The sequence below is a fragment of the Phyllobates terribilis genome, unplaced genomic scaffold, assembly GCF_046119375.1.
Source record: "Phyllobates terribilis strain yellow unplaced genomic scaffold, ASM4611937v1 Scaffold_3__8_contigs__length_932513732, whole genome shotgun sequence".
Classification (NCBI taxonomy): domain Eukaryota; kingdom Metazoa; phylum Chordata; class Amphibia; order Anura; family Dendrobatidae; genus Phyllobates; species Phyllobates terribilis.
Window position 1 is genome coordinate 710,060,255 of NW_027362763.1, and position 72,089 is coordinate 710,132,343.

General features: G+C 44.8%; 2 protein-coding genes across 2 annotated transcripts; one reads left to right on the forward strand and one right to left on the reverse strand.

Annotated features, from left to right (window-relative positions):
- Positions 1-24,609: 24,609 nt before the first annotated feature.
- UTP25 (UTP25 small subunit processome component) lies at positions 24,610-42,781 on the reverse strand. The gene is made up of 12 exons (XM_073672007.1): positions 42,557-42,781; positions 40,777-40,816; positions 38,669-38,927; positions 38,248-38,445; positions 37,202-37,290; positions 34,234-34,641; positions 32,134-32,350; positions 29,756-29,958; positions 27,994-28,176; positions 27,740-27,852; positions 26,296-26,541; positions 24,610-24,965 (listed from the first exon to the last, which is right to left on the reverse strand). The coding sequence occupies exons 1-12, from the start codon at positions 42,661-42,663 to the stop codon at positions 24,719-24,721; spliced, it is 2,310 nt and encodes a 769-aa protein (XP_073528108.1). The 5' UTR covers positions 42,664-42,781; the 3' UTR covers positions 24,610-24,718.
- Positions 42,727-46,408, forward strand: TBCC (tubulin folding cofactor C). The gene has a single exon (XM_073672008.1). The coding sequence runs from the start codon at positions 42,841-42,843 to the stop codon at positions 43,810-43,812; it is 972 nt and encodes a 323-aa protein (XP_073528109.1). The 5' UTR covers positions 42,727-42,840; the 3' UTR covers positions 43,813-46,408.
- The last annotated feature ends 25,681 nt before the right edge of the window (positions 46,409-72,089 follow it).

The window sequence follows — 72,089 nt, forward strand, 5'->3', positions numbered from 1 at the left end:
GTTCTGTTATTTTATTCAGTACACTTGTCCAGTAGTAGACAACCCCTTTAAAGGGCTTAATGCAGCGTGATCTTCAAAGACCACATTTACATACAGCACCACCCCCTCCTGCAACTTTGCTTAAAGGGGTTGTCCACTACTATTGAAAACTAGATGGTGGCCCGATTCTAACGCATCGGGTATTCTAGAATATGTATGCGGCCGACCGGGCGCAATCAGCAGAGCGGTGTTTAAATTTGGCGCCAAAATCGTTGATTGGTCGCGGCCGGCAACCGCAACCAATCAGCAAAGCGGTGTTTAAATTTGGCGGCAATATCGGTGATTGGTCTGGAGAGCGTGTTTAAATTTGGCGCCAAAATCGCTGATTAGTCGCGACCGCGACCAATCAGCAAAGCGGTGTTTAAATTTGGCGGCAATAATGCTGATTGGTCGCGGCCTGCAAACGCGACCAATCAGCAGAGCGTTGTTTAAATTTGGCGCCAATCTCGCTGATTGGTCGCGGTCAGCCGGCGGCCGCGACCAATCAGCAGAGCGTTGTTTAAATTTGGCGCCAATCTCGCTGATTGGTCACGGCCGGCGGCCGCAACCAATCAGCAGAGCGTTGTTTAAATCTGGCGCTAATCTCGCTGACTGGTCGCCGCGACCAATCAGCAGAGCGGTGTTTAAATTTTGCGCCAAAATCACTGATTGGTCGTGGCCGGCGGCCTCGACCAATCAGCAGAGCGTTGTTGAAATTTGGCGCCAATCTCGCTGATTGGTCGCGGCTGGTGGCCGCGACCAATCAGCAGAGCGGTGTTTAAATTTGGCGCCATTCTTGCTGATTGGTCGCGGTCGGCCGGCGGCCGCGACCAATCAGCAGAGCGGTGTTTAAATTTTGAGCCAAAATCGCTGATTGGTCGAGGCCGGCGGTCGCGACCAATCAGCACAGCAGGGTTTAAATTTGGCGCCAATCTCGCTGATTGGTTGCGGCTGGCGGCAGCGACCAATCAGCAGAGCGGTGTTTAAATTTTGAGCCAAAATCGCTGATTGGTCGAGGCCGGCGGTCGCGACCAATCTGCTGAGCAGGGGTTAAATTTGGCGCCAATCTCGCTGATTGGTTGCGGCTGGCGGCCGCGACCAATCAGCAGAGGGGTGTTTAAAATTGGCGCCAAAATTGCTGATTGGTCGCGGTCGGCCGGCGGCCGCAACCAATCAGCAGAGTGGAGTTTAAATTTGGCGCCAATCTCGCTGATTGGTCGCCGCGGTCGGCCGGCGGCCGCGACCAATCAGCAGAGCATTGTTTAAATTTGGCGCCAATCTCGCTGATTGGTCACGGCCGGCCGGCGGCCGCAACCAATCAGCAGAGCGTTGTTTAAATCTGGCGCTAATCTCGCTGATTGGTCGCCGCGACTAATCAGCAGAGCGGTGTTTAAATTTTGCGCCAAAATCGCTGAATGGTCGCGGCCGGCGGCCTCGACCAATCAGCAGAGCGTTGTTGAAATTTGGCGCCAATCTCGCTGATTGGTCGCGGCTGGCGGCCGCGACCAATCAGCAGAGCGGTGTTTAAATTTGGCGCCAATCTTGCTGATTGGTCGCGGTCGGCCGGCGGCCGCGACCAATCAGCAGAGCGTTGTTTAAATTTGCCGCCAATCTCGCAGAGCGGTGTTTAAATTTGGCGGCCGCGACCAATCAGCAGAGCGGTGTTTAAATTTTGAGCCAAAATCGCTGATTGGTCGAGGCCGGCGGTCGCGACCAATCAGCACAGCAGGGTTTAAATTTGGCGCCAATCTCGCTGATTGGTTGCGGCTGGCGGCCGCGACCAATCAGCAGAGCGGTGTTTAAATTTTGAGCCAAAATCACTGATTGGTCGAGGCCGGCGGTCGCGACCAATCAGCTGAGCAGGGGTTAAATTTGGCGCCAATCTCGCTGATTGGTTGCGGCTGGCGGCCGCGACCAATCAGCAGAGGGGTGTTTAAATTTGGCGCAAAATCGCTGATTGGTCGCGGTCGGCAATCAGCAGAGTGGAGTTTAAATTTGGCGCCAATCTCGCTGATTGGTCGCGGTTGGCCGGCGGCCGTGACCAATCAGCAGAGTGTTGTTTAAATTTGGCGCCAATCTCGCTGATTGGTCACGGCCGGACGGCGGACGCAACGAATCAGCAAAGCGTTGTTTAAATTTGGCGCCAATCTCGCAGATTGGTCGCGTCTGGTGGCCGCGACCAATCAGCAGAGCGGGGTTTAAATTTGGTGCCAATACTGCTGATTGGTTGCGGCTGGCAACCGCGACCAATCAGCAGAGCGGTGTTTGAATTTAGCACCAAAATCGCTGATTGGTCGCGGCCGGCCACCGCGACCAATCAGCAGAGCGGTGTTTAAATTTGGCGCCAAAATCGCTGATTGGTCGCGGCTGGCGGCCACTACCAATCAGCAGAGCGGTGTTTAAATTTGGTGCCAATCTTGCTGATTGGTCACGGTCGTCCGGCTGCCACGACCAATCAGCAGAGCGGGGTTTCAATTTGGCGCCAATCTCGATGATTGGTTGCGGCTGGCGGCTGCGACCAATCAGCAGAGTGGTGTTAAAATTTGGCGGCAAAATTGCTGATTGGTCGCGGCTGGCGGCCGCGACCAATCAGCAGAGCGGTGTTTAAATTTAGCGCCAATCTCGCTGATTGGTCACGGTTGGCCGGCGGCCGCGACCAATCAGCAGAGTGTTGTTTAAATTTGGCGCCAATCTCGCTGATTGGTTGCGGCCGGCCGGCGGCCGCAACCAATCAGCAAAGCGTTGTTTAAATTTGGCGCCAATCTCGCTGATTGGTTGCGGCCGGCCGGTGGGCGCGACCAATCAGCAGAGCGGCGTTTAAATTTGCCGCCCATATCGCTGATTGGTCGCGGCCGGCCACCGCGACCAATCAGCAGAGCGGCGTTTAAATTTTCCACCCATATCGCTGATTGGTCGCGGGCGTCGACCACAACCAATCAGCGTCGTATTAGTGAGGACCAGGGAGCGGCGCTGCCTGTGCGGCTACTTCCGCTGCGAGAAGCCGGGAGATGAGCGGCTGCTCGCAGCAGAAGCATCCTTACTGTCGGCGCCGCTCCCCGGTCCTCCGTTCACACTTGCCCTCCGGAGATCAGCGGGCCAAGCCGCTGATCTCCCGACGTTAGCTGCATGGAGGTCAGCGGCGCCGCCCGTCGGGGTACTTGTGCTGCCAGCAGCAGGGAGATGAGCGGCTAGCGCCGGTCATCTCCCTGCTGCATCGCCGCTGACCTCCGTTCGGCAGATGAGCCGCTAACGGCCGCCATCTTTTTCTGAAATCCCGCGTCGCTGATTGGCCGCGGCCGGACCAATCAGCGACGCGGGATTTCCTGGACAGACAGACAGAAAGACAGACAGACAGACAGACAGGATAAGATGATTATATATATAGATAGATAGGCCAATGTATTTTTATGATGAAAATAAGTGTCTTTGTAAACACCTTGCGATTGTGTTACTGCCTGTGAGCGCCGCTATCGGTGGCCACTCACAGGCATCACGTGACCCCCCGCTGTCGTCATGTCAAGTGAGGCGTGACATCAGTGACGCGGTCCACACGGTGGATGCTTGGCTGTTGGCGGGGTTACCCCGCGCGTCACACCCTGCATCCACTGCGCTCTTTCCCAATGAATGGGGAGAAGCAGAGCGCGCGGTGGATGTCGGGTGTGATGTGCGGGGTAACCCCGCCCACAGCCCAGCATCCACTGGTGGAACACAGAAGACAAAGACCCCCGGCTGCATCCGGAACCATGACGTGAGATCAGCGTATGTCAGAGCCGGCTGCAGCAGGGGGTCACGTGATGCCTGTGAGCGGCCAGTGATAGCGCCGCTCACAGGCAGTAACAGCAGCGCAAGGTATATACAAAGATACTTATTTTCATCATAAAAATACATTGGCCTATTTTCAATAGTAGTGGACAACCCCTTTAATATCTTGGTAGGAGGTAGAGGAGAGGAGGAGGGTTAGAGCAGTTCACGCTGGTAACATAGATGAATCTGTTGCTGTGATTAGAAACCAGTGGGTGCCGTACCTTCTTGTGATTGCAGCTGACAGAGAAAAAAAACCTCGGACTTTTAACTTGATTCAATAAACATACCTTTTTTATACAGTTGATTGTGCCGGAAACTACCCTCATTTTTTTTTTCTAATATCTTGGTACCAGTGTGTTGGCCACAGAATTTCAGCAAGTGTTACAAAGGAGTGGTGGGCACAGACAGCAGAATGTCCCTATGCAAGACCAGTATATGGTACCTTTGTAGTGCATTAATTAATGATAAAGCATCACTTTATGTGTTTGCGCCAAAGGTTTTACTGCTTTGGAGGTGGATGTGGCCCCCTTACCTCTTTGGCTCTGGTGAGGCTGAATCTGGTTGCACCAATGGTATATATCTCCCTCGTAGATGCTGTTCTGGATGAACAGGAACAAATTCTCACAGACACTTCTAACATCTTATAGAAATCCTTTGAAGAAGAGTGGAAACTGTTATAGCTGCAAAGGGACCAACTACATATTAATTCCTAAGAATTTAGAATGGGACGTCATAAAAGCTCCTGCAGTCATGTGTGAATTGAGACCTGAGAGCCAGTGGGCACTGTGTAATGCTTTCTTTCTCCTGTTGGGGTGCAGCAGTGAAATTGAACGCTTACTGATAAGTTTCCCCACAGATTACAGCTGATTATTGGAATTTCAGCATGGGGAGCAAATTGTGATCGACGTGTTGTTAAGGTATGCTTCAAACAAGTAACAATTGTGACAAAGTCACTGGCAGAGTACTGGAGGGGAGATATGTTTCACTACGGCTATTAGCTTCAGTGAATTGAAACCTAGAAGTTTTTTCCAGCATGTTATGTGCTGGGGGGTTAAACTGCCATTTAAAAGGGCTTGGTTTTTGTGAATGGCCATACTGCGGGTGGGAGGTCATTCACCATATCTCCACCCCAGGGTGTGGTCTGGGCTATAAATAGTCAGCCTTTTGACTCAGGTGTTGTTCAGTGTATGGAGAAGCTAGCTCCTGAGAGAGGAGCTTGTGTTTTTGTGCTAACCTGGACCGTGTGTTATTGTTAACCCTGAGTGGCCGGACCCCGGCCGACATAAGGACTATTCTCTACCTTTCTCTTTTTCTTTACGGCCAGAAGGGCCTTGTTTATTTTATGATCTTTGCTGTGGTTTATGCCGTTTTAAATAAACCACCAAGAAATTTAAATAGACAGTGTTCCGTGCCTACCTCCGAGTGCAGCAGAGAGAGCCAATCTACCACACTATGTATTATATCTGTTTTTATTTACACAAGACAAAAGATACAGTGGCTTGCGAAAGAATTCACCGTCCCTTGGCTTTTTACCTATTTTGTTACATTACAACCTGTGTTTTAAATATTTTTTTAATCCGATTTGTGTGTGATGCATCAGCACTAAATAGTTAGTGAAGTGAGAAATACCGTATATAGACATAAAATAAATTCATGGGATCAAATAACTAAAAATTGGCATGTGCATATGTTTTCATGCCTTTTGCGATGAAGCCCCTAAAAATTTCTGGTGCAAGCAATTACCTTCATAAGTCACATGTTTAGTGACAGGACGTCCACCTGTCTGTCAGTATAAACATGTTATCTTTTCTGAAAGGCCAAAGAGGCTGTAACACCGTTAAGCAAGAGGCATCACTAACCATCAACATCATGAAGACCAAGCAGATCTTCCAACAAGTCAGGGACAAAGTTGTTGAGAAATACAAGTCATGGTTGGTTTATAAAAAAATATCCCAATCTCTGATGATCCCCGGAGTACCATCAAATCCATTATCATCAAATGGAAAGAACATGGTACCACAACAAACCTGCCAAGAGAGAGCTGCCCACAAAAACTCTCAGCTGTGCAAGGAGGGCATTAATCAGAGAGGCATCACAGAGACCAGAGGTAACCCTGAAGGAGCTGCAGAGCTCCCAAACAGAGACTGGAGTATCTGTCCATACAACCACAATAGGTGTTAGATGTCAGGTGTTTGCTGGATCTGAAATGGGTTCAGAATCATCAGTGGATTCTGTGGTCTCCCATTCTGGTCCAGCCAGGGTAGATGCTGCTCAGCATCACCATTGGTCCCAACACCTAGCTGGTGCACAAGATGTACAAGATGTCTCTTGGGTCTTTGTTCCTAGCAATGTGAAGCATAGGTTGCGGAGGGAAACAGGGCTGCTACAGCCTAAGTCCAGGATGCACTGCACTGAGCATGCCCATGACATGGCGAACCGTGATTGGTGGTTTGGGAGTCAGCTGATCTGGTGACCTGGCACCGCCTGATTGGCCGCGGGTGACGTCACCAATAATGCGACGGTGGGCATGGCTTAATCTTTAAATAGCCCGCCCACAAACATGTCGGCGCGCTCTGATCATTGAGCTGAGGTTGTGTAACTGTGTGGACACTTGTTCGTTTGGACTCCACGTGTGCTCTTGCTGTTATAGCTTTGGACAGGCAGGTTTAGTGGGGGATAGGCAGCCTTAGATGGAGGGAGGCAGGTAGCTTAGTCTGACAGTCTGGCTCCGACAAGGGGGTCGCTATACACCCCGAGCAGACTGCGGACTCCCTATTCCTGATACCGCCTGTTGACCACGTGGAGAGATGCTCCGCAGTCCCGTAGCACGCCGGCTGGGAGCACGTATACGCCGGCGTGAATCACACACACGTCCTAGCACCTACTGCGTAGCCTCTGTGCAGTTAACAGGGCTATGGCTACATTATCTGTCGCACATCTCTCGTGCTGTTAATGGAGATAGTGCGAATCCCTATTCCTGACCCGGTGTGCAGTGACACGGGAGGGATTGATATATTAGTTGGTTGTTTTTCCTTCTACCCGGAAGGTGTTCGGCCGCAGTCTTCCAGGCTGCATCGTGGACCCCGGGTTCGGTTGCTTTCCATTATTAATAAAGTTGTTTGCAACCATCCCCTTAACACTAGGCCATACACTCCATAACAAAAAACAAAAATTATAAGGCTCGTTTTCAGTTTGCCAAAAGACATGTGGGAGACTCCCCAAATGTATGGAGGAAGGTGCTTTGGTCAGATGAGACCAAAATAGATTTTTTTGGCCACCAAGGTAAACACTTTGTCTGGCGCTAAACCAACACAGTTCATCACTCCAAGAACACCATCCTGCTGTGGGCATGTTTTTCAGTAGCAGGGACAAGGAAAATGGTCCGAGTCGAGGGGAAGATGGTGCAAAATACAGGGATATTCTTGAGCAAAACCTGTTTCAGTCCGTCAGAGATTTGAGACTGGGATGGAGGTTCACCTTCTAACAAGATAATGACCCAAAGCATACTGCTAAAGCAACACTCGAGTGGTCTAAGAGGAAACGTGTACATGTTTTGGAGTGGCTTAGTCAAAGCTCAGACCTTAATCCAAATGAGAATCTGTGGTCAGACTTGAAGATTGCTGTTCACCAGAGGAAACCATCTAACTTGAAGGAACTGGAGAACTTTTGCCTTGAGGAATAGGCAAAAATCCCAGTGGCAAGATGTGGAAAGCTCATAACTTATCCAAAGTAACTTGCAGCGGTAATTGCTGCAAAAGGAGGCTCTACAAAGTACTGACTTTAGTGGGGTGAATAGTTATGCACAGGAAAAAAATTTTTAGCTTGCTTCACAATAAAAAGAAAACAAAATGTTCACAATTGTAGGCATGTTCTTTACATGAACTGATGCAAACCTTAAAAAAAAACTGTGAAATTCAAGGTTGTGAAAAATGCCAAGTGGGGTGAATACTTTCGCAAGCCACTGTATATCCTTAGCAAGTCGTATGCACATCTACCAAACCACACCACTTACTTCTAATCAAATGGCTTAGCCTGCAGGCTATTCTATCTGACACAGACAATTAGGTCATTTTTCATGAGCCGCAGGTAATCTTGCTTAGTCCATGGTCTTAGGTAAGGTGACCTGTTACATACAGTACTTTAAGCTTAACGGAGGTCGATGCCTCAAAGCTGAAATGTGATCATAGGTAAGCCACTGAGCCGGCCTGGGTGGGAACACAGAGGCCGTTTGATGAAATTACTCTTCAACAAAAGATACAGAGCGATTGTTCACCTGCCCTCGGAATAACCCAGGGACATTATGAAATGCAATATACCTGTCTGTTCAGGCTATCTCTGGGGAATATGCTGCAGGCACACACCAAGGGAAAAAAGAAGAGCAACAATTATATAAGAACAGTTCTCTAAAACTCAACACTTCACATCTAAATAAAGTTATTAAAAACTGAACTTGGAATTTACAATTTGCAATTTAGTAATAATCACTAGAACTCATAGTTCTAGTGATAGGGCACAAAGGTGAGCTTTGTGGGGGAGGGTTATAAAATGTAGCATGGTGCAGACATTTCTTTTGGGGATTGTCCAACTTAGGGGATAATTTTTTGGGGGCTAAAAATTATCTTTGTAATTAGTTTTCATTAAATTTTTTGCACCATTTTCCTTCTACATTCTCTGTGTTGCACTGTCTAATGCTGGATGCAGAATAAGTTAACTGAGATTGCGCCAGTGAGCTAATTCGAATATCTCTAACTCTCATTTTTTTTTTTTTTTAGCTGCACTCAGCTGATTTATGACCATACACCACATCAGAGTTAAATGTGCCAGGAAGCAAAATGCCTATAAAAACCAATTGGTGCAAAATGTTTTTTTAACCAAAGTGCAAAAATGCATTTAAGTAAAAAAAAAAAAAATTGTCATAATCCCCCCCCTCCCACTTGGTACATATGTTAAAGGGGTAGTCTAGACACAAAAATTCATCACCTAACCACTGAATAGATGATAAATGGTAAAGGGTTATTTACATCCTATTAAGTTATCTTTTAGCTGCAGCATAGGTGAAAAATTGCTGATTGCTGGGGTCCCACCATTGGGAACAGGGCTCTGACATGCTCCATCAGCATGGAGTGGTAGCCGCGCATGCTTGTGCACGGCTCTGTTCAAGTTGTGCACTTCAGAGCCCCGTTCTGGGCATCATTGGGTTTCCCAATGGAGGATCCCCAGTAATCAGAAGGTTATCCCCTATCCTGAGGACAGCTGCTAGCTATCTAGGATGTGAATAATCCTTTAAATATATGGGAGTCCACCTTAGAGTCATGAACTAGGCATGGAAAGGTGTGAGTGGAGTGGCAGTGGAGCTATGCTGCTACTCCATTGAAGCCATGTTCCCATGTATGGAAACGCTGCAATTAATCCACATATGTCCACACCACATATTGCAATAGCAATCTGCTCTGTCTATTGAGTTTTATTACTTTTTTATGCATTTTCCCTTTTATTAATACTTTTTTCTTACGGATTTGACACAGCTTTTCTTTTAATGCCATTTTTTTGTGCAGAAAGGTTGCAATTCCACTCTTAATACCAGAATTGTGAGTTTATATGCATTTTTTTCCAGGCTCATAAAAGTCTATAGAGAAAAAAAAGCACCAACAAATGCACAGTTTTGCAGCTTCTTTAAGCGCACAGTAGGCATGAGTTTTCCTGAAATCACATCCTGATCCCATGGTCGGACCCCCAATGATCAGAAAATCTTCACCTATCCTCACACTGTTTTTGATCAAAAAAGCATAAAAGCCATCCCACCATTGACAAGGTGACCCTGTTCGGGATGGTCCTACACTGTCTAATATTAAAAACCTTACCATGTGTCAGAGTTGACCTCAATGTGTATAATGGCAGACAAAGGACTGAGTCCCAAACTGTGGACACCAGCAGCATGTACAGTGGGTACGGAAGTATTCAAATCCCTTTAAATTTTTCACTCTTTGTTTCATTGCAGACATTTGGCAAATTCTAAAAAGTTCATTTTTTTCTCATTAAAGTACACTCTGCACCCCATCTTGACTGAAAAAAAAACAGAAATGTTGAAATTTTTGCAAATTAAAAAAGAAAAACTGAAATATCATATGGTCATAAGTATTCAGACCCTTTGCTCAGACACTCATATTTTAGTCACATGCCGTCCATTTCCTTGTGATCCTCCTTGAGTTGGTTCTGCTCCTTCATTGGAGTCCAGCTGTCTTTAATTAAACTGATAGGACTTGATTTAGAAAGGCACACACCTGTCTATATAAGACCTCACAGCTCACAGTGCATGTCAGACCAAATGAGAATCATGAGCTCAAAGGAACTGCCCAAGGAGCTCAGAGACAGAATTGTGGCAAGGCACAGATCTGACCAAGGTTACAAAAGAATTTCTGCATTACTCAGGGTTCCTAAGAGCACAGTGGCCTCCATAATCCTTAAATGGAAGAAGTTTGGGACCACCAGAAGTCTTCCTAGACCTGGCCGTCCAGCCAAACTGAGCAATCGTGGGAGAAGAGCCTTGGTGAGAGAGGTAAAGAAGAACCCCAAGATCACTGTGGCTGAGCTCCAGAGATGCAGTAGGGAGATGGGAGAAAGTTCCACAAAGTCAACTATCACTGCAACCCTCCACCAGTCTGGCCTTTATGGCAGAGTGGCATATGAAAGCCCGCATAGAGTTTACTCAAAAACAAATGAAGGCCTCCTAGACTATGAGAAATAAGATTCTCTGTTCTGATGAGACGAAGAGAACTTTTTGGTGATAATTCTAAGTGGTATGTGTGGAGAAAACCAGGCACTGCTCACCACCTGCCCAATACAATCCCAACAGGGAAACATGGTGGTGGCAGCATCATGCTATGGGGGTGTTTTTCAGCTGCAGGGACAGGGCGACTGGTTGCAATTGAAGGAAACATGAATGCGGCCAAGTACAGAGATATCCTGGATGAAAACCTCTTCCAGAGTGCTCTGGACCTCAGACTTGGCCGAATGTTCACCTTCCAACAAGACAATGACCCTAAGCACACAGCTAAAATAACAAAGGAGTGGCTTCAGAACAACTCTGTGACCATTCTTGTCTGGCCCAGCCAGAGCCCTGACCTAAACCTAATTGAGCATCTCTGAAGAGACCCGAAAATGGCTGTCCACAAACGTTCACCATCCAACCTGACGGAACTGGAGAGGATCTGCAAGGAAGAATGGCAGAGGATCCCCAAATCTAGGTGTGAAAAACTTGTTGCATCATTCCCAAGAAGACTCATGGCTGTACTAGCTCAAAAGGGGGCTTCTACTTAATACTGAGCAAAGGGTCTGAATACTTATGACCATGTGATATTTCAGTTTTTCTTTTTTAATAAATTTGCAACAATTTCTACATTTCTGTTTTTTTTTCAGTCAAGATGGGGTGCAGAGTGTACTTTAATGAGAAAAAAAAATGAACTTTTTAGAATTTACCAAATGGCTGCAATGAAACAAAGAGTGAAAAATGTAAATGGGTCTCAATACTTTCTGTACCCACTGTATACCAACTTAAACCCAAGCTCTATTCTTTTGTGTTTTTTTCCTTTGTATTTTTGCATTTTATGCAAGTCAAGGCATGGCCTCCCTTCCCTGAGCTGAATATTACATTTTAATAGCTTCCTGTAGCTGGTGTCCACAGTTTGGGACCCGGTCCTTTATCTGCCCTTATACACATTGAGGTCAACTCTGACACATGGTAAGGTTTTTAATATTAGACAGTGTAGGACCATCCCGAAGAGGGTCACCTTGCCGGTGGTTGGATGGCTTTTATTTTTATTTTTCTTATCAAAAACACAGTGTTTACTAAGAATCCTATGTTATTTAAATGCACTTTTGCTTTTTTACTTATTTAGTTACAGCAGCATTTATGATCATTTTGTTTCTTTTAGGTTTTGTCTATGTAGAAACAGGAAGTCTCTTTTCCCTGCATGAGTCATTATTAGAACTACAATTCTACATCACTGCAAAGTCCCTGGCAGGGGGAAAGAGCAAATCAGCTGGGTCAGGAGTTGAAGAGGGGGGATGACTCATGCAGGGATAAGAGACTTCCTGTTTTTACATAGTGCAGAGAAAAGAGTGGAATTAACTGGGTAGAAAGGCAAAATGAGCAATTGTAAGTGACAGTGCTATATAATATGGGGATTGAAATATAGTAAGAGGATAAAAACTTTAATGGGAGGAGGAGGAGGAGTGCTTATTGAAGTACTAGCTCTAGTGCTGTGCTTTTCAATGCAGGACAGGAAGAGGTAAAAAATGCATTATAAAAACATACTGAAACAATAAGTAATTTTCCAAAAACAGATTATTGTGCTCAGTGTATCCATGAAGTAGCCACCCCTATTATTTCTAGCATGCCTTCTAGCCTTTCTATGATACCTGCTGCCCTGCACATCCCGAGCACTGAGCCATAGTCGCTATAATCCGGTCTTACACAGTCTTTGCAGTATTTGTGTGGACAGCATCAATCAGAAACTGTCAGACGGGACACTGGGAAATCAATTTCCTGGCAGTGACTTCCGTGGTCTTAGAAAGGAGTCATGGCTGTTTAAACTCACATCTAAAATTCTACCCAGAAGGCATATCCTGGCATCTATTGCATTGGTGCCAGACGTGTTTGTATGGAATACAGACTGGTGGCATACCCATAAAAAGCATGGCATCTATCACCAGAATTTGTAAAGTACTGTATATATCACTGGAATTTGTAAACTTACTGCATATACAGTATCATCACAATTCTTAAGAGATGATCAGCACTTGGACAATTCAGAAAAGAACCAAAACTGCAATATGTAAGAGATAAAGGTATGATATTAAGGTGTATGTACAATATAAAAATATACAACTATCCATTAAAGTCTCTGGGAGTAATGGAAAGTGCTGTTTCCTCTTTCTGTAACTTCCATAGACTTCATTGGAAAAGTCCATGCACAATCATTGTCATATTTCTGATTGATCTCAAATAGGGGGTCAGGAATCACAGAATAAGGGTAACCGGACCTCCATTTGCCCTATAGGTGTGGGTCCAAGATGCACGACTTGCAACTATCAGGAATTTCTAGTATATCCTGTGAATACGCCATCAGTGCTTGAGATAGAAATTCCCCTTTAATCAGTGAAGCATCGGGCAGGTGCAGATGACCTTTTTCACCACTTTCCAATTATGCTAATCACACTTTGATCAGAGTGGAATTCGATTATTACGGGGGAAAAAAAAGTTTCTCCACCTTCTCTATTATGTCTGTTCTTGAAAATCTGAGTGCGGTACGATATTTCCCACGGACTCATAGAGTTGAATGGGCGAGTGCTATCAGATTCTCGGGAGGCAAATCGTGCAAGCTGCGATTTTTTTCCTCGGATCGATCCAGTCCAAGCAAAAAAACGGACATGTGCACAGCCCCATACATTGGGACAAGTGCGATCTGTTAAAATGATGGATAGCACTTGTCCAAATCTTACGGTCGTCTGCACGAGCCAATAAAGGCACATTTTTTTTTGCAAATGGTTCATCATCGTCAGTCACCCTCATCCTCATCCTCCTTATCCTCATGATGAAAATCCTTTGTTCTCATCATCAATAAGCCAATCCACGTCCCATATGCTAATAAACTCTCTACAGTCAAATAGGTGGAGACTTTTCTGAGAGAAGTCCTGATGATGTTTGCACCCCATTCCCACACAATCTGGCTTGATTTCTTCTGTTTTTTACTACTACTACGTAATCTAAGAAATGTACGTTATCACAAATGGAGTATGGAATAAGAATGCATGATTTCACTAGACAGAATGTTGTGCTGTCTGTTGCTATGGAGACATATAGTTTACATAGCAGCCGTAATAAGAAAATGATAGATTTTTAATGGAAACGTTTAGTAATGTTGCTTGATTTTTTTATTTTTTGGAACAAGAAAGAAATGATGGTTGCAAAGGTGGCCATGGCCTTTAAACCAGGGGTCTTTAATATACAGTGTTACATGTAATTAAGGCAATCAAGCTAAGGCTCGTTGGGGGAAGTGGTTGAATTCTAATGAATTGGGGGGGGAAAGAGGACATGGAATTGAAATGAATTGAGGGGGAAGAGAGTACATGCAAAGAATTAGTTGTGCAATAGAGTAATGAATTGGGGTGCGGGAAAGTGAAATTAATGTAACGAATTGGAAGGGGATGAAGAACATGTAATTGTAACAAATTGGAGGTGGAGGTGGGAGAATGGACATTTAATTGCAATGCATTGGGGATGAGAGTGAGGACATGGAATTGCAATGAATTGGGGGTAGGAGAGAGGACATTGAATTGCAATGAATTCGTGGTGAGGTGGGAAAGAGGACATGGAATTGCAATGAATTGGGAGTGAGAGAGAGGACATGGAATGAATTGGGGATGGGGTGGGAAAGAGGACATGGAATTGCAATGAATTGGGGGTGGGAATGAGAACATGAAATTGCAATGAATTGGGGTGAGGTGGGAAAGAGGACATGGAATTGCAATGAATTGGAGGTGGGAGAGAGGACATGGAATTGCAATGAATTGGAGGTGGGAGAGAGGACATTGAATTGCAATTAATTGGGAGTGGGCGTGAGGACAGGGAATTGTAATGAATAGGAGTGAATTGGGGGAGAGAGCATGGAATTGCAATGAATTGGGGGTGGGAATGAAGACATGGAATTGCAATGAATTGGGGGGTGAGGTGGGAGAGAGGACATGGAATTGCAATGAATTGGGGGTGGGCGTGAGGACAGGGAATTGCAATGAATAGGGGTTGAATTGGGAGAGAGGGCATGGAATTGCAATGAATTGGGGGTAGAAGAGAGGACATTGAATTGCAATGAATTGGGGGTAGGAGAGATGACATTGAATTGCAATGAATTGGGGGTGGGAGAGAGGACATTGAATTGCAATAAATTGGGGGTGGGAATGAGGACATGAAATTGCAATGAATTGGGGATGGGAGAGAGGACATTGAATTGCAATGCATTGGGGGTGGGGTGGGAGAGAGGACATGATTGTAATGAATTAGGGAGGTCGAGAGATAGGACATAGAATTGCAATGAATTGGGGGTATGAGAGAGGATATGAAATTGGAATGAATTGAGGGGGGGTGGTGGGAGAAAGGACATGAAATTACAATGAATTGGAGGTGGTGTGAAAGAGAGGACATGAAATTGCAATGAATTAGGGGAGGGGGCATAGGATGCAGGACTGGTAATGAATTGGTGGTACAGTGGCTAATTTATATTTTTATTGGCCAGTAAAAGTGGCTATTTATACTTAATCAGGGGCACAGTGCTGGATTATCAATGTATATTTTGAATGTTGGGTTGCACAGTGACTAATTATATATTCATGGTGTGGTGCACATCTGTATTCAGGGGAGACTTTGTGTCTGTCGTTAGACAAAATTACTGTGTAGTCCCAGTCTAAATTTAACAATGCAGCCTGCACCTAGTGAGATTTTTGCCCTATTTTAGCATAAGACCACTGCTTTCAACCCTTACTGCTCCATGACAAAATAGTACGTCATAAGGAGATTGGAAGACCATGGAGTGGGCAACTTACCTCTTACTAAAAATCCTCCTCTCTCTAGAAAAGAGAGATTTTTAATTCAACATTTTACTGTTTATTAACTACGCTACTGGCCACCTCGGCAGTCTAATAGCGGTGACCAGTTTCCTAGGTAATGAGCACGGGCTTATAAACCCCGATGGTACAGAAGCAAAGTTGTCTCTGCTTGCAGCATAAGGGTGCTTTCAAATTGTGCTTTTCTCCATGTTCGTGGGTCCCTTTGTGGCTTGCGTCCAACCCCACCCCCGTGCAAAACGGGATTCATAGAATCATAGATAGAATCCTAGAATGGTAGAGTTGGAAGGGACCTCCTGGGTCATCTGGTCCAACCCCCTGCTCAAAGCAGGATTCACTAAATCATCTCAGACAGATATCCGTCCAGCCTCTGTTTGAAGACGTCCATTGAAGGGGAACTCACCACCTCTCGTGGCCGCCTGTTCCACTCATTGATCACCCTAACTATCAAAAAGTTTTTTCTAATATCTAATCTGTGTCTCCTCCCATTCAGTTTCATCCCATTGCTTCTAGTCTTTTCATGTGCAAATGAGAATAAAGATGATCCTTCTACAATGTGACAGCCCTTGAGATATTTGTAGACAGCTATTAAGTCTCCTCTCAGTCTCCTTTTTTGCAAGCTAAACATTCCCAAATCCTGTAACCGTTCCTCATAGGACATGGTTTGCAGACCGGTCACGATTCTGGTCGCTCTTCTCTGAACTTGCTCCAGTTTGTCGATGTCTTTTTTAAAATGTGGAGCCCAGAACTGGACGCAGTATTCCAGATGAGGTCTGACCAAAGAGGAGTAAAGTGCGATAATGAGTTCACGTGATCTAGACTGTATGCTTCTGTTAATACATCCCAGAATTGTATTTGCCTTTTTTGCTGCTGCATCACACTGTTGACTCATGTTCAGTCTATGATCTATTAGTATACCGAAGTCTTTTTCACATGTACTGTTGCTTAGCTTTATTCCTCCCATTCTGTATATGCTTTTTTCATTTTTATTGCCCAGATGTAGTACTTTGCATTTTTCCCTGTTATAAACCATTCTGTTAGTAATTGCCCACTGCTCCAGTTTATTTAGGTCTTTTTGAATCCTCTCTCTCTTCTCTAGTGTTAGCTATCCCTCCTAGCTTTGTGTCATCCACAAATTTAATCAGTTTACCCTCAATTCCTTCATCTAAATCATTGATAAAGATGTTGAACAATACGGGTCCCAGGACAGAGCCCTGTGGTACCCCACTTGAGACATTCATCCAACTGGATGTGAAGCCATTAACAACTACTCTTTGCGTCCGATCACTAAGCCAGTTATGAATCCACCTAACAGTTGCCTTGTCCATTCCATACTTTGTAATATTTTCAATAAGGATGGTGTGAGATACTTTGTCAAATGCTTTGCTGAAGTCAATATATACTATATCCACAGCATTTCCCTGATCCACCCAGTCAGTGATTCTGTCATAGAAGGAAATTAAGTTAGTCTGACATGACTTGTTAATTACAAACCCATGCTGACTCTGGTTAATCACTTCATTCTTATCCAGGTACTTACATACATGTTATTTAATAATTTGTTCAAAGATTTTTCGTGGTATAGAAGTCAGACTCACCGGCCTATAGTTCCCTGGGTCCACCTTCTTCCCCTTTTTGAAGATAGGAACAACATTTGCTCTTCTCCAGTCTTCTGGGACTTCTCCTGTTCTCCAAAGAATTTTCAAAGATTATGGAGAGTGGTTCTAAAATTTCTTCTACGATCTCCTTCAGTACTCTGGGGTGTAATTCATCTGGACCTGGAGACTTGAACTCATTTATGTTAGCTAAATATTCCCTCACAATCTTTCTGTTTACAGATAACTTGGATTCTTCTATTCCTTTAATAGGACAGTGAAGATCAGTTGATGTTACATTTTCTTTCTGAGAGAAAACAGATGCAAAATAGGAATTAAAAAGTTCTGCCTTCTCAACATCCTTTCTTACCATTTCACCATTTTCATCCTATAAAAATCCTATAGCATCTTTGACTTTTCTTTTACTTTCGACATACCCCCCAAATCCTTTTTTATTGCTTTTGACATCTCTTGCAAGCGTTAATTCATTGTCAGCTTTAGCTTAGCTGATACGTGCCCTACAGGTTCTGCAGACTGCATTATAATCTTCTTTAGATGTGCCTCCCTTTTTCCATTTGATAAACATTTCTTTCTTTTTAGCGTGTGTTTAAGTTCTGTGTTCATCCATCCTGGTTTCCTTAAATGCTTCCCATTCTTCTTACTTTTCGGGATTGTTAACGATTGTGCTTTGAGAATCTAATTTTTAAAAAATTCCCATCCTTACTGGACATTTTTGTCCTTAAGGACATCCAGCCATTGGATCCCTCCTATCCTCTTTCTGAGTCGTTTAAAATCTGCCTTTCTGAAATCTAGCCTTGAAGTTTGAGTCTTCACATGTCTTCCTCCTCTAGTTATCCAAAATTCTATAATAGCATGATCGCTGCCTCCTAGGGTCCCAGCCACTTTTACCTCCTCAACCATTTCCTCCCTGTTTATAAGGATTAGATCCAAAGTAGCAGATCCCCTTGTTTCCTCCCCTACCTTTTGGAAGATAAAGTTGTCAGCAAGAGCGGATAAGAATTTGCTTGACCTATTAGTTTTACTTGAGAGAGATTCCCAACAAATGTCTGGATAGTTGAAATCTCCCATGACCACTGATTCAGACGTATGTGACGACCGGGCCATAGACTATAATGGTGCCGGCAGAGCAAACGTGTGCACTACATGCATCATTTTCGGGCGTATTCGCCTACTGGAGCCGGACACCCAGACTTAGTAGATGTAGCAGACATAGCATACGGGCAGGAATGGCGCCGCTTCCGGGCACAAAAGAAAATAAAAACTAACTACAATAGATTATCAGGAAACCACACATACAACTGTCTGTATAACTACACAGTCACAAACACAAAGCCATTGAATACTACAAATCTGCCAATCATTGCTCGCCGGCTCACGGATGATTGACAGCCTCACATCTCATGATTGTATGAAGTGTGAATCTGAACCCTATTTCAAAGCAGTCTTTCTTCCCAGCCTCGACCCGCTCCCGACATCCCTTCGTCTTGGTTGGCAGTGAATGGATGTGATAGGAGAAGGTTATGATTTTGTATTCAGAATAAAATACAATGCAGCCATGATTCATAATTCAGAATATGGGGGAGGGGTGGGACAAGTGTATAGAAGAAAGCCGCGCTTGTAAGGAATGTTTACCTCGCATTTGAACATTTCCTTTTAGGACGGGATAGTATAAACCTGGCCTCCAGCTGTTTCTTTCTTTCCCTTTAGTTTCCCCTGCAATCAAATTCAATTAAACAATCCGTACACCCTTCTCAATGGATGACAATAAAGCCAATTACGCCGCAATCACACAGTCTTTTCTGCACTTCCGCTGTTCCTGCCTATTGTGTTGGGTATTTTTATTCCATGCTGGAGATTTTAACCTACACCTTCTCCGAGCAGCTCTCCGCGGGCGATTTCACCATAGCTTAGCAACCAATCACTAACCCACGGCGGACCGTGCAAAGGGCGATTCAAAACACTAGTTAGCGCCATCCGGCCCCGGAATTAAATGTTCCTCGCTGCCGCCCATTGTACTTCTCTGTGGGCTGCTGGATTATAATGGCAGGGAAGCTGAACAAAATGAGATCCTAGCATCCGAAGGCTGAATGTGATATCCGCGAGGAGGGCGATATGTCTTATTGTGAGTGATTCTTATCCTTAAGAATAGGCGCTGATCCTTAAAGTGCACCAGGGTATTATTAGAGGAATATTAATATGCCATTGCTTGTTCCTAAAGGGAACTGATCAGCCACATTTGCGCTAGGATCGGGCCGTGTGCAACAATTGCAATACTTTTCTCATTCCGAATCGTGAAGAGCGCAAGTGCCTGTTACTCGAGTTTGCCGTGGGCGCTCGGGGATGCACAGGGCATCGCGGGCGCTCGGGGTTGCACAGGGCATCGCGGGCGCTCGGGGATGCAGAGTATAACGGTCGCTCGGGGTTGCACAGAGTATCGCGGGCGCTCGGGGATGCACAGAGTATCGCAGGCGCTTGGGGATGCACTGGGTATTGCGGGCGCTCGAATGACATGTTTGCATTCCCACAGCCACATATTTCACGCCTGTTCGACAGCCACAAAACATACAGGGATTGTCTGACATATACTGGCTGTTAAACAGCAGTGAAACATGTGACTGCGGGGACTCTAAGATGTCACTCGAGCACCCGTGGTACTCGGTGCAAATGCCAGCATCCTAGGCAAACTCGAGTAATGGGCACTTGAGCTCGACACCAATCCTGATCCTTTGCAGTAAAATTGGTCTTTTTATCCATATGTACTGGCGGAAGTATCGGTACACGTTCAGACCATGGCTCCTCTTCTCTTTTTCCGCCCTCCACTGCTCGATTGACAGTGGAGAAAGTCTCTGCTGCATGACGTCGGCTCTGCTCACTGACAAAATCTTGCATGCGAGCCAACCTATTTTTAACCAGTGCAACTATAATAGCTGTAGGGGTTGCAATCCCACCTGGACCCTGGAGCCCAGGAGGAAGGTGGGGGACCAAAAGCTCCCTTTGGTCCATATGAACCTATGATAGTTTGGGGCAGTGGTGGAAATCTTGCATCAGATCCCGTGAGCTTACAGTTACCCCACTGAGTACAAGACTAAGGATTTAGGCAGCACATAGAAGCGCATGCATAGGCTAAAATAAGGATGGTGCATGCAAGAATTTGGCAAGAAGCAGAGGTACGGTAATACAGCAGAGACTTTGCCTTAATTGTCAATCAGGCAGAGAAAAGTGGAGAAAAAGGAAGAGGAGCCATGACCTGTAATTCTACCTGGGGTAAAAAAAAAAAAAAAAAAAAAAAATTATACCGCAACAGATCGCAATGAAATTGCTTCTCGCTGCCTTATCCTGCCCTGCCTCTGCTTGTGTAGTGGAAATGTTGCTGACAGGTCTTGTTTATAGGAATATTTACTGCGCGATGGTTCCCAGTTATCAGCTAGTTCGCTCTGGTCCCTATAGCCTGTAGTATTCTTCCAATCGCTGACCATTACTTACTTAATGTTATATCATGAAATACATAGAGAGTTGAATAATTTTAGATGCTGCACTTAAACATTAAAAATAAAAAATACACAAAAATATTGTCCACCTTTGGAGACTTTTTTTTAAATGTATTTATTTTTTAACTTAAATGCATGTACTTGGTTCCAAAAATCATTTTTGCTACCTGGGTTTCATTAAAAATGTTGCACTGTTTACTTCCTACAGCCTCTATGTTGCTCTTTCTATCGCAGGCTGCAGAATGAGTTATCTAGGAATCTATCAGTGAGCTCGTTCTGATGATTTCCTGGGTGAGTTTGCAACTTTCTTGTCATTTTCTGACCTGCCGAAGACTGATTTGTGACCATAGACCCTATGAAAACAAAAAACAAAAAGAGCCTGTAAAAGCCAAACGGTGCAACATTTTTAATGGGATCCAAGTACAAAAATGATTTTTTTAAGCCCTAAATACATTCATTTAAGAAAAAAAAAAAAAAACCTCCAAAAAGTGGATCACCCGTTTGTTCTCCGCAGAATTTCACATGTAGAGCGCCATGGAATAAATGGCGCTATAATAATAATAAACTTTCATTATAAGGTTTCTTGAGTAGGAATTGCCGAGTTTTTACATTTGGTTTCCCTTTTAGGCTACATTCAAATGTGGTAGGAAATGTTCACTACTACATGTGAACACGGGCCTAAACTAGGATTCAACATTTTTTTGGGTGACACAAATCTCTACTTTTACCAATAGGATAAAAATTAAATGGGCAAGGTTGGAAAAAACAAACAAACATGTAAATAAATTACTAAAATATTAAATAAAATAAATTATGAATAATATATGTATAGACACACATACAGTAGATTTATACATTTACAATTTTTATTAGTGGATTATTTCCAAATTGATTGGTGAGAGAAGCCACAAGTAGAGATCTCAGTCTGCCACCTGGTGGCAGGACTAACAGCTGCTACACAATAGACCTGGACTGGACATTTTCAGCTATTTTAACAGTCAATGCTATCCAAATGTTAGAATATGCTATTATTAGTGGACTAAATACCGAATACCCCCCTTTTTGGGATAGATGACACAGGTATATGGTATCAACTATGTAATATATGTTTCATATGCTATATAGAAATCAATGCCTTAGGATACATACATACTTTGGGGGTTAAAAGGAGAACCTGTCAGCACAAATTTAAGTACTAGTTTTTTTTGTAGGCGCTTGTCCCCCAATAAAAATGATACCTTTTTTTGTAGAGATCCGATGTAGTCATGAGAAAGCTAGAGCAGAAGAAATATGCAAATCAGACTGAAAGTGCACTGACACGCCCCCAGTGCACCTCCGGTCTGATCTGCATATGGCTTCTATACTAGATTTCTCGTGATTGGCACATCGGATCTCTATAAAATAAGATATTTTTATTGGGGGACGAGCACCTATACAGCCATACCACTACTTCCATAAGTATGCTTATAATTGGGAGAATTCTCCCGGCTCAAGAACCCCCCCCCCATCAGAGTCGCACCCCTCCATCATCAGAGCCTGGGTAGTCAGTATACTACATGGCTAACATTAACATTTCTTTCTAATTCAAAGCAGGGAGGCAAATACTTTTGTAAGGGTTTTTTTTTTTACTTGCTCATTACAATAAGCAAGCGGTAACAAAGTTTATTAATTACATGTAAACCTGCAGCTTCTCTATCTATCTATAAAGGACATTTGCCCACACAAATTTTGTGCCATTTGCTGCTTATATGATCACAAAATCACAGTAAACCCAAGATTCAACGTTTCCAAAAAAAAAAAAAAAAACAACTTGTAAAAATGGTAACAGACCACAAAACTAGCAAAACCCTGTGGCACTGTGGAAAAATAACTCACGTGCAGACATGGTGGATTTGTTGTTGAGCGGGTTTCACAATGAAAATCGGCATCAATTTGCAGCATAGTAAGGTAAAAAATAAAATAAAATCAGCGCACCAATAAAAATGGAAAAATCCCTTTATTGAACAACTCCATAGAGATCTTACTTCTTGGACGGTGAAGGATTTTTCCTGGTTTGGCAGAATAAATATACTAAAAATGAACGTCCTACCTAAACTCTTATACCTCTTCCAAACCATTCCCGTGGTAATTCCCTCAAATTTTTGGAAAAGACTGCGCAGTAGCTTTTACAGATTTATCTGGGCAAGTGGGCGTCCACGCATTCGGGGAGACGTTCTGATCAGACACAAATAAAAGGGGGGCCTTAGCCTTCCGGATTGTAGAAGGTATTTCATGGCAGCAGTACACGCTAGAATCCTGGACTTCTTCCATCATTCAGAGGGGAAGTTATGGGTCAAAATAGCTCAATCCATTTGTCCTAAAGCTCTTAGCACTCTCCCATGGTGCGCCCATTTAACTGTCCCCTCTCTTGGCCTTATGTCATATAGTACTTATGCCACTGCTCTGGCTTTGAGATCCCATAAAAAAAGCTTATCCTCAATCGACCCCCAGGGCCCCTTGCTCCCGATTTCAGATAATCCAGATTTCCCACCAGGACTATCTGCAAATAGATTTCTCAGATCAAATAAATCCCATCCGATATTATTTTCTCATGTGATCTCCAACACTTCGCTGCTCCCCCTCAATGACTTGTTACAGGGAAGAGCCTCTTCCCCGAAGGCTAATTTTGAATATAGTCAGTTACAACACTTCTATTCAACTGTGAAGAAGCGCACACATCTTCATAGAGATCTCACAAACTTTGAAAAATTGAGCCTATCATTGTCACCCCCTACACACTCCATCTCCCTACTGTATAATCTCCTCATTGCCCAGGTAACTGACAATAGGCCAGGATTCTGCGGTGCATGGGAAAGGGAACTGGGGAAGTCCTTCTCGGACTCACAATGGGATAAATGTTTCTTCCTAACACATAAAACCTCAATAGCGTCCAAAGTTCAGGAAACCTCCTTCAAAATTATCTCTAGATGGTACCGGGTACCAGCAGTCCTTCATAGATGGTATCCAGTGGTCTCAGACAGATGTTGGAGATGTGGGGAGGGGGAAGGGACAATGTCACACATATGGTGGGGGTGCCCTATAATAAATGCATTTTGGGAAAAGGTGGTTCCCATGATTGAGAAAATAACTGGTTTGACTATCCCTAATACGCCAGAAGCCCTCCTTTTATCAATGTTACCAATAAGTAAACGTAGTTATAAAAGGTCATCAATAGGCTACCTAATACAGGCGGCTAAGAATGTCATTCCACGACACTGGAAAAGCAGAGACCCACCCACTGTGGAGGAATGGTTTGCGGAGATCTCCCTCCTTAATAGGATGGAGCATCTGATTGCCATCGCACAGGCTGATGTTGATAGATACTGTGTGATTTGGAGGAATTGGATTGATTTGCAAAACTCTGACGCCTACCATCTAGCCCCCAACTAAAGTTATCCGTGATGTCGGCACAACAATGATCATAATCGCACTCTATTGATTGGTGGTCTGCCATGGTCCGCTCCCTCTCTCTCTATCTTTCATATGGAAAAATACATGCTTGATCTGGATATTGATGGAAAACCCTCCCTGTACCCCCCAATGTACTGTAGTTATGCATAGATTTATAGTTACGTTACCCCTTTTACTATGTATATTGTATTTTCTTGTACTTTTTCAACACAAAAAATAAAAAAAACTTGAATTTGAAAAAAATGGAAAAATCCACGTTACTACCATAGACTTCACCCTTTGCATAGTATGGCAGAAAACGTGTGGTGAATTCGCAGAACAATTCAAATCCAAAAAAATCCAGATCTGGACTTAAAAGGGGAGTGTTAGACTGTTCAAACCAAGCAGAGCAGTCCGGTGCATCCCCTGTGCGTGGCCGAGCAGTCCGGCGCATCCCCTCTGCGTGGCCGAGCAGTCCGGCGCACCCCCTCGGCGCGGCTGAGCAGTCCGGCGCACCCCCTCGGCGTGGGGTAAATAGCCTCCAAATTTGTATGGCATAACTGCTTTTTGCGCTCACTGTAATTATGGATCAACCTAATTATTACGGTTATAACTGCAATTAGAAAACACAACGCTGAAAGGATTATTAATATTATTAACAGGATACAAAATAATACAATTTTGTACATAGGCTTTTATATCAGTACGTTCCTCTATTTTTGGTGGCTGGGGATGGTTGTGGGGTCAGACGTTTTCCCCAGTGACAAACAGGTGCACGTTCTTCTTGGACTGTAACATCTGGGCGGTCCGCTCTGCGCCCACCACTGCAGCCAGTCTCTGGGCATCGTACTTAGAGTACAGCACTGTGCACGTCCATGTGGCTTCCTCGCCCTTGTTCCATCCGGTCATCATGTTACACACCTCGCTGTAGAAATGAGGATAAGTGGGCAGCTCGTAGAAGATCAGGTTCCGGATGCCCTTCAGCATGTACCTGGGAGCATAAGAATGAGGATTTTCAATCAGCGTCCGGCCAGGCTGACACTTTAGATTTTGCGCTAATGGATTCTATAAAAATCATCCTTCTTAAAATGAATATTTCCATCTTCAAGATCCTATTCTGATATGTAGTAGGTGTAATAATAGTAAAATTAGCAAATACCTCCAATTAGAAATGTAGTGTAGTTCTTCTGATTAGCTAAGTCACTTACCCCATGTGCAGGGCATTGCGTAGGCTTAGGTATCCATGGTTACGACCACTGATATAGTGACAGTTAGCTGTTAGTGGTCGTAACCATGGATACCTAAGCTACCGATATGCCCTGCACATGGGGTAAGTGACATAGCTTATCGGTAGCTTAGGTATCCATGGTTACGACCACTAACAGCTGTCACTATATCAGTGGTCGTAACCATGGATACCTAAGCTACCGCAATGCCCTGCACATGGGGTAAGTGACATAGCTAATCAGAAGAACTACATTACATTTCTAATTGGAGGTAATAATAATATTATAGCTACGACATATTGGGATAGGATCTTGGAGATAGGAATACCCCTTTAAAGCAGCTCTATATAAAATGCCTTTGCAAGCATGCATTATTGGCCTGAAAGACCAGCCACCTCTGATAAACTGCAGCAGTGGCTGGTAACCTAGACAAAGTGCAATAAACAATTGAATTAGCAATCCCTCTGTTCTTGAGAGCAAACAGGATTTTTAACAAACCGTAAAGGTCGCCAGATTTCACAATACAAACTGTATGCATGCACTATATTAAATAGATCTCATTACCCCGATGAGACTGGTGTACTTACTTTGAAAACCAGTGTCAAAATTAAAATAAATTGTTTTGCAAGGTTTTTTTTCCTGCCTCATATTAAAATCAGATTTTTTTTTGATAAAATTCAGCTAGAGCTTGATGCATAATGCTCATTTTAGGGAAAACTTACGCAGCCATTTTAGAGCAAGTTCACCAGCCTCATCAAGTCTATAGAAATCCATTGTATAGTGTATGCAAAGTATAATTTGGAACCTAGTGACAGATCCACTTCAAGCGTCAGACGTGTTATAGATTTTCAAAAGTGGAATAGACTCGTGTCATCGACGTGAGTTGCGCGCCACGAAAGGCATAGTCATCACTGGAAGATCTGGACTAAAAGAGCCAGCGGATGAATGGGCAGTGAGCTGCGATGGCAGGACAGGTGAGTATAATCATCTTCACATTAAACACCTGGGCTGTGGCATTAACGAGGAGCACTAATGAGCCCCCCACTCTACCCAGGAGACCCCCGAGGCATCACAAACAAGCTCCAATATCCTCACCTCTTATAGAAGTGGAACCTCTCTGTGACCAGAAGGAACTGTCTCTCTCCTTTCAGGAAGTGCTGCCGCGCTCTGGAGATCCCCGACTTGTCCGTGTACTCGCAGATATGGGTGAAATTCAGCTCCTCCTTTTTGAAGTAATTTCGGAGCCGTACGTAATCGAAGTAGGAGGGGATGTAGATCAGGGTGTGCGACATGATGGCGTCTCGATACTGAGGCAGGATCTTGTCAGTGAAAAACTTAAATCTAAGGAAAGAAAACACAATAAAGGACGCCTGTGAGAAGAAAAATCCACTAAGGGCTGCATAAGACGTCTGTTAAAGGCGGTCCAAGCAGGGAGCGCAACACAGGGACGGGCCGCGGGAATCCTGATCCAAACTGAAGTTTTTATTGATACCACTTCGGTGTATATGAAAACATTTTTGATCACTTTTGGACGAAAAGTGGGAAATAAGATCAAGTAATAACAACAACGGCAATTTAGGCATTTTTATTTTTTATTTAAAGGGGTGGTCTACTACTTGGACGACACCTTCTTAATTGCTATATTCCCCCGATAAAATAATAACAGCCTACACTCAACTCCAGTGCTATTCAAGAGATATCGGTGCCTGGTCTCCTGGGGCTTGCGTGACATTATTATGCCACATAAGCCCAGCAGCCAATCAGCGGCCACTTCACTCTCGCCTCCTTCGAAGGTGCAAAGTGTGAGATCTGTTTTGGCTAGGTGAGAGGATCTGGACTGGGGTCTAAGGTGTAACATTTTTCCTTGTGGAGAGTGACAAGCCAGGATTGGCATGTCAGAGTGAGGAGACTTATAATCCATGCATGCTCCTCTGGGAAATTAAATGTGCATATTTTCTCTTCAGAGAAGAAGATTATTTGAACTCTAGCGCCACCTATTGGAAGCAGCGATCCCAAAAGTCAATATTGACTCTTTAACAAGCCTTGCCATATGACTTAGGACTTTTTAAATTTTGTTAAGTGTAAATCATCCTCTTCCTTTTCAAAAATGATGTTTTCTGTATATTTTTGTTGCATTTAAAAAAGGGGTATTCCCATTTCCAAGATCCTATCCCAATATGCAGTAGGTGTTATAATAGCAATATTAGCAAATACCTCCAATTAAAAATGTAGTATAGTTCTTCTGATTCGCTATGTCGCTTACCCCATGTGCAGGGCATTGCAATAACTTAGGTATCCATGGCTACAACCACTCGTATAGTGACAGTTAGTTGCTAGTGGTCGCAGCCATGAATACCTAAGCTACTGCAATGCCCTGCACAGGAGGTAAGCGAAATAGGTTATCACAAGAACTATACTACAATTCTAATTGAAGGTATTTGCTAATATTGTTATTATTACACCTACCACATGTTGGGATAGGATGATCTTGGAGATGAGAATACCCCTATAAAAGATAGTGACTGCATATCAATCTTACCGGGCATCAATGACAGAAAGCACGTCGTCTGCCCCCAGGCGCTGGAAGACGTGGGGAAGCTGCACCATGACGTGACATATGGAGCCCGTCGCAGGCAGGTTTCTCACAGCCACCTGAATAGGAACGAGTGAAAAGCAAAAAAAAGCGTAAGGTTTCCCCTCCATCCTGACGAAATCAGCGAGTTCGCTTGACTGTAATCATTTTTACCCACCACAGTGCGGATATCTGGCGGTGGTCGTGCTCACTGCACCTACCTGTCCGCTGTAATTACTGCAGTGCTTGTTAAAGATGGAGTTTATCTGGGGGTCCTGCAAGGCGCTAAACAGCAGCGTCTGCCGGTAGTACTTGGCCCAGTTACTGAGGTTCCACATGCGAACACGAGAGAAGTCCACGCCGTGGGAGTCCGACGGCTGGAGGTTCAGGTGAGACATCAGGTGCTGAAAGAACAGGAGCAACATATGTTATATATGGATCACGGAATGTGAAGATTCCGGGGAGACTCGCTTCATTGGACTGAAGATAATCACAGACCTGACACCAAGAAGCCTTAAAGGATATGTACGCATTTGAGGGACATTATTTTTTTCTTCCCTACTCATATGGACCTATCTTTGGCTAAAAAAATTATTTTTGCAGTCGGGTTTCATTAAAAGTTTGCCTTCTGTAGCCTCTTGTGCCGGCTGCAGAATGAGTTAACTTATCAAGCTCACCTACAAATTCTCAGTTATCTTCTTTCCAAGTTTCTCTCAGCTGATTTATGGCCACAAAGTTCAGCTAAATCTTGGTGTCAACATAAATCAGCTGAGAGGAACTCATAAGAAGGAAGATAACAGTTGTAAAAAAGTGAAAACGAGCTCACCGACGGTTTCTCAGTTAACTCTGTTGTCCATATCCTTTAAAAATGTACCAGTCCTTCCATGTGGATTCTGTAGTAAAGCATGATTCTAAGATAAAACTCATTTTTGTTGCCCTTATTCTAATAACACCGGGACGTGTCCCAATTTTCATATTCTGTAACTTGCCACTACGAAAATGTACGACATGCGCGGCTGTCCGTTTCCTTGCCATGACGGCAATGTTCGTCCTTTCATCCCTGGTGCTGTCAGTGCATTTGCTAGATAAGTAGCAGGAGTGAGGCTGTATTACACAGCCGGCTCCCACTGCCACATCCGGGATCGGGGAAGCCTTGGATCTCGCCACTTTAACTCTCTAGACTCCATGATGCAATTGTGGCCTGGTGAGGAATTACCAGAACCATCAGCTCCGCCTGATTAGGCCCGGACAGAGAGTAACACTGTGAAACAGTAATCCTTTTTTGATCAAATGTTCACTGCTGCAGGTTACTTTGTGGGACAAATAATTTAAAAAGAAAAAAAAGTAGAAGAAGTTATGGCTCTTGGAATGTAAGAACCAGAAAAAAAAATTACTAAGGGGTTAAGTAAATAATTAAAGGGGTTATCCATTTTAGGATTTTTTTTTTTTACTTAAATGCATGTATTTGGGGCTAAAAATCATTTTTTCAAGTAGATTTCATTAAAAATGTTGCACCGTTTGAGTTTTACAGGCTTTGTTTTATCTTTAATGTGGTCACAAATCAGTAAAGAGTAGCTGAGAAAAAGAACAGATAAAAGAGTTAAAAATTATAATTATTATTTTGGTGATACATATATACACATATATATATATATATACACATTATATATATATATATATATACACACATTATATATATATATATATATATATATATATATATATATATATATATATATATATATATATATATATATATATATATATATATATATATATATAAATGTATGTTTTGCTGCTGGTTTTCATTAAAAATTTTGCATCTCTTTGTCGCCTGGTCTATTTGCTGGCTGCAGAATGATTTAACTGAGAATCCGTCAGTGAGCTCATTCAGATTGAATGATGGGAGAGTTTAGAGTTTATAATTGTATTATAAACATCAGGTGTAATCACCTAGGAATTAGGACAATGTTGCGCACCTACCAGCACGTGCTCCCAGTTTTGCATCAGGTAGATGTCAGTCTGATCGAGGATGAGGATTTCTATAGAAGAGAGAAAATCAAAATCCCTCTTATTTTCGCCTTCGCTACCGATGATCGTCCGCAGCCCCAGCGGTGAAGCGATGATGATGTCAGAGGAGTAGAAAGGAGAATACAGCCTCATGCTCTTCTGCAGGACGGACAATCCTGTTGAACGGAAACGGTGAGATTTAGTCTTGTGCCGATATTGAGGCACCGGTCCCGGTCCCGGTCCAAAAAACAATCACACCCCATAACCCCCTCTCAGGTATAAGTATTAGGGCTACTGTTCACAGGAAGCCAATTATCCTTCCACTTCCTAGCTGGCTCGCCAGGAAAATGCCGCTACGCAAATCCTGAGGAAGAAAGGAAAATATATTTTTGCAAATCGGGTTTGATTAAAAGTGTTTTTTGTTTTCTTTTGTCTCCTAAACATTGGTGGCTGCAGACAGAGAGTTCATTTTGACTGAGCGTTTTTTATTTTTTTAAATGTCTTTTTCTGAGTTCACTAACAGATACTCCGTTAACTCATTCTACAGCCAGAACTGTACAAGGAAACAAAAAGCCTGTAAGACTCGGAAAAAAAATGCTAAATTTTTTAGCTGAACCTTAAATTTCAATGTCAATGGACTACTGTATTTTTCGGACTATAAGACGCACCGGAACATAAGACGCACCTAGGTTTTAGAGGAGGAAAATAAAAAAATAAAAAAATTTAAGCAAAAAATGTGGTCATGATGCAGTTTTAAGGGGGAGGGGGTCCCCCATCCTGGTATATATGCCCCCCCCTTCCTTTTATACGTGGTCCCCATCCCCATCCTGGTATGCATGGCACCCCTAATCCCTATCCTGGTATGTATGGCACCCCTCATCCTTCTCCTGGTATGCATGGCACCCCTCATCCCTATCCTGGTACGCATGGCACCCCTAATCCCTATCCTGGTACGCATGGCACCCCTCATCCCTATCCTGGTACGCATGGCACCCCTCATCCCTATCCTGGTACGCATGGCACCCCTCATCCCTATCCTGGTACGCATGGCACCCCTAATCCCTATCCTGGTATGCATGGCACCCCTCATCCCTATCCTGGTACGCATGGCACCCCTAATCCCTATCCTGGTACGCATGGCACCCCTCATCCCTATCCTGGTATGCATGGCACCCCTCATCCCTATCCTGGTATGCATGGCACCCCTCATCCCTATCCTGGTATGCATGGCACCCCTAATCCCTGTCCTAGTATGCATGGTCCCCCTAATCCCCATCATGCTGCACATTAAAAAAAAATAAACACTCCTACTCACCTTTCTTCTCTCCTCCAGCGCTGCGTCCTGTCTGCCTGCACTGATCTCTCCATGTGAGCCACGCATGACGTCACTGCCATGCACGGCTCACAAGGAGAGATCAGCTGCCGGAAGCCAATGCTCCCCATGCCGGGACTGTGTGCGCGGGGAGCAGTGACTTCACTCTACTTCATAGCCGGCACACAGCGGAGCCGCGCTGTGGCTGCTGCCGGCTATCTCCTGTGCCAGCTCATTAAAGGGCATGAATATTCACCCCCTCCCCACGCCCATGGGCGTGGAGAGAGGTTGAATATTCATGCCCTTTAACAGCGGGCACAGGAGATAGCCGGCAGCAGCAGGAGCCGCAGCGCGGCTACACTGTATACCGCTATTAAGGAGCATGAATATTCAGTGCTCCCCACGCCCCATGGGCGTGGGGAGCAGTGAATATTAATTTTCTTTAGCAGCGGGGACAGTGTAGGCTGTAGCGGGCGGCTGCTGCCTCCTGTGCCCCGCTCCTCCACCGCTACCGCTCCTCCACACCACACACAAATATACACACACACCCCCCAACATTCGGACTATAAGACGCACCCCCTATTTTCCTCCAAAATTTTTGAGGAAAAAAGTGCGTCTTATAGTCCGAAAAATACGGTAATTAAAAGATATGGACACCTTTTGGGGATTTTTTTTAAAATTTCCATGCATTTTGGGTTAAAAAAAAATGCAATTGAGGAGGGGGGGTGGGTCACACTCTCGGCTGTTTGAAGACATTGCGGCGCTCAAGTGAACACTGCGGAACATTCATGGTGCACCTTGACGATGTGCAAAAACTAGGATTAGCAAGAACTCAAAGTCCATCTGTTTAACCCCATAGACACCACTGTCAATACCAGAAGAGGGTCTATCACCCTTTACCGGACCAATGCAACCCAATCTTGGAGAGCAGATGAGTCGTGATGGCAGCTAGGGCCCTGATGAAGGCCCACCTGTGTTCACCCTCTTGCCTTTACAATGTGCACTAGCCCTTGTACCAGTCGTCGTTGCCCAATCTTACCTATCCTGAAGTGATCATCGATGTTCCCAGTGAATATGGCTTCATAGTCCTCGGGCCTTTTCAGGTTAGGAGGTCTGTCTCCTGGGTCAGAGCCAAACTCTTTCTTGAATCTCTTTTTGTTGCTCACTTCTATCTTTTCGCCGGACCCCTCCAGGAGGCCGATTAACAGCAGCACCACTCGCAGGGCAGATTCACGGAACGGCAGGACTATGAGGACCTGAGGAGATTAAAGTCGTTGGGTTGAAAAAAAATGAAAGGGGTATTCCCATCTCCAAGATCCTATCCTAATATGTATTAACCCCTTTCTGACGTGGGGCGTAATAGTACGCCCCACGTCATAACCCAGTTTGGCGCGGGCTCCGGAGCTGAGCGTGCACCTTTCCAGGCACATGTCAGCTGATCTATACAGCCAACATGAGCCTGCAACAGCCGCGGGTGGAATCTTGATCCACCCGCGGCTCTTAACTAGTTAAATGCCGCTGTCAATCTCTGGCAGCAACTTCCACTTCCGGGAACGTGTCATAGGCCCTGCCCATCTGCGACCCCGTCACATGATTGTCACTGCCAGATTGCTATGAGCACCACCCAGTGGTTGGCGCTCATAGCAAGTGAGCAAATCTAAAACACAGAGGCGATCAGATAACTGCAGCTTCAAGTCTCCCATGAAGGATATTGAAGCATGCAAAAAGAGTAAAAAAAAATTTTTTAAATAAATAAAATATAAAAGTTTAAATCACACCCCCCTTTCGCTCCATGCAAAATAAAAAGTAAAAAAAAACAAAAACACAAACACACATACACATATTTGGTATCGCCGCGTTCAGAATCACCTGATCTATCAATCTAAAAAAAATAATTAATCCGATCGGTAAACGGCGTAACGAGAAAAAAAATTGTTTTTTTTGGTTGCCGCAACATTGCAATAAAATGCAATAATGGGCGATCAAAACATCAGATCTACCCCAAAATGGTATCAAAAACATCAGCCCAGTGCGCAATAAATAAGCCCTCACCCGGCCCCAGATCACGAAAAATTGCACAATTTTTTTTTTTTTTTTAGCAAACTTTGTATTTTTTTTTTCACCACTTAAATAAAAAAGAACCTATATATGTAATGACCTGGAGAATAATAATGGCAGGTCAGTTTTAGCATTCAGTGAACTACGGAATTGCATTTTTTGGGGAATTTTTTTCCCGTTTTCAGGTACACGACATGGGAAAACCAGTGATGTCTTTCAAAAGTACAGCTTGTCCTGCAAAAACTAAGCCCTCACATGGCCATATTGATCAAAAAAGAAAAAAAAGTTATGGCTCTGGGAAAAAGGGGAGCAAAAAACAAAAATAATAATATTAGCAAATTCCTCCAATTAGATATGTAGTATAGTTCTTCTGATTCACAATGTTGCTTACCCCATGTGCAGGGCATTACAGTAGCTTAGGTATCCATGGTTATGACCACTCATATAGTGAAAGTTAGTTATTAGTGGTCGTAACCATGGATACCTAAGCTACTGCAATGCCCTGCACATGGGGTAAGCAACATAGCAAATCAGAAGAACTATACTACATTTTCAATTAGAGGCATTTGCTATTATAATAATAATAATAATAATATCTACTGCATGTTGGGATAGGATCTTGGAGATTGGAATACCTTTTAAATATAGCCGCCAATGTAGTATAGAAATCTATCGCACATTACTTCTAGTTCTTGGGTGTGATGGATCCCTCTACCCTGGCCATACCTATGCCTATGTGTAGGATTGCTTGTACATGAAGTTACAGGTCTCTGGACATAACTAAGGCGAGCAGAATGGAGACATTCATTCCTTACATGTGCTATGGCGCCCCCTGGTGTTCTTTGGATTCCCTCTGAGGACGTCCATCCAATGTGTCGGGTGCTGGTGGTCGCACGTGCTCAGTCCCACTTGGGGCCGAGTGAACCCTGCAATTGTACAGGCTGGACATTGAAAATAAGAAACAGAAGTGTCTTACGACCAATGTCTGACACATTAGATGGACGTTCTGCAAGGAAATCAAAAGAACAGCAGGGGGCGCCATAACATCAAGGATGATTGAAAAAAATGGAGAAAAGATTACCTTGGGTCGGGTGAGACCCTGGTCTCGGAGGTCATCCTCATCATCGAGTCCCATCTTCGCATCCTTCTTTCTAGAGTTGTTGTTGAGCACTTGAGAGTTGGCTTTTAGCACGTGATTGAGAGCGTGGAGACAGTAGACCTGTCTGATCTCTTCCCCCCGGGCGGTCGCCATTCTGGATGGATAATAGAAGTCTTTGTAAGAGTTCATTACGGTAAAAAGTTCTCTCTGTAGCGGGCTGAAGAAGCTCCGCTCGCTCTGGCCGGCGAGAACCGAGCGATTTGCTATGGGCCATGTGGAATCCAGCGGCTTGTGGAGGTAAAGCTTTGTCAGGTCAGTTTCTTTCTCAGACTTTAATAGATGGACCTTCTTAGAGGACGACGAAAAGACCAATTGACCCAGTGTTGGCCACTGAAAAAAGAAAAAGAAACAAAACTTTTTAAACTTAAATATTTATTTATATATTATTTACAGGATTTAACCTGCGATTGTTTGATCTTGTATACTATATACTGCAAAACAATAGCATAGTAGTATATAGTGTAATTGCGGCTCTTTCACAGGAAGACCAAGATAGCAGGCACTTGGCGGCGGCTGCTGCAACCCGGCGGCTGCTGCAACCCATTGGTGCTCCCGATTCGCGGGGGATAGATAGGAGCTGACAGTTGTTCTTTTCAAATTTTAAAGGAATATTTGAGGGTAGACTCCAAAATAGATGTGAACACTGATGAACACCCAGCGATCAGCTGTTATCACCAGTGGAAGCTGCGGATGCGGGCATCCAGAGGAACGAGTACATTAATATCAAACACAAAAGGCCCCTTTGGCTGAGTTCACACGATGCGTTTTTCATGCGTTTCCGCGGCGTTTTTGCAGTTGCGGAAACGCATGAAAAACGCATGGTAGAAGGGCAGCAATGTTCCCCAATGGAAATCCGCATGTGCTATGCCCATGATGCGGATTTTTCCGCAGCGTAAACGCTGCGGTCAAAAATCCGCAGCATGTCAATTAATTTTGCGGAAACGCTGCTCTTTTGCCGCCATTGACTTGCATTAGACCGCATGGAATCCGCATCACTGTATATGTTGATGCGCTTTTCATGCGGTCTAATGTGCGGATGGTACCCGGGTGTGGAGGAGAGGACTCTCATCCAGACCCAGGTACCATTAAAAAAAAAAGAATAAAATAAAAAATATATATATTCTCACCTTCTGACGGCCCGCGCTGCGTCCTGCCGGCTTCCCGCGCACTTCGCGGTTGAATGAAGAAGGACCTTCGCTGACGTCAGAGTCATGTGACCGGGTCACGTGACGCTGACATCGGAAGGTCCTAAAGTCTTCACTGCCGGCAGCCGGGACCGATGAAGCAGGACACCGGGGGCCATCAGAGGGTAAAGTATAGATTTATTTTTTATTTTTTGACATTCACACACTATATAAATCCATGCCGGCTGCATGGATTTATATAGTGTAAAGTTGACAAGCACTTTCCAAGTGATGCTAAAATCGCTTGGGAAGCGCTTGACAACCCGCATGCGGAAATGAAAGTGAAGACCGCTTCATTTCCGCATGTCCCTGGCAGGAAACCGCATGTACAATCCGCATGTACAATCCGCATGCGTTTTTTCCTGCCAGAGAGATGCACAAACGCTCAGGAAAAAATCCTGAGCATTTCTGCATCGTGTGCACATAACCTTTATCTCTGATCATGAAGGGTTTTGCTGAGATCCATCTGATGTGTGATTTACATGATCACAATGGCTTCAGGTTGCACTTTCAAGACTAGAATTTGCAACAATGGTCAAAAGGATTCTAATGTGCCGACCAATGCTAGGAGGGTTCACATTATTACACAGATCTAATGTTAGACCTGATGAGGCTGTTGTGTTTACAGAGAAGCACAACCCACCCCTCCTCCCACCCATATACACACAATCTTGCAAATTTTCACACCGGCCACACACTTCCAGTTCTGTGCAAACTTTTCAGTGGTTTCATCATGATAATCATATATAACCAAACATAATACGTAATCACAGTCACAATTACAATGACTGATAACACCTCTATATACAGTAGATAACACAGGATCCACCATTCACAATAGGTGATGTCACAGCTCATCTCCTCCTCCTCCTGTATAATGACTGATAACATCTCTATACACAGTAGGTAACACAGGTTCCACCACCTACAATAGGTGATATCACAGCTCACCTCCTCCTCCTGTATAATGACATATCTACTATATATAGAAGTGTTAACACAGGATCCACCATTCACAATAGGTGATGTCACAGCTCACCTCCTCCCCCTCCTGTACAATACTGTATATAGAGGCGTTATCAGTCAGATAACGTCACAGCTCACCTCAGCCTCATGTATAATGACTGATATCCCCTCTATTATACAGTAGATAACACAGGATCCACCATATACATTAGTCACAGCTCACCTCCTCCTCCCCCCTTCACAGTGACTTTTGCTCAGATTAGAGCATTTCTAGAGAACGCTCCTACACAAGACAATAAGGTCAGAGCCAATCTATTGCTGCCTGTGTCCATGTGGCTTATGTCCAGGACATGAAGTAGGAGACTAATATTAAACTAGTGGCCAGTATGGACAGGTATAGTAAAATGGGAAAAAAAATAATGAAATCACCACTACAAGAATAACCTAGTCATCAGAAATTAAAATGGTTTTAACTTCTGATGACACATTCCCTTTAATATTAGCACAGAAAAGTTTGAGAGAATCTAAAAGCCACTCGGACATGGATTTTCAAAGTAAGTAAACCAGCCTCATCAGGCCTAGCAACTCTATTTAATAGTATAAGCAGTTTGTATTGTGAAATCTGGTGACAGATCCTTCATAGACGGGCTAGCCTAAGCACATACCATTAAAGTATAATGGGATAGTTAGCAGTAATGAATCCGGGCTGTGTGAAATCCTGTAGTAACGTTGTGCTTTACCTTCACGGATGAAGTTTCTTTAGGGCTGCTTGTGATTTGCTTAATGTTGGCTTCTTCCAGTTCTCGGTCAATATGCTTTTTATATGGATCTTAAAAACAATTATATAATAATAATAATAATAATAATAATAATAATAATAATAATATAGATCAAAAGTCAGGAATATTACGTATAGTTATTCTTCAGTTATACAACAGGTAACTAAAGGAATATTCACATCTCAGACATTCCTGGCAGATCCACAGATGTGCAAATGTGGCCGCCTCTCCGATCAGCCAGGACGAGGGTCGGGAGGAGGGGGTGGGGAGAGATGAGAACCGCATTCATCAGACATTTATGGCATATCCTGTGGGTGGGTATAATCTTTTAATCCAAAAGTATAAAGCCAAGGGTGGGATTTCTCTATATTCAATGCAATGATCCCTATTGTACAGTGAAATTCTCTCGCTGGCATCATATGGCTGATAACAGCGAACATTGCATTTAAAGAGGAGTTTAGAAAATATATATAATATTGATTGGTTGTGAAGTGAATTGGAGGTGTGCACGTGCACTTAGACAGCCTCTTCCAAATGCACTGACACGCCCCCAGTGCACTTCCAGCCTGATTCGCATACAGCTTTTAGGCCATATTTCTCACAACTTGCACATCAGCTCCCTACAAAAAAGGTATAATTTTTACTGGATAGCAAGTGCCTACACATCCATACCATTAAAAACCAAAGACAAAAGCACAATACACAAATACCCAAAAGGTAAATGGATAAATCGCAAAGTGCATAAAAATAATGATAAATAATAAAGGGTATTTAGTTAACAAATTTTGATCAAAATAATGTAAAAGCCATCCCGCCACATCACATGGCAACCCTTATGGGACAGTCCTAACTCTAATATTAAAACCTTACCATTTGTCAAGTGACATACATATGGATAAGGGCAGAGAGACTGAACCTTTAGTAGAAGCATGGACCATCCATACCGTTACTTCATTCTACTATTGGTTCCCCTTAATTATAGAAATCAGATGGAAGACTACAAATACCTTCAGCATTGACACTGGACGGTTCTGTAGCCTCAGACTTTTGGCCTTTAGTGCCTTCTTCTAAGAAATTAGTCTCTAAACTAAATTTAGATTCGAGTTTATGGTCTGTGAATTCCTCTGTGTCTCGCTGGGCCGGATCTCCGGGCTCGTTTGGATCTTCATCTTCACCCTGTTGCTCAGCCTCACTGGTTTCATGCTCTGAAACAATAGAAAAAAAATGTGTTACTCAAAAGGCCAAAAAAATGCTCACAACAGAAATCCTTTTGACTGGAACTGGATGATTGAGGATTTAAAATTTTTTTACTCCCGAAAGAAAATCCAAAAAGTTGATTGAAAAAAAAAAATCCCATTTTTAAGACCAGAACTGAGTATTAAAGAGCAAGGGAGTTATAAAATCTTCAGGTCGCCTTTTGGCATCTACCTTCTTGAGCATCATCCTCCTCTTCCGACTCTTGTTCTTCTTCACTGTCCTCACTCTCTGCATTAGTGGCCAAATGTTCATTCTCCTGTGCTCCTTCATCCTTGACCTCCTCCTCTACATCATCATCATCATCATCATCATCTTCGTCATCATCAGAAACGTGCTTTAGTGTAGCCAGCAGCTGCTGATACACGTTGGTATTCTCTGCTTCGCTCTCGGCCTCACTCTCTGAATGCGATTCCTCCTCAGAACTATCGGGCTGGAAAAGAAATAAAATTGTCGAGTTATCAAATGGCTTCATGTCTGTTGGATGAAAATCTAAAATCCTATAAGAGCAGAGTGAATCCACTGTTACAGAGTGACTCACCCTTGTTACATACAATAATAATTCCTCCTAAATGTGTATCAGATGTAGTGTATCCAGTCCGGACGGAGATTGTGCTTCACGGATGTCTGAATTTGGTTTAACTTGCAAATTTGAAGTTTTTTTAATCCCCTTTGGATCGTTTTTATAAATATAAGTCATTTTTTTCTACGTCAGAGTCATTTCGAGTGCAATAAGTCAATCAGATGCTTCCCTCTGTTGCTCTAAGGGCTCATTCACAATACAATTTTTCACGTATGAGTGCTATCTGCTTTTTTCACAGATAGGACTTGTACATATGATAGTCTATGGGGTTGCTCACATGTCAGATTTTTTACCTTGGACCAAGTAGTCTGTGCAAAGTCCCAGAGACATGCCCAATACCGATCCAAGTGTTGGATTAAAATTGGCAATGCAAATCTATGGGTCAGTGAAAAGAAAGAGAAAAAAAATATGACAGCAGTCGGTTGCCATCCATTTGCAGTCTGTTTTTCACTGACAGGAGAAGAAACTTTGATTTTGTCTCATCAGTAAAAAACAAACTGATGAAACTCTAACCAATCACTGATGAAACTGGGTCCGTTTTTCTCATGCGTGAAAAAAACTGAGATCTGAATGAGGCCTAAAGCGGAGAAATTGCAGCTCCATCCCCCTCCTCCCCTTCCCCAATCTATTGTATTATGCTACACAGATTTATTGGTAACTGGAAGTTTCCATTTATATGGGGCCTGAAAATGAGAAATCCTGATTGATGGAGTGTGATGAAGACGTTATCTCCCTCTAAGATTTCACTTTAAATAGTGTTACTGGTTCATGTACCCGACCTCTAGAATGAGGGTCCAGACACCCCTGTTCTCAGACCGTAGGGGGGTCCCAGCTTGTATTCCCCTTCCCAATCACACATTTATTCTATATTTAAAGAAGCTTTTTCTTTTCATACATATATGGCATATTGCAGTGATGAATCAGCACTTTATGACCAGTGGGGGTCTGACCTTTCAGAGTGACGGGGATACAGCACACTCATGTTTTTTTGCCCTTACCCTTGACACTGCCTCCAACTGCACAGAGAACCGCAGCACAGCCCTATTCAAATGAATGGGATCACTTATTATTTCCTGCATATTAGCCCGTCCAGCCACCCAGCTGTGCAAGAAAAAAATTATAAGGGGTCATAGCACTACACCAGCACTGTGCTACCTTCTTTGCTGGGATCAGTGGGGGTCCAGAGGTCACACCCCATATGGTGATGGCACACTATATGGCATCATGTTAAAAGATATGGAAACCGATTTAATTACTCCCCCATGAAATACTGTCACAGCAGCCCGACCTTTCTTACATAAGAATCTGCCTTCTGATGAAGCAAACAGGTTTACTGGAGAAGACGGTAATAGGGCATGTAACCACTGCAGCCAATGTATTTGTTCTGCACTAAAATAAAAAAGTATAAAAACTTTGCAGATAGTTTTGCATATTAAGCTCTCAATGTCTTTTCATCTTTTGCTTGTTTATTTGGAATCTTACAGTCTGGCTGGCACCCATGAAAACTAGCTGAGTGCGCTTCTTATCTATTTTCTTTCATGGTGACAGACTACAAACAGGCCATGTGTAGTCTGATCCAGTAGCCATGCTCCCTTCCATCAGTCAGCTTCTGAATGTACATTAGTCTGGAGGAGCTTTTTGTAGCCTGGAGAGTTCAGAGGCCGAAAACGTCATCATAGAAAGTGGGATGCTCACTCACCAGCTCCACCACCTGAGTCCTCTCTTCTACCCCGGAAACTCTGGAAGAGGAAAACAAGGTAAATTACTGATGTTATCCAACTGTTAGAAAATAGAATTAACCCCTTCACGCCGCAGCCCTTTTCCGTTTCTGCGTTTTAATTTTTTGCTCCCCTTCTTCCAGAGCCATAGCCTTTTTATTTTTCTGTCAATATGGCCATGTGAGGGCTTGTTTTTTGCGGGACGAGTTGTACTTTTGAACGACACCATTGGTTTTACCATAACATGTACGGGAAAATGGGAAAAAAAAATTCCAAGTGCGGTGAAATTGCAAAAAAAAAAGCGCAATTCCACAATTTTTATTTTTTTACCATGTTCACTAAATGCTAAAACTGACCTGCCATTATGCTTTTACAGGTCATTATGAGTTCGTAGACACATGGCGCCATTTTCCGAGACCCATAGCGTCTCTATTTTTCGGGATCTGGGGCCAGGAGAGGGCATATTTTTTGCACGCCGAGTTGCCGTTTTTGTTGATACTATTTTGGTTCAGATACGATCTTTTGATCGCCTGTTATTGCATTTTATTGCATTCTTGCGGTGACGAAAAAACGTAATTCTGGTGTTTAGATATTTTTATCGTTATGCTGTTTACCGATCTATCAATATTAAAAAAAAATAATCAGATCGGGTGATTCTGAAAGCGGCGATACCAAATATGTGTATATATATATATATTTTTTTAATTGTTTTATTTTGAATGGGGCGTGATTTAAACTTATATTTTTTAAAAAACATTTTTTTTCTACTTGCTTCAATAGTCTCCATAGGGGACTTGAAGCTGCGATTATCTGATCGCCTATGTTAGACATAGCAGGGCTTCAGCCCTGCTATGTGTAACAAAAGTGCTCATCGGCTATGAACGCCGACCACTGGGTGGCGCTCATAGCAGATCGGCTATGACAACCACAGGGATCTCATCCAGACCCCGGGTTGTCATGCCAACCCATCGGTGACCCGCGATCACGTGACGGGGTTGCTGATGGGTGGAGTCAACAATGCGCTTCCGGGAAGCTCGAGTTAAATGCCGCTGTCAGAGTTTGACAGCAGCATCTAACTAGTTAACAGCTGTGGGTGGATCGCGATTCCAAAAGCAGCTGTTGCGGGCACATGTCAGCTGTAACAATCAGCTAACATGGGCCCGGGAAAGTGCGGGCTCAGCGCCGGAGCCCGCACCAAAGGGGGGGGGGACAAGGCATGGGCTGTACATGTACGGTGCATGCCTTGAAGGGGTTAAAATAAGTGACTTAGATTAGGATTCTAACCATTGCACAAGTAGTAAAAAAAAATAAATAGTGAATGTAAGAACCTGGGGAGTAGGGACCTTGTCCAACGCTCAGCGCCCACCCAGCACTAGATTGCAGGTGCTGATAGGCTGTTTTGGAGGTCTATTAGGGGCCCCCGGGCCTGCACAACTATACTATAAACTGTAATACTAAAGCATTGAAGCTGCACCGTATAAACGTAAAAAAATAAAAATAAATAGAAAAATCTGAAAGTATTGATCAGAAACTTATATAAACAGTGGAATATATTATAAACTAAAAAAAAATCTTTAAAAAGTAATATAAACATATGTATCCCATAAAATGATGGAATCAGTGATTTCTGATCATGTCACCTAACAAAAAAAAAATTCAAGATCATCATCTAGCCGGAGCCTAAGAGGTTAAGTCTTCCAAGGAGCACTCGCCCCCTACTGGTAGAAACCACAGAATATTTAGTTCCCAGTCAACACTTACTGGTCATAAAATGGATGCTGCTCCCCAAACTCCTTCAGGTGCTTCTTCTGCTTCTTGGTCAGAGAGCTGACACTCTCCTCTCTCCGCTGTTTCCTTCTCTTCCCCATGGTTGCAGCCTAGTACACGTGGGTCACCGCGCATGCGCTATAGGCTTCCGTCGCTTGCTTGATGACGTCAACGAGACTCCGAACGCACGTATGTGACCAGCGTCCGCCGGAAGAGAAAGTCAGAGCGTGACGTCAGCGACTTGCGCCCTCCCTGCTATTGCTGCTGCTGCTGTCACTATGGAGATGGCAAATTCTGTCGAACGGCCCCGGTTACCGGAGAGGTTACAGCGGAGGGAGGAAGAGAGGCAGCGGGAGGTGGAGAAGAAGCGGCAAGAGAAGGACGAGCAGGCCGTGCAGGAGGAGAAGAGCAGCTACTTTAACTCCAGCTTCGGCCTGGAGAGAGCCGCCATTGAGGAGGTGTTGTCCGGGGAGGAGGCCGGCGGCGGGGCTGAGGCTCTGGATGAGGTTTCCGGGCGGCTCCAGCGGCTGCAGAAGCTGCTGAATGACAGCATGATGTTCCTGCCGTCCTACGACCTCCGCCAGGCACAGGAGCACATCACCCGGCTACAGGGGGCGCTGGAGGCCCGGCGGCAGCAGCTGCAGCCCAAGAAGAAGTTCACATTCAAGTCCCGGAAGAAGGAGGCTCCAGCCACCATCATCCAGCCCGCCGCCCCGGTGCTCCGGGCCAAGGAGACCCCGGCCGAGCCCGCTGCCCAGTGCGGCCTACGGGGCCTGAGCGGCCAAGTGCTGTCCATGGAGGCGGAGGAGATCGGGCAGAAGGACGTGCAGCTGAGTCAGCTTCAGGACTGCACCGTCACCCTGCCCGGCAGCCCCGCCACACTGCACATACGGGAGCTGAGCGGCTGCAAGGTGCTGTGCGGCCCAGTGGTGACCTCTGTGTTTGTAGATAAATGCACCGACTGCCTCTTCACCTTCCCATGCCAACAGCTCCGCACCCACAGCACCAGGGACAGCCGCTTCTACCTGCACGTCACCAGCCGCGCCATCATCGAGGACTGCAGCGGCCTCAGCTTCGCCCCATTCACCTGGAGCTACCCCAGTATCCAGCAAGACTACGAGCGAGCCGGCCTGGATCAGAACCGCAACAACTGGGACCAGGTGGACGACTTCAACTGGTTGGCGATGGACGTCTGGTCCCCAAACTGGAGTGTGATCCCCGAGGAGGAGAGGATCACCCACTGGAACTGAGACAGCAGCACCGTGTACTTATATTACTGTACACAGCACGTCAGATGGGGACCTACCGTATATATATTTATGTGCCTTGTACAGCAACTGTATACATGAAGTCGTATGATGACTGACCATATATGTAATATATATGCCTTGTACATGAAATCATGTGCTGACTGACCATATATTGCCTTATATAGTAATTGTATGCAACAATGGAGACCCACATATGATTAATTTAGTAACTGTACGTCAGGTCAAATGGAGATATATGTATCTTGTACAGTAACCGTATACATCAAATTGACATCCACAGTAGAAATGGCTGTAACTGTACATCTGGTCGTATGGGGACCAACCGTATATATGCCTTGTATAGCAGCATGGCTGTGGAGTCTGTAAGCCAAACCTCTGACTCCTCAATTTCCATGCCACTGACTCCCTCATACATGGCTCATGTTTAAGTGATACATTTACTGTAGCACAGATTCAGCTAAAAGTCCAGACCCTTAGATCAGGAATAGGACAAACATTTATAGGATATTTCATAACTTTCCCAAATTCTTATGAAAATATATTCCCCACAAACTGTATTGAACTACTGTAGCCAATTTATTATATTTTTCCGGAGTCGGTCCATTTTATACCGACTCCACGACTTAGACTCAGACTCTATATGTGAACAATGAAAAAAAATAAATTGTGTAAGCTGCAAAATACAAAATTAAAGGGGTTGTCTCGTCTTATCAAAATACAATGTTAAAGTGGTCTAATCTGATTAAAAATCCTCTTCTTTCTCAAAAACGGAGTGATTTTTACTTCTGTAGTGTACAGCTTGTTCCCATGGTTACCAGCCATTTCTGATACCTATTTCCTAGGCAGCGAGAACTTTAGTGACCCTGCATGCCTCCTGCTATCAGCCATTGAGAGAGACAGCAGCTCGCTCAACCAGGCGAACGGCCCCAACTGTTAGGAGCGCCCTGCCTCCCAACAAGCTGGTAGAGAAGCCATGTGCTCTTGAAGATTTAAATTAAGACAACTGTTCTAAATACACCAGCAATTAGCCCAAAAGAAGAAGCAACTGAGCAACAAAAATTGAGAGTTTATTAATATTCCGGCAAAACACAGAAATGATGTGAAAAACAATCAAATGCCTGATAAGTGGTAAGATTTAATCTTTGAGTTTTGCAGCAGGCACAAATTTCAGTTTCATAGTTCACATATATTGTTCGGGTGTGAGTGGTTTCATGCACCCTCATTGGACCACCTCAAACATTTTTTGCTGTTTTTGTATAGCAACCATATACATCAAGACAAAGGGAGAGCGACATTATTCATATACATCACCTCTAATGGTATATAAGTCCTGTCCACTATCTGTATACATCACTTCTAATGGAGTGCAACCATATATAAGTCCTGTGCAGTATCAGTATACATCGCTTCTAATGGAGGCTGACCGTACATATATCTTCTGTAGTAACAGTATATAACAAATGAAGACCGCAGTATTTATGCCTTGTATAAAGACCAAATGCTTCAGGTCAATTGGATCCCCAGCATATAAATGGCTTGAAAAGTAACTGTATACATTAATGGGGTATCTCATGTTTGTTCTTCAGGAGCGCACTGCCCTCCTGCATCCCGATGTCCTGCTTGCCGGAGGCAGCGCACTCTTGAAGATTGACAATCCAGGCTTACAACATGGCTGAGTCGCTGGCCCAGACTGCATGCTAGGGAAAGGCTCTGAGGCTGGCTGGATCCAGCCAGCTTCACAGCAACACTTAAAGGCTCTCTAGCAGATGATTTGTATATGTTTGCACCATCACTAGGAAACTGGCCACTGCGGAATCACTGCAAAGGTGTCCGGTAACCTAGGCCATGTGCTGTAAACTATAAAAGGAAAAATCACTCTTGTCTTGAGAATGGAGAACATTTTTAATAAGAAGTGAATTTGAATGTTGTTTGTTCTTAAAATCACTTTGCAGTTTTAACCATTTACAAATGAGACTACCCCTTTAAATGGAGACCCATCATGTATATGATTTGTACAGTAGTTATATATATCCAGTAAGAGGGAGCTAGACCGTAGTTATGCCTCGTGCAGGGATTGTCTGCTGCACCTTCAGTGATACTGACTCCATTCAGTCTATTTATTATTCGCTTACTCAACACAAAATATAATTCTGACAATCTAGTTCTGTTTAAGGCAACGTATGGTAAATCTGCTGAGTCCTGCCCCAGTGCCACCTCCAGGTCTCCATCATCTATGCTGCCCAGTGTCGCCAGGTCACTTCCCTAACTCCCAATACATCATTTTTATCACTGTGTTTCTTTTCATACAGAGGAATAAATAGCGGAAGATAAAATGGCGCTTTGCTTTGGAAAAACAACACAATGCTGAGTAACGTTACGTCCCCTGTGCTGCTTGTCAGATACATGGCCTTCAGAAGTGAGCTGGGAGATCTGCTGGCTTCAGGAGATCACGTCTCCTCTGTGTCTGTTTGCTTTGTTATGTATAGTGGGAGATACAGTTTTTGCAGTATAGGCTGTATATTGTAGAAAGGGCTGCAACTCAATAAAGAAAAGTGGTATAAAAAAAGGAGACAAATATATTTCCTTGTTAAAAATAAAAAATAAATAGTGATACTTTCCCATTACGCTCACACCGTATAATTGTTCTTCAATGTGAAGATTAAAGTAAGTTGTAAAGATTAAAGTTGATAGCTCTACCCTCTATGGGGACAGATACCAGTACAAAGGTTGGACCTCCTGACTACATTAGTTGACCACTTGCATAAAATGTGATCAGTAGGAGCAGAATTCCACAGTCACACAGGGGGAGGTGGGATTCTCAATAAGGGGCTCATCTTGACTGAGCCAACAAGATTTCCCAGTGTAACCTCTACTGAAAAATATTACATAGGAAAATATCAAGACGGTATTTTCTTTACGTGACATCACATAGCTGGGCACTGTTCAGGAAGAGCCAACAGTGCGGACTGGAAGAATGTTGTATTTATCCCAATATTTCCTGCAGTATCGCAGCTTTCGTTACTATTAATTTTCTGGTTTCTTGCTCCAGGATTCAGTAATCCTAGTGCAGTGACATCCTTATTATTATTGGCCCTGTTGGGCTAGGGCAAGGATGTCAAACTCAAATACACAGAGATCCAAAATTAAAAGCTTGGACAAAGTCGCAGGCTGTTTTGCCAAGTTTTTAACACTAAGGTTCAGATACGGCTTTAAAGAAGGCAACCACTGGCGATATAACGCAAATTTATTTTTAATAGTTGATTTAAAAGATAAAATACACAATTGAAGGAATAGTATGATATTGCGTACACTTTTGTATATGGTAACATACAAAGGTTAAGTATATATACTCACGTCATCACCAAGGAGTTTTTAAACATCATCCGTCTGGAATATCAGAGAAGCAATCACCAAGACAGAGAAACCCTGGAAATATCACAACACTGCATGGGCGTCCCACTTATGCAGTTATTACATACAACACTACACATCAATGCAGGTACAACTTATGGCTTCTGTCTTAGTAATATTGCTCTGGCCTTATACTGGTAAGTCTAGTTCACCTTTAACCTCCAGTGCCAGCCTTCTGAAAAAGATGAATCAGATATACAAGGCTCTCACAGAGACAATGGGGGCAATAAACCCACACAATTCAAAAACTCAGTGATCACATAAGTCAACTGCAGACAAAGGTTAAACAAATCTCCATGTTTTACAATAACAAGCACTATTTGAGAGATGAACTTTCAGACAATGTGAGTAAACCGTTCTCAAGATTTTGTTACTATGAACCTTGTCTGTATCGAAACATCAGGCAAGGCTTTAACAGAATGAGCCTAATATATCTGTGAATATATAACCAGACTAATGCTGATTTGTCATGGTTTGAATGCATTCTGTATATTTCAATATGGACTCAAAATATCCATTTTTATGTTCACACTACAATCCACCCTTGGCTATTTTGAGCCATACATTATTTATACAAGGTACCATACCCTAAGGTGATGGTTTTAGTGGATGATTGACATAAATATAATAATGAAAGTGTATACTGTGTACAACAACACAAAGCAATGCATGCACAAATTATAGCAAAAATTACTCCTAATTTATATAGTATATATCCAAAATCAGGTAATCTTATGACATAAATCAGCTGGCATAATACTTTGAGTCCTTATGGTAATCATCTCTTCCGTTAAATTTTTTTTCCCCAATGCAGTTCATACAGGCATAATATGGATTGTATGTGAAGTTCTGGGTCACATCTCCTATGCCTTCATCTTGAGTAGATAACCCTAACAGCTTTGGCCATAACTGTAAAGGGGTTGGTACCGCCATCATGAAAGTTTCCAATATATTGGTTGCAGTGGTAGTCTTTGCCATACAAAAATTGCTTGTGTTCATAAACTGAGCCAAGTAAATCCATAAATTCTGTTTGGTTTTCCATAAAGCCACATTCTCCATGGTTGGTCTCTCGATGTTTGGTCTGAAGATCGCTTGGGTCGTCATTTCCAGATTTTGATGTAAAGGGAAAATACCTATTATTCTCTGAGTAAAATCCCTGTCAGTTTGGACGTGTTCCCACTTCTTTTGCCTGGGTTTCATAACTATCAACACGTCTGCTCCTCGACCTATTACTTCAGCAGGTTCTGGAGGACCTTTGTCACCCAGATTTTTGCACCACCATTGAAAGGATGTGAGGATCCAAATCCTTTATCTCCTCTGACTGTCACAACTGTAGAGGGCCTTCCTCTGACCACCTTCATTTTAGAAATAGACATTACCAGTAACTGAGCTATCCCATCTTTCTTCTGTATTAGCATGTCACTTTCTTCATTATTCATTAAAAGTACTTTAATTTCTCCCTGATAATCCTGGTCTATCACTCCTCCCATTACCTGAATCCCCTTTAAAGTCAAGCCTGACCTTGGAGCTATAAAACCAAAATGCTCAGGTGGCATACTGTTAGCATTGGCCATTTTACAGGCACAAACCAACATATACCCAGAATATGTGTCCATAGCCGCGCAGACATATACACATCCTCCATCCTGTAGAGGAGGGCCAATGTCTTCCATTTGCCAAATTTGCCCAGGAAGTTTTCCTTGAGCTATCTGGCCTCTCACCACACGAGGGATTGATTTCTGTTTTGAATGTTGACACTTCATAATGGTTTCCTTTATTAAATCTAACCTAATGGGCACCCCTCTGGTCTGTGCCCATTGAGTCACTCCAAGCAGCTCCTCAGTAGTGTCAGTCTTTTTACTGGATTAAGACTGATATTTTGGACTGTTCGTCTGCTACAGAGTTGAAGAATCTTTCCAGGGTATCTGAAGCACAATGAGCATCAACATGAAACACAGTCACTTTAATTATTTGTACAATTGCCCAGATATCTTGCTGCCACAACTCTTTTTTCCTGTACTTCTTTGCTATATATTCTCTAATCATTTTGAGCACAAGTTAGTAACCATATGGTCAACCCATTTGATACTGACCATGATTCAGTATACAGATGACACTCACTCAGTGACTCTTGCGTTAAAACACTATAAATCGCATATAATTCGGCATATTCACTACTCTTTCCTTCCCTAGTGGTCACCAGCATCCTGTAACTTGTAGGCTGACAGCCCACTGCCTTTCACACACGGTTGTTAGCTGACCCATCTGTAAACCTGGCATGTTTCCTCTGCTCTGGAGTCAATCGTTCAAAGGGTACCCCCATTTTATTGATGATTCTTGAATTGACTTCTGTATTTCCTGCTCCTGAAGTCCCGTGGGGACTCTGCTTACCTTCTCATGCAATGTTGAGATTCCACAAACTCCCGGGTTTGCTCTGTCCTGAATTGTCTCACTGATCTCCTTATCTTCCCCTCCCGGGATAATATACTGTTTCATGCTGATTATTTTTGAACTTTGAGGGATTTCTACTGGAGGCATTTTTATTCTTCCCACCATCAATGGAGCCACTTCAATGAAAGGCTTCACTGATAGTTGAGAAGGTTGAGCCATTACTAAGGGGGCACTCCAAATTGCCATCTGGTAGTTGCAGTCATTCTCTTCAGTATGGCAATGCCAATTATATACTCTGCAATAGGAACAATTATTACAGGGTACATTGCAGTAGGAAGATTTCCAACCTTTAATGATATTTCTGTCTGAACTGCCTCAATTTGCTTTCCTCCTAATCCTGTAATTACAGCCTTGAGCTTACTAAATTGTTTTCGATTTCCATAAATCAAATTGGCCTCTGCCCCATATCTACCAACATTTGGGGGGCGTGACCAGCAAGTCAATCAGTCTTATCTGTTTTCCCCCATCGATCCTCCATTTCAGATGAAGATATCTTGGTAGGAGAGAATGATGGCCCCTTCTGTTGGGCTTTGAATTCCTGTAGCAAGAAATTAACTTCAGCATAAAGATCCTCAAACCCCGGTGCTGTGGGCTTTGCTGGCGACGAGGAGCGAGTGGGCCCTCTCGCTCCCCTTGTCCTGCCCGGCTCCTGCTGTGGGGATTCAGAATCTTTTACTGTAACCTTTCTATTATGTGAAACCCATGACTTTTTATTAAGTCATCTCTTTTGATACACTTCCCACATCTTGTCAGTATCAATCACATCTATTTTATCCCTGTGGACACCATCCTTTATCAAGGCCATAAACATATATTTCCAGATAATACTGGATCTAGGATTGTAATTACTTTTGACCTTGTCATGCTGGTCTTCAGAGGGAAAATTACCCTTTTGTTCGGGACCCTAATCTCCCAGGTCCCCTAACTGTCGAATTGCCTCCAATGTATTTGCGATAGTTTTCCCAGTCTGATTTACCATCAGTGTCATCATGATATGTTTATAAGCTGGAGGGGCATTTCCAATGATACGATTTCTAACAGATACACTTTCAACAACTTTCATATAATCACCATAGGTGCTTGCTGAAATAGTATTTTTCATGAGCTCCTCCTTCAACCTCTAAGCACAATCTTTCAACGTAAACCATGATTTTTCAATGGGCGGCCAGTCCACCTCAGATGGGTATTTATGCTGCAATACCATAGCCACAACATCAAGCATACTACACACCACATGTGGTTGCTGAATTGTCAAGGTGCGGAATGCCTCCTTCACTACAGGTTCATGACTAATTTTGGGCCATCCACAGCGTCCACCTGCCCCCATCTCCCATAATCTGACTGCCCAAGCTACGAAAGATTCATTTGGCTTTTGAGAAAAACGACCATAAAGGTCATTAAGCTCCTGCTGACTGTAATCCTCTACTGCATTCTTATTCTTCTTACCTGCAGCAGTCTCTACGTCTTCGATATATAGGATGAACTTTCACTGGGTTAAGAGGAGGATCAATTTCCCTATTCCTATTGAAATATTCATCCTCAGACTCTGGATCGGTGATGTTTTCGGAGTCAGTTGAATCCCATACATCACCATCCCACTGATCAGAATTACACTCTATCCCTGCGTTGGCTATGGCCAAAGCTACTTTCTTTTTATTCACCGTCCCTTGCCTCCTTTTGTATTTATACTGCGCTACACGTACAGCAGCCTTTTCTGCAACATGCTGATATACATCACATCTGTCCATTAATAACTTATTTTGACATTGTGATATAACCAATGCATTCTGGGCCTCACACAACTGTCTTTCCAATTCCTGAACTTTTGTTAACATACATATTCTTTCCTCATGGTGTTTTCTATATGCCGACAAAAGGATCCATCCACGCCTACCAACAGCGCCCAACTCTTTACCTTTTTCTACTTTCACTTTCTGAATCATGCAACCACATCAACAGGTTCAGCATCCTTCAGACATTTGTCCCCTGCCAAAATATTATAGAGAGTCTGTTCCCAACCTGGAATCTCAATAGACTCACTTACAACTACCTTTTTCTTAAAGAAAGGCATGTTTTCCGCAATATCACTCTATCACACCTTATCACACAGAGTCCTTATAAATTCCAAATTATTGGAATTTTTAACAAAAAGAACTTCTGAGCCTTCTGTGTATCCTGCCGACTACGCCAAATTATGTTTTGCCAAGTTTTTAACACTCAGGTTCAGATATGGCTTTAAAGAAGGCAACCCTTTGCGATATAACACAATTTTATTTATAATAATTGATTTAGAAGATAAAATACACAATTAAAGGAATATTATGATATTGCGTACACTTTTGTATATGTTAACATACAAAGGTTAAGTACATATATATACTCACGTCATCACCAAGGAGCTTTTAAACATCATCCATCTGGAATATCAGAGAAGCAATCACCAAGACAGAGAACCCCTGTAAATATCAAAACACTGCATGGGCGTCCCACTGATGCAGTATTACATACAACACTGTACACATCAGTACAGGTACAAGGCTTCTGTCTCAGTAATATTTCTCTGGTCTAGTTCACCTTTAACCTCCAGTGGCCAGCCTTCGGTCAAAGATGAATGAGAGATACAGGCTATTGTGGCGCCCCTGCTGCGCATGAGTGCCACAGATCCTAGAGGGTTGCATGCACGGATTCCTCCACAAGAGGCCCCCACAGCACACACACACCTCCACCTTCCACCTCAGACCACCAGAGGGAGCCCATTAGGGATATAAATAGGGAAGGTGGAGCTAGTCAGTCTAGTAGTTCCTCTGGAGAGTTCAGCAAGTACAGGTCTGAATACAGAGTCGAGCTCAGTCTAGAGAACAGAGTCCCTGCTCAGAGCCAGAGAGGGACAGAGTTCTCAGTTCAGTTCCTGCAGTAGAGAAGCCTGAGAGAGGTCAGCTTGCAGTGGAGCACAGTCCAGACTCAGTTGTAGCTCAGAATCGTGAGCTTAAGGTGTGCCGACGCCATAAGAGCGGTGAAGCGCGGCAAGCTGCTGCTAGTGTGTATAGCCTAGTGAGGGCCTCGAGTGAGGCCGAAGGCTAGAGGAGTAAGTAGCATCGGGGGCAGAGGAGCTGTACAAGCTCACCCCAGAAAACATATACCGGACACCGGGTCCGCGTCTACAGGGTCGTATACCCCCCCTGTAGAGACAACCGGAGACCCCTGGAAGACTTCAGGTCCCAGGATCACCCAAGAGCTGATACGTACCAGAGCCAGGAGTCACGGAGGCCCCACAAGCTGGGAGCGCGTACTCCAAGAGAAGGCCCTACCACAAAGTCAGCCGGTGCAGGACAGAGACAAAGTTGGGCCTAGCTCCAGGCAGGTCAGAAACTTACTACACAAAGGCAAGAAACAGGAGGCCCTATACCCGCTCACTGGGGAGGATCCTGATATGTACCCATCACCCTACAGTGCTCCGTATTGTGCCTTGGATAACATCAGTAAAAGGTACTGAAGTGACTATCGTGTCTGTCCCTGTTCTTGCTCTGACCCGGCTGGGTCCCATCTGTCCTGCATCCTTTCTTCCCCGCTGCCCTGAGGCCTAGCTCCACCTGTGGAGAGCTATACCACGCAAGCTGCCTAAACACCGGCCTCAGTGGGCTGCCACAGCGCTGGTGATTCTCACCTTCACCGCAGGTGGCGTCACGAACTTATAACCATAATTATCCACCCCCTTACTTTTAAAAAGTGTCCCAGGGTACGGGCCCGGGAGCCGACTACTGCGACATCCCCCCAAAACTAACAACAAGGCCCGGGCGCCGAGTCCTCCCCATCCCCTGAGCGCGACATTCTCTTTCCTGGCGTCACGAACAGGATACAGTGCCTGCTGCAACGACGGAGTGTTGTGCCCGTTGCCACCGGGTACTGTGCACCTTTAATCAAAAACTGTGTATTAAACTGTGGCGAAGATTGCTGCCATTGTTGGGCCGCCGAGCGGGAAGAAGGACGTAACCGCGGGAAACTGAGAGGCGTACCTGCAAAAGCGCGCGAATCCCCGGACACGCCCCACGCCTCGAGGTCAAACCAGGAAGCGCCAGGTCTTGGAAGGAGCGTCGTTGAACGCTCTGACGTAGGACGCAAGCGACGCAAGGTCCTGAAGAAGACCGTCACCTGCGGAGCTGCGGCCTACCGGAAGAAAAGAAAAGAAGGTAGACCACGGTTCGCTAGGGGGGCGTCAGAATGTCCGAAGAGCAGCACAACGCTGGAATACCGGTTAACGGCCCTGATGTTCAACCCGAGCTCGACGCCGTGCAGGCCGAAGCAGCCGCTCCACCAGCAGGTCCTGTAACCACTGTCATACCCATGGCCCTACCGTACATCCCTGGAGCGAAATGGCTCCCCCAGTACAGTGGCAAACCAGATACCCTGTCTGGATTTAAATGGAAAATCTGCGGTATACTGGACATGTACTCTATGACAGGCAAGCAAAGAGCCGCTGTTGTATTGGAACAATTGACTGGTGCTGCGGAGCGAGAAGTAGAAACCTGGTCGGCCGCAGACCAGGAGTCAGTGTACGCAATCTTTAAAAAGTTACAGACTGTCGTTGAGAATCGTACTGAGACAGACCTCTTGATGAGGTTCTACAACTGCTCTCAGCAACCGGAGGACAGTGTTCGGGACTATGCCTGGCGTTTACAAGGGGCCCTGCGAGCTCTGAAACAGGTTAGTTCAACCAGCATTAATGATGAAAATAAAATGCTGAAAGAACAGTTTATCCGAGGACTGAGGTCCCAAGAGGAGAGCAGGACTGTGCGTTGGTGGTCCCTGGATCATCCTGAAGCCACCTTTGACACTAGTGTTGAGGCACCCCCGTAGTGTTCGAGTTCGGTTCGGTTCGTCGAACACCCGTGTGTTCGCCGAACTGTTCGTCGAACTGTTCGTCGAACACCTTCGAACACCGTTAAAACCAATGGCAGGCAAACAAAAACACATAGAAACACATAGAAAACACCTTCAAAGGTGTCCAAAAGCTGACAAACTGCTCAGAAGACACAACTAACACATGGAAAAGTGACAAGTACATATAGTCATGTGAAAAGAAAAGAGGTGGAGGAGTAAAAGGAGGGGGAGACACAGATATAGGCATGTCATGCCCTTCTAAAATCCAAAAAGTGAGAAGCCGACACGGCCAGTCCGTTCCTGCCTGTGCCACCTCTGTGTCGCCGGGTTTGTGCCAGAGCCGCGGTGGACCCTGACGGCCAGCCCCCCTATCCCAATACTGGTGCCTGTCCGCCGGTGGGTCGAGGCCCCCCACGGTGGGGGGGGGGAGTAACATCTGCAGAAGAAAGACCATCTTCCAGCCAAACTAAGATGTCGACTTCTTTTCGTGGACAATTTGATATGATCCCATTCTTACGGACACGCCCATCGCTACAAATTCTAGATGAGGCACAAAAACAGCAGGTGCTTCAACGGATATCAAGTGCTCCTTCAAGTGGGCTCTCCATCACCTCAATTTCAACATCACAAATACTCCAGTCCTCAGAGGTGTCACCCCAATCGCACTTGCTTCCTCACAGCTCCCAAGTCTCCAGCTGCCCGTCTGAGTATGGGGTAACACAGATGGCTGAGTCTGCCCAGCTGTTTACTCATACTATAGCCTGGGAAACGGAGGTCTGCTCCAGAGCTTCTGTTAATCCAGATGAGGAAATGATCTGATCCGATGCCCAGAATCTTTATAAGTTGGATCCAGGACCAGATGAAGAAGGTTCTGAGCATAATGTAGACCCTTGTTCCCAAACTGTAACTCCTGTTGGTGGAGACAATGATGAAGACGATGATGAGACTCAAATACCTGATTGGAGCGACAACTTGACTTTTCGGTCAGGGCAGGAAGAGGTTGGCTCTGAGGGCGACGGGTGTGATAACACACAGGGTGATGATGACGAGGTTGGAGATCCCACTTACTGTCAACCCACAGTCAGACAGTCGATGAGGTCAGCAGAGGAGGTGGAGGAGGATGTGACTAGCCCTGGGGATGGGGATGACTCGGTACCCGGGCATTTGCCTGGCCTTGGGGATGTCGCGGTGGTCGGCTCCCTGGCCCGTTCCCTGGGGTCTCTCTTTAAAAGGGTGGATAATTGTTAATTTTATAAGAGTTCATGACGCCACCTGTGGTATCTGGTGACAAGCACCAGCGCTGCAGCAGTCCACTGAGGCCGGTGATAAGGCAGCTCGATGGTATAGCTCCCCACAGGTGGAGCTAGGTCTCAGGGCAGCGTATGCAGGGGGAATGCAGGACAGGCGAGACCCAGCTGGGTCAGAGCAAGAACGGGAACGGACACGGTAGTCACTTCAGTACCTTTTACTGGTGGAAATTCAGGCACATCCCGGAGCACTGTAGGGTGAAGGGTGCATATCAGGATCCTCCCCAATGAGCGGGTGTAGGGCCTCCTGTTTCTTGCCTCTGCGTAGTAAGTTTCTGACCTGCCTGGAGCTAGGCCTAACTTTGTCTCTGTCCTGCGCTGGCTGACCTTGTGGTAGGGCCTTCTCTTGGAGTTCACGCTCCCAGTATGCGGGGCCTAAGCGTCTCCTGGCTCTGTTACATATCAGCACCTTAGCGATCCTGGGACTTGTAGTTCTCCAGGGATTCCGGTTATGCCTTACTGGGTCATAGAGATACCGGTAAGCTCAGATCCTGTGTCCGGTAAATGCTTCGGGGTGAGCTGGTTAAGCTCCTCTGCCCCTTATGTACTAACTCGCCACTCGCCTTCGGCCTACTCGGGCCCTCACTAGGCTATACACACTAACGGCAGCTTGCCGCGCTTCACTGATCTTACGGCACCGGCACACCTTAAGCTCTATCTGGGCTCCCTGAATCTAGCAAGCAGGAGCCTCGTGCTCCACTGCTGAACTATTAACTGCGTTCTCTAGACTAGACTGAGCTCCACTGCAGACTGACCTCTCTTAGGCTTCTCTACTGCAGGAACTCTTCAGAGGAACTGAACTGCCTAGCTCCACCTTCCCTATTTATATCCCTAACGGGCTCCCTCTGCTGGTCTGAGGTGGAAGGTGGAGATGTGTGAATGTTTATGGGGGCCTCTTGTGGAGGATTCCATCAATGCACTCTTGTAGGATCTGTGATACCAAGCGCAGCGGGGCATCACAGATGCTATTGACGACGAGGTTAGGTTGCGCCTTCCTGAACAGAGACGGAGTACTGGAAGCACGTCAACAACTGCATCCTCAACCACAACTCTGCCTCTGACCACAAGTCGTAGTGGCTCTTCAGGTCACATGGGCTCTAAGCCTTGCATAGCCTGGGCATTTATTCAGATCGATAAGGATGACCCAACTCGTGTTATCTGTAATATTTGTCAGCAAAAGCTAAGTAGAGGCCAAAAAATACATAGTTTGAGTACTTCATGCATGTACCGTCACATGGATATGAAGCATAAGTTGCAGTGGGAAGCTCACTGTGCACAATGCGGCCTAGCCGGCTGGGCCAACCACCGTCTGCCCCATCTTGTGCATCCGCAGCCTCTTCATCCTCTGTGACTGGGGGGAAAGCAGTCACACATGTTTTTGGACGCAGACCTGCCACCTCTTTACCCGCAACAGCCAGTGTGATTGGCAGGTCGTCAGTTCATTGGGAAATGGAAACACCTGCTAGTGTTGAGCGCTCTCCGACATCGAGAGCACCACCTTTGGATCAAGGCAACCTAACATGTCCGCCTGCATCTTCCTCACAGACCGGCAGATGCCGGGGACACCCTACTCAACACCGTCTAAGCACAACAGCCAGCCCTCGGTCCCTCAGATGTGGAAAAGTAAAAGACCATTTCCTCCTAGCCATGAGAAAGCTAAGAGGTTGAATTTCACCATCTGCAAGCTGTTGGCTACAGAAATGCTGCCTTTCCACCTGGAGGACACAGAGGATTTTCAAGACCTTATGTCCGTCACAGTGCCCCAGTACCAGATGCCCAGTCGGCACTACTTCTCAAAGAAAGGTGTGCCTGCGCTCCACTAGCATGTCGCACACAACATCACCGCTTCTTTGAGAAACTCTGTGTGTGACAGGGTGCACTTCACCACAGACACTTGGACGAGAAGGCATGGACAGGGGCGTTACATGTCGCTGACTGGGCACTGGGTAACTATGGTGACAGCAGGACAAGGGGCTGCTGTCCAAGTCTTACCGTCCCCACGAGTTGTGTGTTAATCCTCTTTATCTCGAACTTCCTCCACTGCTTCTGCCTCCTCAACCTCCTCTCGGTCCTCCACCTGCACCCAAAGCCTGTCTGGTAATGCCACCTGCTTTCTAACTGCGCAGAAGGAATCCTGCACACCTCCTTACTATGCTGGCAGCAGGGCTCAACGCATCAGTGTTTACTTTGAAATGTCTGGGAAATGTGAGTCACACAGCTGAGGAGTTTTGGTCAGCTCTGGAGACCCAGTTTCATGAAAGGTTGTCTCCACTGGACCTGCAACCAGGGAAGGCCATGTGCGACAATGCTGCAAACCTGGGTGCGGCACTTCGCCGGGGCAATGTCACACACGTGCCTTGTATGGCTCACGTGTTGAACCTGGTTGTCCAGCAATTTTTAGCCCACTATCCCGGACTAGATGGCCTTCTGCAGAGTGCACGGTCGCTGTGTGCTCACTTCCGCCGTTCGCATCCCGCAGTTCAACGACTTACATCTCTACAGAAGTCGTTGGGCCTGCCAGTTCACCGGCTGAAATGCGATGTGCCGACACGGTGGAATTCAACTCTGCACATGTTGCAGCGACTGTGGCAGCACCGACAAGCCCTGGTGCAATACGTTCTGACGTATAGCCTGGGCCAACGAGATCCAGAGGTGGGGCAAATCACGCTGGAGGAGTGGTCTCAGATGAGGGACCTATGCACCCTTCTGGACAGTCTTGAAATGGCGACGAAGATGTTTAGTGCTGACGATGCCATTATCAGCATGACTATTACGGTGATTTACATGCTGGAGCACATGTTAAACAGAATTCGGAGTCAGGTGGTGGGACAAGAGGAGGTGGAGGAAGTAGAGGAGGAGTCGTATGCGGAAGGGATAACATCTCCAAGGTCCAGACGGTTGGCAGCACCAAGGCGGCAGGCATGGGAGGGTGGGGGAGAGGGATTAACCAGGGCGCATGGTAGCAGCCAAACTGTTGAGGAAGGTGCAGGAGCCGAGGAAGAAGTGGAGGACGAACTGGCAATGGGCATGGAAGACTCATCAGATGAGGGAGACCTTGATCACATTTCTGTTGTGCGAGGTTGGAGGGAGAGGGCAGAGGAAGGAAGCATGATTCTTACCTCGCTACCAACACAACAAGGACTTGGTCCTTCTGGATGCGCAAGACACATGAGTGCCTTCTTGCTGCACTACCTGCAACATGACCCCCGGATTGTCAGAATTCGAAGTAATCCCGACTAGTGGGTTGCCACACTCTTAGATCCCCGGTACAAAAGTATATTTGCCGAAATAATTCCTGCCATAAAAAGGTATTGACGAATGCAGGAGTATCTGTTGCAGAATCTTACATGTGCTTTTCCACAAAACACCAGTGGTGCACGTAGTGAATCTCACAGTTCTAACTTGCCAACGGTGGGACTGTCGAGTCTTCATCACTCAAACAGTAACAGTAACACAGTATCTGCTGGTAACAGCAATTTTGTGGAATCGTTTCACCACTTTTTTAGACCATCCTTTGCAAGGCCACAGGAGACAAGAAGTCTGACACATAGTCAATGCCTAGAGAGGATGGTACAGGAGAATCTCCAAGTGAACATCGAAGCCATGACTGTGTCACTGGACCCTTGCTCATTTTGGTATTCCAATCTTGAAAAATCGCCGGAGCTCGCCACTCACGCCTTGGAGATCTTGTCATGCCATGCAGCCAGCGTTCTCTCTGAACGTGTGTTCAGCGCTGCTGGTGGTGTGCTGACAGATAAGCGCACGCGGCTGTCCACTGAGAATGTAGACAGACTCACGTTCATAAAGATGATCAAATCATGGATTCGCAAGGACATTTCTACCCCTGTGTCATCCTTGGGAGACTAAAAGCTTGGGGATTTGGTAAAATCACCTCACCAACCGTTTTAAGCAACAGTGGGGCAATTGATGCCACTTAACCCTAGAACGCATGACCATAAAAATCTACACTTTCACATACCTGGGGCCCTTTAGGCCCGTGTGCAAATAACATGGAATAACTCAAACTCAAATGACAAACAACTATATACATGAAGAATACCTAGAGTTTCAAAATTCTAACTAAAGCAATCTTGCAGAAAATAGAAAACAATTAACTGGGCGGGCCTGCAAGGCCACAGGTATGCGTTCTAGGGTTAAGTGGTGTCTGTGCCACAATTTTGGGAGTCCCCTTGCTGTGTCTTACGTGACGTTGGCATCGTCAATTCCAGGTGGGTTGGGTCGCACCCCCCCCTTTTAACTGTAAGAAACTACATACACTATGGCTTGGGGTAACACAGATGGTTGAGTCTGAAGAGCTGTTTACTCAGAGGTCTGCTCCAAATCTTCAGTGTCTGCTAGTCAGCGTAGAATTTTTAACTGCATCTAGCCTAGGCAATACTTTGGGCGTAGTAGCCCAGCTGCGAAGCAAGCTGCACCGCCTGTGTATCTAATAAGAATTTTTAAATTAATCTAGCCTAGGCAGACTGTGGGGACCCCCAACCAAACCCAGATGCTCAGCCCCCCTACCGCCCCCCTTTCATGGACAACCAAATAATGTAACTCTTACAACTGGATGGGTGAGGATCGGTCACAGCTTTATTAACTCTTTATACTCATTCCATTAGAAAGGCATTTTATTTCTAAAATAATTCAGCTTGTTGCAGCATGCCCTGGGTCCCCACTCCGGCAAGTTGGCCAACAAGTGTAACTCTCCAACATGTCCTTTCTATTTCCAGGCCACGGAGGATCCAGCGTACTCGTATGCAGGACTCTGACCCCCACCCACTCCGTCCTGGAGTCCTGACAGGAATATGTCCAGTCCAATATCTATTAAGTGAACACCGTCGGGCCGTATGAGGCCTGCTTTATCTCCTTCCAGTTGTCGGTGTCGTATCACTACACCGCCTCTGTCTCTTCTAAATTTTGCCATCCGAATATTTATTACCCGCCTTGTCCATTCGATGGCCGTGATGTCTCGCGCACCTTGCCATACCGCTATCGGCACAATCTCTGACCATACTATAGCTAATTTTGTGAAAAATTCTCTGAAGCGCTCAGTGTCTAGTTTCATTATTGCCATTAGTTATGCGCTCTTGTGATGACCTAGGTTGTTTCCCCCGGCCTGTATAACTAAGATGACCGGACCTCTTGCCTCTCTCCCTACCTTGATTACCTCCATTAGTACCTGTGGCCATAGCAGGCCTCTAATACCTCTCCAGTTGAAATATGTGTTATGAAACTCTAATTTCCTCCCGCCTGGGCGGACTTTCGCCTTTTTTTGTGCCCAATATATATACGAGTGGCCTATCACTCACACTGTTGGCTTAGCGTCACCTGTAAAAGAAACAAACCACGTTAGGATAACAAGTCCGCTCTTATGTATCTCGCCAAACACGTGGATCGCCATCTCCCTATCCTCTGAACTTCCGTTTCTGACAGTCCTGCTCTTGCTGCTTCCGTGGCCGCACCTATGCGGAATGAGTGTGTCCCGTAATCTTTGGGGTGGTTCCCTGCCGATGTTATGCATTTATTAAATATAGCTTGGAACAGGTATCTTGATAATGGCGTTCCATCAATGTGTGATACGAAGAAATTACTTTGTGATCTGATGGTTAGATATGTTTTTACTATTGTTACCCGACTCAGTGTACCGTTTGTGGGTTGTAGAAGTACCCAAGTACCCCTGCCTGCTGGAACCGTTTTCGATTGGTGTATGCGTACACGTATTGCATTATTGGCTATGACTACTTCCTGGTGTAATAAGCGTCCACTGGTGGTAATTTTGGATTGAGGGACTAATTCGCTTATACATAGCGCCCCGAAGAAGGCGATCACAAATGCAGTAGACATTAGTGTTGCTTCAAATTGTGAGTGTCATGTTAATGGTGTTAGGGATAAGATGTGAGAAATCAGTTTTAGTGACACGGGACGGGACGTCTACATTCCTGACTTGGCTGACCCCTTTTCCACCCTTTTATGGATTGTCTGATGATGAATCTTTGTCACATCTCCCCAATTCAGTAGTTGGAAGTGAAATGCTACTCCGGTCAGACACCGCTGCGCTGACGCCCCTGATATGCCCCTCATCATTAGCTGGTGGAGAAATTCTATGGTGACTTGTGATCTGGCTTGTTCACATTGGTCAACCCGTCTGCCTGCTACTAGTCGTGTCCACTCTTCCCATGCCTTACCGTATGCTTGCCACGTTGACGAGGCAACTGACGCTCTGATTAATGGCATCAACTATTCGCCACTAGATCCCATAGGGAGGGTGGGCAACTGTTGCCCGATGGGTGGGCGTTGTGGAAGAGCTCTGTGAAAATCTGCCAATTGAATTGTTATAAAGCGTTAGCAGCAGCTTTATACCCCTCAGCATAGTGGCTAGCGCGGACCCATACATTGTGTTTTAGGCACAGGAATACTAGCCTGCGTAGTAGGCCTAGCACTGGGAGAGACGATGATGCCATCTTATTAATGCAGTGCGCTAGGCTGGTGTTTTGTGTTATGAAGCGTATATTTTTGTTAGCCAGGCGCGCGCCCCATATTTCTATTGCTACCACTATTGGGAAAAATTATTTTCAGGGCTAGATGCAGCTAAAAATTATTATTAATTTCAAAGCTGGCGGAGCTTGGTATAGATGGCCTAATACAATGAGTCCCACACACTGCTAGAAGCCCAAATATTTTTTCAGAGGTAGATGCAGATAAAAATTATTTTTAATTTGCAACCTGATGGAGGTCAGTATAGATGGACTAATAGAGAAAGTCCCACACACTGCTAGAAGGCCAAATATTTTTCAGAGCTAGATGCAGATAAAAATTATATTCAATTTGCAACCTGATGGAGGTCAGTATAGATGGACTAATAGAGAAAGTCCCACACACTGCTAGAAGGCCAAATATTTTTTCAGAGCTAGATGCAGATAAAAATTATATTCAATTTGCAACCTGATGGAGGTCAGTATAGATGGACTAATAGAACAAGTCCCACACACAGCTAGAAGCCCAAATATTTTTTCAGAGGTACTGTAGATGCAGATAAAAATTATTTTTAATTTGCAACCTGATGGAGGTCAGTATAGATGGACTAATACAACAAGTCCCACACACAGCTAGAAGCCCAATATTTTTTCAGAGCTAGATGCAGGCAAAAAATTATTTTGAATTTGCAACCTGATGGAGGTCAGTATAGATGGACTAATAGAGAAAGTCCCACACACTGCTAGAAGGCCCAATATTTTTTCAGAGGTAGATGCAGAAAAAAATATATTCAGTTTGCAACCTGATGGAGGTCAGTATAGATGGACTAATACAACAAGTCCCACACACAGCTAGAAGCCCAATATTTTTTCAGAGGTAGATGCAGAAAAAAATATATTCAGTTTGCAACCTGATGGAGGTCTGTATAGATGGATTAATAGAACAAGTCCCACACACAGCTAGAAGCCCAATATTTTTTCAGAGGTAGATGCAGAAAAAAATATATTCAGTTTGCAACCTGATGGAGGTCTGTATAGATGGATTAATAGAACAAGTCCCACACACAGCTAGAAGCCCAAATATTTTTTCAGAGGTAGATGCAGATAAAAATTATTTTTAATTTGCAACCTGATGGAGGTCAGTATAGATGGACTAATAGAGAAAGTCCCACACACTGCTAGAAGGCCAAATATTTTTTCAGAGCTAGATGCAGATAAAAATTATATTCAATTTGCAACCTGATGGAGGTCAGTATAGATGGACTAATAGAACAAGTCCCACACACAGCTAGAAGCCCAAATATTTTTTCAGAGGTAGATGCAGATAAAAATTATTTTTAATTTGCAACCTGATGGAGGTCAGTATAGATGGACTAATAGAGAAAGTCCCACTCACTGCTAGAAGGCCAAATATTTTTTCAGAGCTAGATGCAGATAAAAATTATATTCAATTTGCAACCTGATGGAGGTCAGTATAGATGGACTAATAGAACAAGTCCCACACACAGCTAGAAGCCCAAATATTTTTTCAGAGGTACTGTAGATGCAGATAAAAATTATTATTAATTTGCAACCTGATGGAGGTCAGTATAGATGGACTAATACAACAAGTCCCACACACAGCTAGAAGCCCAATATTTTTCCAGAGCTAGATGCAGACAAAAAATTATTTTGAATTTGCAACCTGATGGAGGTCAGTATAGATGGACTAATAGAGAAAGTCCCACACACTGCTAGAAGGCCAAATATTTTTTCAGAGCTAGATGCAGAAAAAAATTATATTCAGTTTGCAACCTGATGGAGGTCAGTATAGATGGACTAATAGAGAAAGTCCCACACACTGCTAGAAGGCCACATATTTTTTCAGAGGTAGATGCAGAAAAAAATATATTCAGTTTGCAACCTGATGGAGGTCTGTATAGATGGATTAATAGAACAAGTCCCACACACAGCTAGAAGCCCAATATTTTTTCAGAGGTAGATGCAGAAAAAAATATATTCAGTTTGCAACCTGATGGAGGTCAGTATAGATGGACTAATACAACAAGTCCCACACACAGCTAGAAGCCCAATATTTTTTCAGAGGTAGATGCAGAAAAAAATATATTCAGTTTGCAACCTGATGGAGGTCTGTATAGATGGATTAATAGAACAAGTCCCACACACAGCTAGAAGCCCAAATATTTTTTCAGAGGTAGATGCAGATAAAAATTATTTTTAATTTGCAACCTGATGGAGGTCAGTATAGATGGACTAATAGAGAAAGTCCCACACACTGCTAGAAGGCCAAATATTTTTTCAGAGCTAGATGCAGATAAAAATTATATTCAATTTGCAACCTGATGGAGGTCAGTATAGATGGACTAATAGAACAAGTCCCACACACAGCTAGAAGCCCAAATATTTTTTCAGAGGTACTGTAGATGCAGATAAAAATTATTTTTAATTTGCAACCTGATGGAGGTCAGTATAGATGGACTAATACAACAAGTCCCACACACAGCTAGAAGCCCAATATTGTTTCAGAGGTAGATGCAGAAAAAAATATATTCAGTTTGCAACCTGATGGAGGTCTGTATAGATGGATTAATAGAACAAGTCCCACACACAGCTAGAAGCCCAATATTTTTTCAGAGGTAGATGCAGAAAAAAATATATTCAGTTTGCAACCTGATGGAGGTCAGTATAGATGGACTAATACAACAAGTCCCACACACAGCTAGAAGCCCAATATTTTTTCAGAGCTAGATGCAGAAAAAAATTATATTCAGTTTGCAACCTGATGGAGGTCAGTATAGATGGACTAATAGAATGATGCTATGCCCAAAAGATTTTACTTCACTAGGTGCAGTAAAAAAATTGGTATTCTATACACAGGTGGTATATCTTGCAACACAGATAGGCTACTCCACTGACTAACACACTCTGCAATAGGCCAAAAAGGATTAGCTTTGCTAGATTCAGCCAAATGCTGTGAAAAAAACTTGCACAGCACTGGCACAGACCTGCCTGGCAAAAACTGATAGGAACTGATGTAACCTAGTCCTGAAAAGGACTCCAATTACAATTAGTCTTTACTCCCACAACCTATCTATTTAAGAGCACAGACCTGCCTGATAAAAGTCATAGGAAATGCTGTAACCTAGTCCTTAAAAGGACTGCAATCACAACTATTCCCTACTCCCAAGCTATCTGTAGATTTGTGCGAAAATTGGCTTGAAATTAACAAGGTATAGCGCACACAGCAACAGCGGTGCCGTCTAACACGCAGCTGCAGCAGTGAGAAAATGGTGGCGACGGGGAAAATGGCTTGGTCTTATAGGGCAAGGACATGTGACATACACTGCCAATGACACATGCCCTTGCTTGTGTGAAAAAAAGCACTTCGCTCCGTGTGTGCGCTGCTGATAGGCTGACAGATTGCACCTCCCCACTGTAAATGCGGGAAAGAGAAAAAAAAATGGAGATCTTCATTGTTCCTGCAGAGATCCATCCCCTGCCCCCCCCCCCACCCCACTGTACACTCAAACTGCGTATTAACATTAATTTTCATCATTACTGAGAAAAAATCCAGTTATGATTTTGGTGCACGAACAGTTATCGAACATAACCTCGAACAGCCGAATTTTTCTCAAATTGTTCGTGTTCGCCGAACGGCTCGAACACCGCCCAAAACAGCTCAAATTTGAGATTGGCGAACAGTTCGAGTAGAACAACGCTCATCTCTATTTGACACCCTTAAGGACATGGCTATAAAAGGACTGCAGCCCCTGGAAACAACTGCTATCCAATGTTACCAGGGTGGGGCCACCCCAGTACCTGCAGCATCCACCTTTTCCCCGGTGGCTGCTGAAGCCAAGGTGCAAGCAACGTCCCCTAGTGAGCTGGATAGCCTGCGCTCTGAAGTGCGCCAGTTGAGCAAAACCCTGACCACTGTACTGAGTGCCCTGCAGCTGCGGACGGAGCCCGAGGAAGAAGGAAGGATCCTGCTAGCTGACAGCTCTGAGGATGTCCCCTGGATGAGAAGGAGGAAGAGGACAACGCCACCCCCTGGGAGGATCAGCGACCAACGCTGTCCACCGAGGGATCCTGTCTGCCACCGCTGCCACAAGTCAGGTCACACCATCCAGAGCTGTTCTTTAAACAAGAAAACTCTGGGGCCGAGGGCCGACACCCAGGAGTAAGTTCCCCAGGCCCATCAGACTGGTACAGCAGGTTCATGGGAGGAAGACCTTTCCTGCCCATTGTGCTGGACGGCATCCCGACACATGCTCTGCTAGACACAGGATCTCAGGTAACCATCATGCCTGACGTCCTCTACAGAAGGTTCTGGTCCATGGACGATCTACGCCCGCCAGCTCCAAATCTTTCCGTTTATGCCTCAAACGGCCTCCCCCTTAACCTAGTCGGGGTTAAGGATGTGGCAGTGAAGGTGGGGAGAGTGGAGCTGAAGGACTAAGGACTAATTGTAGTAGAGACTAATCCTGATGATACCAATTTGTATATGGTACTTGGCACTAATATTGTTGTTAACTGTTTGGGAGAAGTTGTGTTCTTGCTCCAACAGATAGCTGACACCGCCAGGCCAGGGCAGAGGAGGGCGCTTCAGAAGGAGATCCGAGCCCTGATGTACCAGCAGCAATTAAAGCTATCCGGTGGTGAGATTGGTAATGTGCGGGTAACAGACCCCATACCCATTGTGATTCCCCCAATGAGTGAAATGCTTATCTGGTGTAGAGCAGTAATTGGTCTTAAAGGACAGCGCTACCAGGCGGTAGTAGAACCCCTTTGCTCCGAGCACAGACCCACGCTCTTAACCGCCAGAGGAGTGGTAGATGTACGCAATTGGAGGGTGCCTGTCCATCTTCTCAACTGTGGGGAAGATGAGGTCAGATTACCATGCTATGTCACTGCTGCCAAGTTACATGCTGTAAATAACAACTCCATTCACACGGCGGAGTCCTTAACCTCACCAGACGAAGTGGAGGATAATGACCCTGCAACCCAGGTGGAGGAGTGGTGTCAACAGCTCCATGTTGGGACAGACACCACTCCTGCCCATCAGAAGCAGGGTGTACACCGGGTGGTTCAGGAATGCACACAGGTATTCAGTAAGCACCCACTTGACTTTGGAAGGATTAAGGGGGTACAACATCATATCCCCACAGGTGACAGTCCAAACATCAAAGAACGTTACAGGCCTATACCACCAGCACACTACCAGAAGGCCAAGGAGATGTTGCACGACATGAAGAAGGCGGGGGTAGTAAGGGATAGTTGTAGTCCCTGGGCAGCTCCCCTAGTTCTAGTCAGGAAGAAGGATGGAAGCATGAGAATGTGTGTAGATTACAGACAAGTAAATCGCATTACACATAAAGATGCATACCCTTTACCACGTATTGAGGAATCCCTGGCTGCCTTGAAGTCTGCAAATTACTTTTCCACCCTTGACCTCACTAGTGGGTACTGGCAAGTAGCTGTGGCTGAGGAGGATCGGGAGAAGACGGCCTTCGCCATCCCGATGGGACTCTGCGAGTTCAACATTATGCCGTTTGGACTTTGCAATGCCCCTGGAACATTCCAGAGATTGATGGAGTGCTGCCTGGGACACCGCAACTTCGAGACTGTGTTACTATACCTGGATGACGTGATAGTGTACTCCAAGATGTATGAGGACCACTTGAAGCACCTGGCAGAGGTATTTGAGTCACTGTCGCGATACGGGATGAAGCTGAAGCCCTCAAAGTGCCACCTGCTCAAGAGAAAGGTACAGTACCTGGGGAACATTGTCAGCCCAGAAGGGGTAGCACCTGACCCGGAGAAGGTCACTGCCATCCAGAAATGTCCGGAGCCGAAGAGCCTCAAGGAGGTGCGTCAGTTCTTGGGACTAATAGGATACTACCGGAGGTTTGTAAAAGACTACACTAAGAAAGCAGACCCTCTGCTGGACCTCCTGGTAGGACAGTCCCCCAAAGGCAGAAATCCCCCGTTCCACTGGGGTAAGGAGCAAGCCGAGTCATTTCAGGAGATGAAGGAGATCCTGACTGGCGAAGAGATCCTAGCCTACCCTGACTACAGCCAACCGTTCCTGCTGTATACTGATGCCAGCAACGAAGGACTGGGAGCTGTCCTAAGTCAGAAGCAGAATGGCCAAGAGAAAGTGATCGCATACGCAAGCAGGAAGCTCTGCCCAACCAAGAGGAACCCAGAGAACTATAGCAGCTTTAAGTTAGAGTTCCTGGCCTTGGTCTGGGCCATCACTGAAAGGTTCAAGCACTATCTAGCCTCCAGTAAGTTCACTGCCTTCACTGATAACAACCCCTTGACCCACCTTGAGACAGCCAAGTTAGGAGCCTTGGAGCAACGATGGATGGCTCGGCTGTCAAACTACCAATTCACAATTAAGTACCGGGCGGGCCGCAAGAACTCCAACGCCGATGCCCTGTCCAGGATGCCTCACCAGTCAGACACAGAAGAAGAAGTGGATGACCTGGAAGAGATTGAGCTACCTGCATTTCACCGGAATGGGATGATCCACGAGCAACGAGCCTCCAGGAGACAGCGTGGGAAGACGTTAAATCCTTTGCCTCACCACAGCTGGAAAGAGACCCAGGACAGTGACCTGGTTGTCTGCCGTATCAAGGAGCTGATAACCCAGGAAGGTTCTTCCCTGGAGAAGGAAGCGTTTCTCCAAGCAAAGTAGCTGTGGAACGAGAGAAGCCGGCTGTTTATCTACCGTGAGAAGCTGTGCCGGAGGTACAGTACAGACCAAAAGTTTGGACACGCCTTCTCATTTAAAGATTTTTCTGTATTTTCATGACTATGAAAATTGTACATTCACACTGAAGGCATCAAAACTATGAATTAACACATGTGGAATTAAATACTTAACAAAAAAAGTGTGAAACAACTGAAAATATGTCTTATATTCTAGGTTCTTCAAAGTAGCCACCTTTTGCTTTGATGACTGCTTTGCACACTCTTGGCATTCTCTTGATGAGCTTCAAGAGGTAGTCACCGGAAATGGTTTTCACTTCACAGGTGTGCCCTGTCAGGTTTAATAAGTGGGATTTCTTGCCTTATAAATAGGGTTGGGACCATCAGTTGTGTTGTGCAGAAGTCTGGTGGATACACAGCTCATAGTCCTACTGAATAGACTGTTAGAATTTGTATTATGGCAAGAAAAAAAGCAGCTAAGTAAAGAAAAACGAGTGGCCATCATTACTTTAAGAAATGAAGGTCAGTCAGTGCGAAAAATTGGGAAAACTTTGAAAGTGTCCCCAAGTGCAGTTGCAAAAACCATCAAGCGCTACAAAGAAACTGGCTCACATGAGGACCGCCCCAGGAAAGGAAGACCAAGAGTCACCTCTGCTTCTGAGGATAAGTTTATCCAAGTCACCAGTCTCAGAAATCACAGGTTAACAGCAGCTCAAATTAGAGACCAGGTCAATGCCGCACAGACTTCTAGCAGCAGACACATCTCTTCAACAACTGTTAAGAGGAGACTTTGTGCAGCAGGCCTTCATGGTAAAATAGCTGCTAGGAAACCATTGCTAAGGACAGGCCACAAGCAGAAGAAACTTGTTTGGGCTAAAGAACACAAGAAATGGACATTAGACTAGTGAAAATCTGTGCTTTGGTCTGATGAGTCCAAATTTGAGATCTTTGGTTCCAACCACCGTGTGTTTGTGCGACGCAGAAAAGGTGAATGGATGGACTCTACATGCCTGGTTCCCACCGTGAAGCATGGAGGAGGAGGTGTGATGGTGTGGGGGTGCTTTGCTGGTGACACTGTTGGGGATTTATTCAAAATTGAAGGCATACTGAACCAGCATGGCTACCACAGCATCTTGCAGCGGCATGCTATTCCATCCGGTTTGCGTTTAGTTGGACCATCTTTTATTTTTCAACAGGACAATGACCCCAAACACACCTCCAGGCTGGGTAAGGGCTATTTGACCAAGAAGGAGAGTGATGGGGTGCTACGCCAGATGACCTGGCCTCCACAGTCACCAGACCTGAACCCAATCGAGATGGTTTGGGGTGAGCTGGAACACAGAGTGAATGCAAAAGGGCCAACAAGTGCTAAGCATCTCTGGGAACTCCTTCAAGATTGTTGGAAGACCATTTCCGGTGACTACCTCTTGAAGCTCATCAAGAGAATGCCAAGAGTGTGCAAAGCAGTCATCAAAGCAAAAGGTGGCTACTTTGAAGAACCTAGAATATAAGACATATTTTCAGTTGTTTCACACTTTTTTGTTAAGTATATAATTCCACATGTGTTAATTCATAGTTTTGATGCCTTCAGTGTGAATGTACAATTTTCATAGTCATGAAAATACAGAAAAATCTTTAAATGAGAAGGTGTGTCCAAACTTTTGGTCTGTACTGTACGTCAATCCAAAAACCCATGAGATGGTATGGCAGATAGTGGTCCCCAAGACAGACATCCAAATGGTGTTGGAGGCCTACCACGATCAGGCAGGGCACTTTGGCTGGAAGAAGCTAGAGACCCTGCTGAAGTGTCGATTCTACTGGGTAAGAATGCGCAGCTCTATTGAGCGGTGGTGCCGAAACTGTGGACCCTGTAGCCTCAGAAGAAAAGACTACAGCAGCCAGAAGGCACCCCTGCAACCCATCAAGACGACTCGACCCCTGGAGATCATGGCTCTGGACCATGTCAAGCTGTCACCTAGCAGGTCAGGATACTTCTATGCCCTGACCATGGTGGATCACTACTCCAGGTTCCTGGTGGTCGCCCCCGTCAAAGACATGACGGCAGAGACAGCAGCAAAAACGTTCCAGGCGTGTTTCTGTAGACCCCATGGATACCCTGAGCAGGTGCTGACGGACCAAGGCCCGGCCTTTGAGGCTGAGTTGTTCAAAGAGTTCTGCCATCTCTACGGGTGTAAGAAGATAAGAACTACACCGTACCACCCACAAACCAATGGTCTCTGTGAAAAGATGAACAACATCATCATCGACCTGCTGAAGACCATACCACTAGAGGAGAGAAACCAGTGGCCAGACCTACTACCTGACCTAGTAGATCTGTACAATCACATACCAGTAAGTTCCACCAACTGCACTCCGGCATATCTCATGCGGGCAAGGCCAGGAAAGCTGCCCATGGACCTGGAGCTTGGTGTTGTAGAACCAGAAGAAGATGTGACCACTGAGGACTGGGACATGACCAGACAGGAGCAGTACAGAAGAGTACAAGCCTGTGTCGAAGACAGTCTCACTCGGGTGAGGGACAAGCAGGAAGCTCAATACAACAGAGGTGCCCCAGCAGAACCTTTCACACGTGGTGCAGTCGTGTTAAAAAGGAGAAACCACAAACTTGATGACCCGTGGGAGAGAGAACCCTACACTGTGTTGAATTCAAGATTTGATAATAAGAAAACCTGCCTAATTAGTAAAGATGGAGGAATAACGACTGCAACGGTATCTAGAGACTACCTGAAGTTGTGTCCAGACCTGCTAAAGCCCCAAGAAGAAGTGCCTCTCACCATACCGGAGGAGCCTAAAGAAGCAGTACTCCATACTGACTTAGGAGATTTCCCGGTAGATTGGCCTCAACTAAGAGGAGCAGTAATAATCCCTGTGATCCACTTCTTTCAACAGCCAGAAGACCCTCCACAGCAAGTAGAGCCTGTAAGTGCTTCAGAAGAGCCTGCTCAAGAAGAATCCCCGGAAGAAGGATCCCCGGTTGGAGCAGAGCAAGAGG

What these genes read in the sequence shown, in the direction of transcription:
- UTP25 (XM_073672007.1), bottom strand. Translation starts at nt 42,663, where the DNA reads ATGGGGAAGAGAAGGAAACAGCGGAGAGAGGAGAGTGTCAGCTCTCTG. An exon ending in GCAGTAATTACAGCGGACAG is followed by an intron (nt 27,853 to 27,993) that starts GTAGGTGCAGTG and finishes GTTCCTATTCAG; the next exon opens with GTGGCTGTGAGAAACCTGCC. An exon ending in AGGTTCCACTTCTATAAGAG is followed by an intron (nt 24,966 to 26,295) that starts GTGAGGATATTG and finishes TTATGCTCCCAG; the next exon opens with GTACATGCTGAAGGGCATCC.
- TBCC (XM_073672008.1), top strand. Translation starts at nt 42,841, where the DNA reads ATGGAGATGGCAAATTCTGTCGAACGGCCCCGGTTACCGGAGAGGTTA.